Source organism: Sander lucioperca, chromosome 6, assembly GCF_008315115.2.
Source record: "Sander lucioperca isolate FBNREF2018 chromosome 6, SLUC_FBN_1.2, whole genome shotgun sequence".
NCBI classification, from domain to species: Eukaryota; Metazoa; Chordata; class Actinopteri; order Perciformes; family Percidae; genus Sander; species Sander lucioperca.
In genome coordinates this window covers 15,822,987-15,883,934 of record NC_050178.1, presented here as the reverse complement: position 1 = coordinate 15,883,934, position 60,948 = coordinate 15,822,987, and the positions used below count along the sequence as shown (strand labels likewise).

General features: G+C 42.5%; 3 protein-coding genes across 3 annotated transcripts; all 3 read left to right on the top strand.

Annotated features, from left to right (window-relative positions):
- Window positions 1–263: 263 nt before the first annotated feature.
- On the top strand, window positions 264–17,232 carry LOC116034538 (serine/threonine-protein kinase 35-like). Its single transcript, XM_031277241.2, has 3 exons — window positions 264–957; window positions 2,021–2,762; window positions 16,350–17,232. The coding sequence occupies exons 1-2, from the start codon at window positions 471–473 to the stop codon at window positions 2,737–2,739; spliced, it is 1,206 nt and encodes a 401-aa protein (XP_031133101.1). The 5' UTR covers window positions 264–470; the 3' UTR covers window positions 2,740–2,762; window positions 16,350–17,232.
- A 9,525-nt stretch (window positions 17,233–26,757) lies between these two features.
- On the top strand, window positions 26,758–39,974 carry LOC116034558 (CCN family member 5-like). Its single transcript, XM_031277263.2, has 5 exons — window positions 26,758–27,309; window positions 30,848–31,064; window positions 37,203–37,451; window positions 38,000–38,232; window positions 39,162–39,974. Exons 1-5 carry the CDS (start codon window positions 27,154–27,156, stop codon window positions 39,447–39,449), a joined length of 1,143 nt encoding a protein of 380 aa, XP_031133123.1. The 5' UTR covers window positions 26,758–27,153; the 3' UTR covers window positions 39,450–39,974.
- A 106-nt stretch (window positions 39,975–40,080) lies between these two features.
- Window positions 40,081–43,449, top strand: LOC116034557 (P2Y purinoceptor 1-like). Its single transcript, XM_031277260.2, has one exon. It carries the CDS (start codon window positions 41,221–41,223, stop codon window positions 42,241–42,243), a length of 1,023 nt encoding a protein of 340 aa, XP_031133120.1. The 5' UTR covers window positions 40,081–41,220; the 3' UTR covers window positions 42,244–43,449.
- Window positions 43,450–60,948: the final 17,499 nt, after the last annotated feature.

Here is a 60,948-nt window from a genome sequence, read left to right as displayed (position 1 = left end):
ATTTTACTTTTAATTAACATTTTCAATGCGGGACTTTTACTTGTAACAGAGTATTTTTACAGTGTGGTTTTAGTAGGCTACTTTTACTTAAGTGAAGGATCTGAAATGTATACTTTCTCCAGCACTGGTATTGGACTATAGTTAAATATAAATAAATGTTACTATATAGACTGGTTGTAACAAACAGCAGAGGGCAGCGATACGCCATTGCAGCGTCTAGTCTGCCTAATCTAAAGAGGAAGAAAAATGTTGTGTGTTTTATTTAGAAGGTCTATACCGGAAATGCTGTTATGTATTGTAGCGAGTTTCACTCATCTTCCCGTTGACCCTCCTCCCTTTTTTAGCCTGACTTTGTTGTTTTCTCTGTTCAAAGAAAGGAGAGCGAGGGGTTGCAGGGATACTGCTGTTGTTGACAGCATGTGGACGTTTTTCTATCTATTGTTTGAATCGTGAATGATTCGTGAGTACGTATGGATACAGTCGGTGGGGACAATTGGCGGAGACGCACGAGGAGCGCGCGAGCCTACAAACAAGCCGTAGCACGAGCTGACGAGTCCAGTGTGCTGCGGAGTCTGAGCGTTGGAAACACGGAAGACGGCCATGACATGGAGGAAGACATCGGCCTCTTCAAGCAGGACAATCTGGAGCGCAGGGTCATGGCGCCCCGCTACAGCCTGCTGCGGGAGGTGGGAAGGGGCACATACGGCGTGGTGTACGAAGCGGTGGCCCGGAGGACCGGTGCGAAAGTTGCCGTGAAGAAACTGCGATGCGACGCGCCGGAAAACGTAGAGCTCGCCTTGCAGGAGTTCTGGGCGCTGGCGAGTCTGGAAAAACGGCATCAAAATGTGGTGCAACTGGAAGAGTGTGTGCTACAGAGGAACGGTATGGCCCAGAAAATGAGTCATGGGAACAAAAGGTCCAAACAGTACCTGCGTCTGGTGGAGACTTCACTAAAAGGTGGTGAGGCTCTTTAGCTCCTCAACGTTAGCTGTGTAACGTTATATTAAGAGCTGCATTTTGGTTTAGATATATGCCTAATAAAAAGCAACACTTCAGAAACTGTCTGCAGTGTTGTAGCTATGGGTTTTGGTGGTCATCCGATATATTCAAAGAAATGTTAAATTGCAATATATGTTTAATGTACTTCTGACTACTCCAAGCAGGAGGTAGCATTGTTTTTGTCGCCATGACACAGACTCGCTGGGGGATGGGTAGATTTTGTGAGGGAGCTCCCGAGGCACACTAACTAAAATGAAGTCCGCTGTGTTGGCAGTATTCACAGAGGTGTTTTACACATTCCTTTGATAGTCATTTAACTTAAACCAAACCCACCACGTCAACAAAGTGTCTTAATGTGCTGTGCTGGTTCCCTTTGATGATAAATCACAGTAAGGTAATATTGTGAAACGCAGAATGACCATCACTCTAAACCAGCTGTGTGCAGTTATACCTCCTTATATAGTTATGGCACTTGATCTGTTTACAGGTATTTGAAATATGCATCTCAGTCAAGAACTTGTTGAAGGGGTTTTAGCATCATAAATAGTAGACAGTCTATTCATAATGGATACACCTAATTTTTTTTGGCTTACAGTGGGTCATTAATGATGCATTTTCTCCTCTAACTGCATCTAAAATGCATGCCAAAGCATGTTAGAGATGCTGTGTAATGGTTCCACAGTGTTTCAGCTTGTTGAGTTTCAGATAAATACCACCCACACATAACCTTTTTAAGAAACACCCTAATAAAGAAAGGCAGGGCACAGCCAAAGAGATTGGAGTGGAATCGCTTACTGTCAGATAGTTAGTGAGTGCACATTCACTGGCTGTTGGGAAAGTATAATGACTTCAGCCTGGTATGAAATTGTAACAAATACTCACACATATTGTGTTGCATTAAATAACCACAAAAATAGTTTTTTTTAAGCAAAATAGATAATTTTTCTTTGCACATGTAGCTGTTTGAAGTAGTGTGCATCATTGCATCACTGTGTGAATGACTGGTGTGCATCCGTTGCAGGTGAGAGAATGCTTGGTCCTCCAGAGGAGTCTTGTTACCTCTGGTTTATCATGGAGTTCTGCGAAGGCGGCGACCTCAACCAGTTCATCCTGTCTCGGCGGCCCGACTCACAAACCAACAACAGCTTTATGCTGCAGCTGACCAGCGCCGTTGCTTTCCTGCATGAAAACAACATTGTCCACAGAGACCTCAAACCTGACAACATCCTCATTTCAGAGAAGTCAGGGACTCCAATTCTCAAGGTGGCCGACTTTGGCCTGAGTAAAGTTTGCGCTGGTTTAGGAAACAGCAACGAGCGTAAAGAAGGCGAAGACAAGAACAAAAACGTTAATGTCAACAAGTTTTGGTTGTCATCGGCATGTGGCTCAGACTTCTATATGGCTCCTGAGGTGTGGGAGGGTCATTACACAGCCAAAGCGGACATATTTGCCCTAGGCATCATTATCTGGGCCATGTTGGAGAGAATTACTTTCATTGATGCTGAGTCTAAGCGGGAGCTGCTGGGTTCTTATGTGAGACAAGGAGTGGACATCGTGCCGGTGGGCGAGGCACTGCTGGAGAATCCAAAGATGGTACTAAACATCCCACAGAAACGCAGGTCATGTATGTCCGATGGAGTGAGGAAGCTGCTGCAGGACATGCTCGCAGTCAACCCTCAGGACCGGCCCGATGCTTTTGAGCTGCAGGCCAGAATGGACCAGGTTACGTGTGCTGCATGACCCTCAACCACATTGTTTCACAGGTACTTATGCCTTCATCTTAACATAATCACCTTGCAAAACTATCATGTCACGATTTTTTTTCAGGCAGGATCCAGATCCACGATCTTATCCCGTTTTTATTTTCACAATGTTGCTACACAATATGGAAAGGTATGGAATTTGATTTTAGTCATTATCAGTTCTGAATAAGTATGAAAAAAAACAAGAGTATGGAAAATATGAATGTTTCCAGACTATTTCCCCACTTCTGTTTTCTAGAATCTAAAATTCAGAATTTCAGTGTTTTTCAGCCAAAATATTTACCACTGTGTGAGAGTGTGGACCAGAGCGAAATTGATGGTGTCCTGAGCAGAGAATGCCTTGATGGCTGGCTGAGATTATAGATTATAACGACAATAGCGTTCATGTCTACATGCGGGCGCCATCTTGGAAAACAGTCATTCATCGTTCGACTGCTCATGACTGTTTTCCATGATGGCGCCCTCATGTAAACATGAATGCTACTGTCTTTATAATCTACCTTTTTAATAAACTGTCTGTACACTTACAAAGTTCTCAATGCTTCGGTTTACATGTAGGGACCCTCATTATGCTACCGTTGAAGTGTGGTGCTATTTTGAGCCTTGTTAGTGGTATAAAATAGCGATTTACCATCAGCCCCAAAAGCTAGCATTCGCAGCTAACCACCGATTTGCGGTAGCTTGTTTAAAGCTAGAGACGCATTCGATTAGCATGAAAACAGATCCCAGAGAATGTTCGACTCGGTACACATATGTTATTAACCCCTAGGTTCATTTTGTGCCAGAATTGTCCTTTAATGTGGAAATACTATTTGTATGTAACCTGGAAACCAGCTGAATCTGCCAGCTCATGTTTCATTTGCTGTGGCAGATACATCTGGGCCCCTCCCGTTCATACAGATTTCCAGACATCCAGAACTTGCACAGGCCAATCACAGCTGTTTATCTCACATGGGGCGGGTTTAAGACAATGACTGACAGAGGAATTCTCTGTCCAGCATAATGCACCAGGCTCAGGATACTCAGAACAAACTGTCAAACTAGGCGGTGCTGATCAAATATGAATCAAGATTATGTTACTGTAGTGCATATTTCTCACCTCAAAGTTTTCAGGAACGCATTGCAGTGTCCGGTTTAGCTGTAATTAAAGAAAGTTTGTGACCTTGTCGCCATTTTTTTCCTGCTTCAAAATGGACCAAGCAACTTGCTTGTGTCCCTCAGCACTATGACGTTTCTTTGCTCTGATTGGTTGTAGGTCACGTTTCACTGCTCTGATTGGTTGTAGGTCACGTTTCACTGCTCTGATTGGTTGTATGTCTATCTAATTGCATGCAGAGGCATTCAATATACATGGTTTTGAGGCGTTGTGAGAGTCCCGTACACGTACAGTCAACATCACTGCCCCCGCATTTGTTGGGTCTTAATGTGCCTTTAGTGTCTTTCCATGTTTCCTAACTTTAGTGACTGCCTTCAGTGTATGTGCTCAGTGTCTTGCGCAACCACCCTCTGCCCTCTCAGCAAAGAAATACTAGTGCCTGTTATTGTATTTACTTACAAATGTCAAGAAATAAACGTAAGTAGATTTGATAGGGATACCAAAGGATCAAACCGATACAATACTGAATTCACATAAAATGCTCTCTGACCTAAACCCTAGGTTTGTATCTGGATATCTTACCTTGATAAAGACAACCACGTTGATGCAGTTGTAATTACACACAGAGAGTATTGTAATCGGAACGCTATCCAATTGGTCAGACCATATCTGGAGGTGGTCTGGCTCACATTGTGACCAAATCTCAGTTGGGGGTAAATGCAATCTGTAGACTGACTACATTCTTGAGAAAAGAATCCTGTGAGCATGTCAAAAGGTCACCTAACACTGCTGCCTAACCCTGCTCTCTCAAGTTGCCCAACAAAAAGCCATAGGCAAGGAAATCAGTAGAGCACATACAGCAGCATTATTTCTCTTCACCTGGACGGCACCATGTTTGTTGACAAGTCTGCCAGCTCTGTCCAGCTAATTTGCACATTGAGATCCAATGTAATCTCCAGAATGGGGAACAAGAACACTTATTCATCCCAAGTTTAATGCCGGTAATCATGTCATTTTCCAGATAATATATCCAGATACAGACCATATGTTAATACCAGGTGTGTGTGGGTCTTTGAGCATGGACTGTGCTTTTAAAGGACAGTCCTGCTCTAAATATACTCTATTGTAGAGCCATTTTTTCACTTCTAAAATTATATTTGTGTTTTAGGGCGTTTTCACACATACCTCATTTGGTCCGGACTTTCGGACTCTTCAGTTTAATCCGAACCAAAATTACAGGTGTGAAACCTCCCCCGGACCACGGTCCGGATCAAAAGACCAAATTTTGGTCCGACCAAAAGAGGGGTCTCGGTCCGGACCAAACTGAACCATGGTCTGGTTCGTTTACAGTGTGAAAGCATTTTTTGGATGGTTCGGACTTTCGGACCAAATAGAAGAAGCTCTGGCAGGCTCTCCTTGTGTTACAATAGCTCCTTTAAGAAATAGCTCGGTGCTTAGTGTGTAAGCTACATGAGAGAGTGAGAGTGACGGTGAATGCACTCAGAGCAGACAGCTGTCGGCTATCAGAGCAGAGAATACATCAGCATTTTATTTAAGTGGTAGTAAATGTACAGTGTAGGTTTCCGTTTGTCTCTGAATAAATTCTCCAGAAAGTTCCAGTGTCTTGCTTCTCAACATCAAAACAAAAAGAGCCGCGGCCGTATGGGAGAGCAGCAGTCAGCTGAAAAAACTCCGACACAGAGAGAAGATACGAGAGGACGGGGAAGCCCGTCTACAAACCAATCAATTATAAGTATCTGGAGACGCAGCTCACGTATGTGATGACGGCAGGATGTAGTTTTATCACGTATAGATCTTTAGTGCGCTTGCATAACTGCAGTGTGAAACCAAAACTTACCGGATCAAATGTATACAATGTAACAAAAACATGAACCTTGGTCCGGACCTTGGTTCGGACTTTCATGTGTGAAAACGCCCTTAATGAAATAGTACAAATATAACTTTTTATGAAATTGATAGCGATGTCATTCCAAGGAATATTGGGAGATACTACTTAATCTCATGGTTTTGTGTTAGAGCCACTGTTTTGCATTGTTAACCAACTATAAACAATTAATTGTAGAAGATGAAGCTACACCAAAGTGTCTAGAGATGTCCCAAGCCAGGCTATAACCGGTAAAGCTCGTAACACCACTGTACAATCAGAGTGGACTGAGTATTTCTTTAGTTCCAACAATTCCAACAGAGTGATTTGTGTTCTCTCTAGGGGTCGTGTCACATCAATGTCAGAAGGTGCCTTCTCCCAGTTAATCTTTCATTCAAATATCAATCGTTGTAAGTGTACAAACTGCATAGTTTGAACCAGGACTGTCTGACTTTAGATTAAGTAGCTTGCGAAAGTAAGGTGTGTCAAATTTAGGAGGCTACACATTAGGGCAGTTGAAACAAATACCGAAATTCGAATATAATTCAAATAGTAAAAATGAATGCTGACAGGATTTGTTTTAGCAGTGGGGGCAGGCCTGTCCTAACAAATTGGGCCTAGGCCTAATACCGTGGGCGCGGGGGGGTGGGCGCGGGCATCGCTGTTCAGAAACCTGTCTGTCTTCCAAAATATAACACTTGTATCCAAACGAATTGTGCTTAAAGCTGCAGGCCATCCAATTATAACGACCTCATTCACATTGTCGAAATCATTTAGATATTGAGCCATTACATTGAAAATCTTTTAGATAACAGGAGCCTATGATTTACTGTAGCCATCCTAACAACACACTACCTGAACGCCTTTTTCTAGTCTCCCGTTTCACTCTCCACAACGCTGTCTTCGGGCAAAAAGTCACGTCGTGAGATCGATAACAGTTATGGCGCTTTTCCATTACATGGTACCAGCTCGACTCGCCTTGACTCTACTCGCCTTTTTTGGTTTTCCATTACGAAAAAAAGTACCTGGTACCTGCTAACAGGTACTTTTTTTAGTACCTCCTCAGTCGAGGTTCCAAGCGAGCTGAGGCGAGCCGAAAAGGTGACGTGAAAGCGACAGACGGGGGTGTCCTGAACAAACCCGCTATTTTTAAACAGTTTAGCCAGCTTGTTTTTTTTTTTTGCTGCCTCCAGCTTGGTTTGAAACAAAATGTGTCTTCTGGCAACACACACCTTCCACGTTCTGTGTGTGTGTCGCGTTAGCCACGGCAGTTTACTGCGGCGCTGCTTGTTTTACAGTTCTGCAGAGGCTCCGGCAGAGCTTTTGCCGTTTATACTTGTGCGCTGGTGTGTGCGTCGAGCCGGCATACAACCAGCCACGCTGAGGCGGTACTAAAATCTGCAATGGAAAACGGACGCACAGTGTGTCGAGGCGAGTAGAGTCGAGGCGAGTCGAGCAGGTACCATGTAATGGAAAAACGCCATTAGCTAGCTAGCCTGTTTATGTTTCTTGTAATGTTAGCCATAGTTATTTATTCCTTACATTGATTTTGGTGTCTGCGTTTCAAAGCCATCTCCCGCGGTGACGTTTTTGGTGGAGCTGGTCGTTTTATAGTCGACTCGGAAGAAAGCGAACGTTTTGACAATAAACTACATCAACACAACAGTATGTGGAGTTAAACTGGACGGGCCCAATAACCTCTGAATAGTTCTACTTGTTAAATTGCAATGTGAGCAGCACCCAATTATGTGCATTATGTCGGCAGGATCATTTAAAAAGCAACCGCGACTATTGTGCGTCTACCCTATTTCTGATAGCGTGGCGGAAGAAATTTTGCCATGGTGTACCGCCACAATAAAATCAACATGGAGGAAACACTGGCTGAAATTACTATTCGAATGTGACTTTTTTTCTAAATATGTTGGCAAACGTTAGCTAATCTCCATCTTCTCGCCTTGGCCTACCCACATGTGTCACTCATGTCATGTCTCATGAACAATAACTTAGCGGGATTGAGAAACACAAGGCATTGTGAGGTCTAAGCTAACGTTACGTACCGTACGTTAGTACAACATTGCGGAGCTAACGTTATATATCGAGTTAACTTAGTACAAGGGGGAGTGACAGGCTGCGGCTGGAAATCGTAAGAAGGATGGGAAATAGTTTTAACATGACTTTAAAAAACGATATCCACCGAGCCAAAGTGCTTACGTTAACATTAGTTAGCTTGTTCTTGTTTTCTAACTGCGTCGCAAGGTATAGTAACATTAGCGTAGCTGGGAGCTTCATGGAGACAGCTAAAGGTAATGTTAGCAGCCCTCTGTCAGAGTTAGCTTCGACTTCATATATTACCTTCTAATAGCTGTATTCTCAGTAACATGACAATCTGTAAGAAACAGGTTGCTTATAAATCACTAAAATAGTGACAGCACAGTTTGGCTTGGTTATTAATGCAGTTAGCATCGTTTGTTACTTACCTAGTTTATGACAAATCGTTTCGGCTGTACTTTCTAACATTACGTCATTGTGCTAACCAAGCACCGTTAGCCTTTACAACAGAGCCGCTTCACTACACTTGTTAGATAGTGTTTAATTACAGAGTTCTCTGTTGATTTGTGTTTGTCGCTGTGTGCTTGTTGTGGAAAATGAATGTAAACAAAGTTGCCTGCAGGTCCCCTCAAGGCCAGGCTGATGTTATAAGATCTTCATTCCCAAACTGTGGTCCGCGGACCACTAGTGGTCCGTGAGGGTACTGCAGGTGGTCCCTGGAAAAGCAAAATAAAATATAAAATAATAGTTTTTTAACCTTCATTTTACCAGGAAATTCTCATAAAAAATAAGAATATGTATATTGATATAAAATTTTAATTAAATTGTCATGTTATTGTGTAATTACTAAAATAGGCTAGTGGCGCTCAGCCGTGACATTCAAGTCCAAACTCTGAAGATTAATAATCCCCTAAAATTGCACGGCAGTAGTCTGGAGTCTGTTACCTTATTTGGCAGAAATTGATGCATTTTCCTGTTGTTTCTGACAATTTGATAAACAAACATGTATATTATGCTTGAGTAAATAAAACCTCAATTAACAAAACTGAAAAAATAATATTAACATTTAAATAAATCACTATCAAGATGATTTAATCAAAAGGTTAAAAAAGAATACTGAACACTGGGACATTGTTTGTGGAAACACATTTTGTTATTAAATTCCACTGACCTGCATTGAATTGAGTTGGTGACAAAAGTCAAATCATGTCCAATCCTCAACACATACATTATGTGCTTGTGGGTACAGCTAGGGATAAGTGAGAATGATTTTGTGATTTGGGTGAACTAACCCTTCACATATTAGGGGTTGTCCTGTACATTTTGGATATTTTTTCACTAGTACAAAGACTTTGAATAGAGGCAGTCCATGGCATATTGTCATGTTCCAATAGCAACAATAGCAACAGTCTGTGTTCTGTTACATTCCATCTGTTGGCCAAATGCCCATGCTACATAAAATTGACAAGTCAGCACTGGTCATTAAACTGTGTTGTCTCTGTGGGCTGCAGGATAAAGCTCTCAATACCCTCAATATACCTCTTTTAAGTCTGTTATGTATCATGTTGTTACATGACACACGCACTCTGTTGAGTGCGTGTGGAAACTGCACTCTGTTACATAACGGACTTAAAAGAGGTTCCTATGACTGCATAGCTGGGCACAAACTGCGGCTGCACATCTCAAAGCACAGCAATCCCTAAGGCTCTGGCTCCTCACTGCCGCACAATGGCTGATGATAATCCTCAACACACTGGTTTACAGGCTGACATGATGTCAGACATGCAAAATGTGTTGTGTGAGTTGGAGAGCTATTGGGAAGTGTTTGTGGCCCTGCAGTCAGCTGTCTGGTCAGTGCAATTGACAGCAGGCCTGCCTCAGTAAAAACCTCCTGATGGTCTGTCCCACCACTCCTCATATGCTGAATAAACACCTTCACTGCTATACCCATCTATATCTATGGCTATACCTATGTCAGCTTTACTCACTGTTGCTTAGGGTTGGGCATCGTTTAGATTTGAACAATTCTGATGTCAATCCCAATTCTTTCTTTCAATTCTTATCGATTCTCGATTCCGACTCTTTGAGGGGTGGAGTTGAAACGGATCACATGCTTATTTCACAGATAAGAGGGACATTTTATTTCAACCTGAAATAAAGCCGCACTAGAGCGCCACTTTCTGTGCTCCATGGCTGCAACACAACAAGCGCCTGGAAGTACGGTGGCCGCATTGGAAACCAAAACTTCCAAATGTGACTGTCTGTTGGTTTGCACTAGTGTAGTGCTGTTAAAAGGTTTCTGTTGAGAACAGGCCTATTGCTTGTCCGGTTGTATTGCTGCTTGCAACTTTGTTCAGAACCGCTCAGCTAAACAAGTTCACACTCAACACTACGCTTCCTTGGCTCCTGACACACTTGCCATGACAGAGTTCCGTCCCCTAGCAATGCCAGAGTATAGGCGTCATTTGCTAACAGTTAGTAGCTAGCTTATTTGGGACCAGGCTATTTCCAGGAACAAAAGTGTTGATTCTAGAAAGTTACATTGCTGGTGCTTACATTTTTGAGTTTGCTTCAATGTAGCATCTCCAGTCTGTCTCTTTACATCTGTTCTTGAATAATAATAATAACTTTACCAAATTGATAAACAATCAAAACAGGGCACCACCCTGGAATCAGGGACCAATAACTGAGCTGTGAAACAGTCTCATTGGTGGTGTTCCCTTTAAAATACAGATCTGAATTAATTTGATTAATTTATCTGGTATCTTTGAAGGAACAAACGAAGGATGAATTCGAGCACAGACCTGTTTAACCAGCCCTTATTACAACAAATACACAAATAACCACAAACAACTGCTATTTAAAGTATAACAAAATTTATTTAACTTAAAAAAAAAAAGTGTTTCCCACACATAGACTATTGTGTGGCGGTGCGCCACACTATCAACAGCGGCCGTCGCACATTGTGTTTCGTTATTATTATTCGTTATTTCGTTAATATTCGTATTTTTTTTTTTAACGCTATTTAAAACACGTTCTTCTGCATTTCCTTTCCCTGCTCTCCTCCGTCTCTGTCACTTGTGTCTCGCTCACATACACACACATACACAGCTCCTCCCACCGTGCGGTGTTTGGTGTTTTTAGCCCCTAACGTTGCCTTTCAGATAAATGTATTATAAATAATGTTATGTAATTTTTTAATCTTGCACTGAATGTTTGCCGCTTCAATCCAGATGAGTATTGTAAAGTATTTTCCGCGACTGAAAAAGGCACCGAAGCGGAACCGGAGGTATCAGTCTGAAACAGAGCTGAACAGTCCGACCAGTGTAATTAGTTATGTTATTAATTTGTTTACAATATTTTCAGGCTTCAACCAGTGAAAGACAGGGTCAGGGAGAGAGAGAGAGAGAGAGATAGATTCGTTAGGCATTGAAGTAGGAGAGGAGGACAGCATCCAACAGCGTGTCCTCCTTAGTTTTTGATACTTGATTGTTACGAAAATAAGTAGGGCAGGCTCCGAGAATTTTATACAAACTAAACAGTGATTCTTCGCGGAGATAAACACAGCTCCATCGGTCTACATAGGGTGGCGTTCTCGTCACCTCGCGGGCTGTGAACAGACGGACCAACGGAGCTTATTATCTCACTGAACAGTAACTAAACTCCGTGGAAGGAGCAGCAATGTAGCATTTACCGTCTCACACAAGCTACATTATTCAACACATTCATATCAACAAATGCGCTGTGATCAGTGGTGCTTTCACAGCAAAAACTGGGACACGGTGGTCCCGAGCACAGATTAAAGGTGCAATATGTAATACTGACAGCTAGTGTTTAAAATAGTTACTGCAGTACAAATTAAAAATACTGGAGTCGTCTCCCCCGCTCCCTCCTCCCCAGACTCGAAGTTCATGTTGGTTGCCAGGCTGACCGCAGCATCCACAACAGTGTTGCTAGACGCTTGACTCACATAGCCAGACATTACTCCACAGCACAGCGGAGTAGCTAATGTTAGATGCTGGCTATATTGACAGTCATAAAAGCCCGTGCTCACGTGGAGCTCTGTACCCAACTGAGAGACACACTTTTTCGGCTTAGAATTACCGTAGGAACTGCTAAAAATCCCACAACCTCGCCATCCTCTCCACATGCCAGACAGACACACTTCCTCGGCTTAGAATTACGATAGGAACCGCTAAAAATACCACTACCTTGCCGTCCTTTTCCACCCACTCAACACACTTTATTGGCTTAGAATTACGGCAACAATCGCTACAAACACACTGCAAACTCAAGGTCCTCTCTTTCCGATTTACAGCACCCCTCTCTTAGCTTCAAATAACTCACCGTTGTCGGCTACAGCCGCTGAACAGGCTACACGTTGTAAACGGCCGCGGCCTGCTTGCCTGGTCATCCGGTAACGTTAGCTAGCAGTTAGCAGGGTTAGCATGGCGGCGTTAGCCAGGACCAGTCGGGATCACTTCACTGGCTGTGTCTCAGTTGTTTTTGCGAGTAACCAACTTGGGTACTCTAGCTATATAATTCAGTGTGAGTACACAGATGTTGAAATGACATAAAATGCCCATCTCTAGTAGCTGTCATAAATTAGCCTGAAGCTAATGCTTACCTGTTCAGGAGGAAATTAGCCAACTCTGCGTCCTTTTGGGCTCTAAGCTGTCTCCATCTTTCAAATACATCTCCAATATTTACCCAGACGTGGTTGTTACGTCTCTGGTCACGCAACTATTAGAAACATGCTGTTTTTGTCGGGTAAAATCAATCTCTGTTGATCCTGTTCGTTTGTTTGCTGCTTTTATGGCTGTACTAACCTTACAGCTGTAGCGCGCTGGGTTTACGTTTTTACAGGTATATCTGGCAACCCGGCCTGGTTATCAAACTGGGCAGTTGATAACAACAAACAAAACACAAACAGAAATTCCGTCACAGAACGGAAATTTCAAAAGGAGAAAATACTGGCATTAGCATTGTTGTCAGAAAAGATAGTATTTCAACTTAGCATGTTTCCTTAATGATGCATTGGGGTCATTTTTGGATTTATTACAGTAAATATATTACATATTGGACCATTAATAATCAAAGCGTGCACCAGTAGCACCAGTATTAGTCAAACACATTAATAGCAAAACAATGGCAACATTAGCCTTCACTCATTAATAAACACACATAAATTTCTCTACCCAGAAACCTCAACCTTCTTACTGTGTGTTATCGTTCGCTTTGTCCATAGATTTCCCACGGTAAAACAGAACGAGGTTCCGGATTGCCCGTCGGCAATTTCACGGAAAAGATTTTTCCTCCCGAAGGCAGCGGGAAGGAAGTTAAGTCGACTTGAGAAAGCAAAATGTTGTTTTCCTCTCCTGCAGATGTGAAGACACTGGTGTATGTTTTCATAGGATCCAAGGTGGTTTCAGCACACTGAAAATAAATCCACTTTGTCCAGAAAATGGACTATTTAGCACAGATGTCTGGCGTGCATCCTTGTTAGCATGGTGAGCCGCATCGGAAGACCAAGAAGTGGGGGTGACGTGAAGTTTTTATATTCCGGCCACCGGACCTGGATTCCCGCTGTGTTCAGGGTCTGCTGAACCAATCGTAATTCAGTTTTAGAAGGTGCGAACTACGTCTGTAGTTTTTAGACCTCCCCAGTTTGAAACCCCCCAGTTCTCATGGAGGTGGGAACTTTCAGGCTGCAGAATTGCGGTGGAGGCCACAATCCCTTTGTTTGAGAAGGCTTCAGGCCTGTGTGTGGGACCTGTGGTCCCTTTGTCTCTGAACACGTTGGCCACATGTGTGTTTGTTTAAAATCAGTTTTAACACTGGTCCCAACAGTAGCGTAACCGTTAATAGGGTTCCTCTTTCAATACACTACACAGTGTGTACATAACACTCTACTTAGAAATATGGCCGGTAGATCTCAAGAACTCACACTCGACATTGCACTCAGCAGTCAACCGAAATGGGAAGTCGATCTGATCAACAGCTGTCGAGAAAATCGAAGGACAGACCGATACTCCTTCCAGTATCTTTTTAGTTGTATGTGCAGCTCTCAGCACTTTGTGGCCATTGCTGTAAAAGAGTCGGAGACAATTTTCATTGCTGCAATTACTCAGCAAATCGGGAAGGAACTTGTTTTGGTAGAACGTGTACGTTCAAAAGTAGTTTTAGTCGTGCAACAGAAAACTCTAGCTGAAAAGAAAGAACACCAAGAAAGAGGAAGGTCCCGGAAAGCCGTCCGGAAAGAGTGTATATGCGGCAGAATTTCTGGCAGCAACAGAGCATTGCTGGGTGTGGAACGTAGTGGATATAGACTATTGATGTAATGACAATCCTCAGTTGATTTGATAATTCTTGTGCAAATGGAAATGTATGTGGAAATATCGGCCTGATGTTGGTGCTTCAGGGAAGGTGGCAGGTCCCCAGGAACATGACCCTGGGGAGGCCACACTGAGGGAACTCTTCCCACCAGTAACAACACCACTGTTGGAATCCTCTAAAGTGAAAAACAGTCACACGTTTAACGTTAGTGTCAGCAGTTTAACCGTGTTTAATCCAGCTACTAGCTAAGGGTAGACTAACATTACCTGCTGTCAAGTGTAATGTTACTATGTTAGCGTCACTCGCAGCGATGCTTCTGTTGACTCTAACGTCCGTTTCGGAGCATCAGAGAGAAGCGCAGGCATTTAAGTGGCACCGAAATCCGCGTTGCTATTCGTCCGGTAGATACTGGTCGTTTAGGCACCGGTGCCATATTAGCACTGGGTTTCGGTACCCAACCCTATACACAACTGTAGTAACCTGTTGTACACGCAGCAGGTCCTTAATGACCTTTCTCTCCTACCTAACTTTATTATACCAATTATTATTATTTCAATGTTATTTCAACCAGGGTTACACCCAGACCCTCCTTTATCTGCTCAGCAAAATCAATTAATTTCCCAACAGTCTGCTGGCAGTGGGTGCCTGGATGTTCACGAGTCTGTCTTTTGCAGAGCTGTGGGTTTTACAGGCAGTTTTGCCTGTAAAAACCCAGCTTTTGAACGTAAACGCATGAAAATAAGTTTTGTTTAACTACCTTGGCACTGCCGCTCTTACTCCCTCACAAGAGACACCCATCTGCAGACTGCAGTTCAGTGCGGCTGCTGGGGAGCGCAAATCTCTTCATTCTGTCTGTCTTTCTTAAGAAATAGTCGTGAAGCCAACAGCAAAGCCCAACTTTTAATGATATCAAACAAATAGAAATGTTCTCCCCTTATCTTAAAATAGTAAAAAATCGATACTAGAGTAACCTAGTTCCTTGCAATAAATATGCAGAGGAGTGTTTGTTGGTTATCTAATTGTGTTTTAGAATGTAATCACTGCAAAACAAACAAAATAAGCTTCATTTCTCTCTCCCTACTGTATAATGAAAATTCATGTTGTTACAAAACAGTTATGCTTAGAGCTGAAGATCTTTGCCCGAACCCGACAGGACCCGACGGGTTCGGTCTTAATTTTTATCATGTTACACGGGCTCGGGCCGGGCTCGGGCTTGCGCTCCTGGTTGCGCAGTAAACGAGCGGTCAGGTGAAGCGTTTCGATTGGCGTGTAAATGGATGCTGAGGAGGTGAAACAGAGGCTGGCTTCTGGAGGACTTATTTTATTTCTTTGTTCCAACTTCCAACTGGCCGATAGCCTCCGTTAGTCATGAATAAATGATGTTAAAAAATGTATAAATTACTCATTCTTGACGGAAAACAGTTGTGTGCGTGCGGCGCAGTCTCTTTTTTTCTTTCTCTTCCGCCGAGTGGTGCGTGTGCCCGCTTGCGGTGTGAAGAGCTATTTTCCGACATGCACTCTAATCACTGCTGATAGACGGCATTTTGTACAGTTGGGCTGTAAACGGGTTCGGGCTTTTAAAAATCTGTCAATCAAAATGTACTGGTCGGGCTCGGGGCGAATTCTGTCGGGCTCGGGCCTTGTCGGGCCGAACTTTTAAGGCCCGATTACAGCTCTAGTTCTGCTGGTATACAGCTGGACTGGAGTATGCAATGTTAGCTATTCACTGAATATGACATTTAAAGCCCCTCCGATTACTAACACTTAAGGGACATACCCATGTTGACTGGCTTTGTTTGAATTTCCAAAAGAAGGGTTGAACCCAGATCAGACAACCTTGGCGATGACATCATTGATACACAAGTATGCAGCTTCGCCGTCCAAACGAAGCCAAAAGAGCCGTTTTCGAATTTTTTCACCCTGGGACCAGGTTTCAAAAAAGTGCGTTTTCAGGCAGTGCGTTTACAGGATTCGTTTGGACGACAGGCCCAAACAATGCTAAACATGTGCGTTTGCACCAAAAAGCGTCTCCGTGTGGATGGCCCCTTAAATTAGCAGTATTCCAGCCTCAGACTTGTTTCTCTCTACTCAAGGTGACCATGTCCCACATAGACAAACTGTAAATTCTCAGTTTGTGCCTGTTACTGTTGAACCACGTTTTTTTTTTTTTTTTTTTTTTTTTTTAACATTTTAAATGACAATGTTGCTGTTTTCTCTGCAGACTTGTGTTTCTACCGGGAGCTGCTACATCAGCGAGGGTCTGGCTGCTTTGAGCTGAAGACTGTGAAGATGAAGGAGAAGCATAGGAAACTCGTGACTCGTCAAGTTTGGATGCTGAAATGGGATTTTTGTTTTCTTTGAACTTGTTTACAGTGAGGTCATCTGCCAATTCAATAGAGAATATTTGTCTTGACCTGCATATTATGATAAAGCAAGACAACATTATTCCTGCTGCTTAGTAGGAAGCTTGATTAAACGGATGTAACCATCCCTTCATCAAAGAGTAGAGGTCTGGAGAAATTCCCATCAGAAAACATGATGGTGACACTGCTTAACGAAGGACGGTGCATTGATTGACTCTAAATGTAAGGTGTGTGTGTGTGTGTGTGTGTGTGGGGGTGTGTGTGTGTGTGGGCGATCGTCTCCATGTGTCGCGCATTTTGATAATATTGGATGAAAACACCAGATGCCCACTGCTACTGCAAACCTCTCACTTCAAGTGGTGGAGTTTCTGTTGTCTAAAACTTCAGTGGAGTCTGGTCTAATGTCAGATGTTTGACTTTGCTGCCAGTTTGGATTGTATTCCCCATGCTGTGGTGGTGGTTGCCACACTAGGGAACGTGTGTTGCCCCAGGGAGATTTGACGGCTTTATTTACTGACAAAAAAAAACAAAAACGTGTCAACATCCTTTTTCTGTTGTTGGGTTTGAATTTCTCCAGACATCTGTTGGTTTACATGGAAGAACACTACACAGGAGTCATGGTTAGTTATTAGAAGTGAGTGACTGTAAAATCTTCTGTCATATTATAATTTATATACACAGTTTCATATATTCATATATACAGCCAGTTTTCTGTAAGTTCAATTGAGACAGTCTAATCTTTAAAAAATCCTGTGATTTCAAGTGATTAACAATAATGCAGAATTTGTAACGGTTGACAAATGTCTTTAATCCCACAGTAAAACCCTTATAAGCCACTGGATAATGCTAGATATTTTTAGCCTGGGTTTTGATCACTTCATAATTCTGCCACCTTCCTAAGGTTCACATCAGTGTTGCCTTCATTTAAAGCTCAAATAGTGAAACCTAGTTAGCAGACTGGGTATCACAGAAGATCTGTCAGAGTTTGGAGAGTCATGGACATGTGGATATAGAATTTTTGCTGGCATAAATGCAAAAGCTATGTAAGGAAATCCCGGGTCAAATTTAAGCATAATTGTAGTTAAAATAGTTTAAAAAGTTAATTGTCGTACTCTTTACAAACATATATGTGAAAGTGTGTCTGTTATAAGTACATGGGGAAAGCTAAAAGAAAAGCAGAAACACGCCCTAAACTAGACACACGTGATGGGTGTGAATGTTTAGAGTATATCTGGAGACATGCAGGACATACACAGGCCTGACATTACATTACCCCTCTTCTTTGCCTTTGACTAGAAATCCAGTGCTGAGCGCAGCTTATTTGATTTCATGGACACTTGATTTTCACTCTATTCTCATTGGTTATACCTAGTGGAGCCATAAAATTTGCTAGTCAAGTAACATTTAGATCAGCTGTTATATTTTTCTTTGATTAGGCACTCCAAATACATTATTCATGGTATATGGTCTCGATAATTTAGTTTCTTCAGTATTTTGGGTGTAATTATGGATGAGGAATGATGAATGTATTATTACTATACATATATTATTTACTATTTGGAATTGTACTGTTTTTCTGTATAACATTTATTTGTTAAGTAAAATCTAATTTTTAAAGGGAAGATTGAATATTTGAACAGGTGCCATTCATGTTAAAGGAGCAAAGCCGCAGAGCTATTTCTTAGCGTTTCGGGTGGATTACGAGTTCTAAACTGTGATGAATAGGATGTGTCTTGTTGAGAAATAATCACACTTAATCTAAGTGTTGCTAAAATCAGCCACAGGCCGTTTGTGAGGTCTAATAGTGCCTGTGATGTGAAAAAAATGAGCTTAGAAGCATGTTGGAACATTTGTACTGTGAACCACAGCTGAATATTGTATCTCGGTTGATATTTTTGCCCTGAAACCAAAGGTCTGTAGTCTGTTATATGTTGAACTAAACTGGGAACCTGAATGTTTTCAACAAATCCTATTTCTTTTTTAATTGTACTACCTCATGTTTCTGCACATTTTCACATTTCCTTTTCTGAGCCATAGTTAAATTTTTCCAACAAAGACATTCCTCAGTTAGAGACAGCCTGGCAGATTTTAAGACTTTTATTTAATGTCATCAACGTATTTGTTAGATGTGCGCAGTTTTCCTTGGATTGTGAATGCATCACATTAGTTTGGAATAAGTGACGTTTGACTTCTCTCTGTTGCTTTGACTGTTTCTTTCCGTTTTTGCTGATGCATTGTGAGAAATGGCTTTACGTTGGTCCAGATGTTTACACACCTTTAGCTCAACACAGGCCGTGATATACTGAGTTAATTTCTTCAACTTCTGTGAAAATGGTTCCTCGGTTCCCATAATGTATGTGCAGTGTTTTATTGTGTAGGGTAGGAATGATCATCTTGAACTGAAGGTGAGCTAATGGTAGCACTTGACAGCAGCTTGACATATCCACTCACACACAGTTCTTTATTCTGATTTCTGAGGAACTGCTTTCATTTTACTTTAATTTAGAGGAATGTACTTAAAATATCAAGCGATTCAAGCAAACCCTCAACATATTCCCCTTAAGTCTGTGTAGCTGCCCCTGGAGGTTTTCCTTTGGTGTTGGAATAATGTACCTGTATAGTGTGCAGTAGCATCACGTTTGATAAAACTATGATGAATAATGGGTCACTTTTGTTACATGCAACACTTTTCTATGCAACTCTGCCTTCCTGGATACACTGTGGAACAATCCAGGCGTGGCTCATTCTCTTTTAGTCCTCTGCTTCTTATCCTGACAGGAACTGGACTATACCACTGGACCTTGTGTTCAGATGACTTGACCCTTTATTTCAACATTACAGTCCTTGGTTGTACATGATGCTTAAGCCGTTTGCTTGAATTAAAGGTGCAGTAGGTAAGCCTTATAAGACTTCATATTTGCTGAAATTGACCCCATGTTCGAGTAGAAACTACACGAAGCAGGTAATTTGGCACCACCTACAGCCTGTAGTGCGATTTGCAAAAATCCACCGCTCCCTGTTCAGATGCACCAATCAAGGCTGGGGGGGGGGGGGGGGGCTAACTGCATGTCAATCACTGCTCATGCACACGCATTCATTCTCCCTTGTGGGGGAGGGGCTTAGGAGAACGTTTTGGGCTTTAGCGGAGAGGGGGGAGGGACTGAGAAGTAGTTCACATTTCTTGGCTAAGTCCTGGATCTTCGCAATCCTACCTACGGCACCTTTTAAAAGAAAAATGTTTTTATTGCTGACTTTGTACATAGCTGGGCTCTGTTTCAATAAAGGTTGGAAATACCTCGTATCTGTGTGAATTCTTAACATTTTTATGACAATGATTGGAATGTGTAGGAGATATGAGAAGACGTTCAGTATAGCTTGAGAATGCTCAGGAAAAGTATGAGCATGTTTCATGAAAACATGAAAGTTAGCTGGGTGTGCCTACTTGGAAATAACTGACGCAAATTTGACATGTTTACTATGTTAATTACAACTTCCAAAGTCCAGATGCCCTCACATGTAGTTTAAAATACATCTGCAATAAAAAGATTTTAAGGAGAAGGCTTTCATTATTTTATATTTTTGCAATTGTCAACAAATCCCATGAAAAGACCATCAAAGTCCATCTCTCAATACTTACTGATTTCCCTACCCCATCTGTGGCACTCATGTCATATCGGAATTATGAGATTCCGACTTGTAAAAAGCTTTCATGTCAACAACTGAATTGTAATTGACTTTGATTTTTCTGAGAGCTCTGATATATTTGACTTTTGCAAACCCTAAAAGAGCTGGGCAGCTGTAGTCTTAAGCAAACGTTACACAAACAGGAGGACATTTGTTGGACTATTTTTAGCAGTGGATTAATCCACATTTGGTGCATTGAAGAGTTTTTAATAGTTATTAGACTACAATGGATCATTTAATTGTTGGTTTTGGTACTTTAATGGAATTTGTTGATGAAACCTTATCTTTTAAAAGCCATTTTTTTCAATTTGGGTTACATTTGGTTAAACATTTATACGACTATGTATTTTTCTTTGTTGTTTTCTTTAATTGGTCTTACTGGTGTGTAAAATCAAAAGCCAACCTGCTCCTTTGCCTCTGTGTCGCCTTACATGCTGTTTGTCCTAAAATAAACTAGTGCTACCATTGAACCATTTAGTACGCCGCTTTATGTATTAAAACAAACACTGTATGCAAAACGTTTAATGCTGCTGAACATCTGGGAAGCATCAAGAGAAAAATAAAAATAATAATTTATACTTTCTTAATCGGAAATTACAATGTTTTCACTCTGTTGTTATTACACACAGGCCTGAAATACACACACACACACTCAGGTCCTATACATGCACAAATGGAGAGACGTCAGAGTGAGGGGGCTGCAGCTGTACCGCGACCCCAAGCAGTTGGGGGTTCGGTGCCTTGCTCACTGCACAGGAGGTGAACTGGCACCTCTCCAGCTATCAGTCAACCACCATACTTTGGTCCGTAAGAGGATTTGAATCAGCAACCCTCCGGTTCCCAACCCAGCTCCCTACAGACTGAGCTACTGCCATTCCCAAATGATAAATAATTTGAAACTAAATGCAAGTCTGAAGTGTAAAGTTGTATTACCTGTCCCTTTGAAGGTATTCATTTCACCTTCTTTTTTTGGAGTTCTAATGTGCTCAGTGTAAAATGTATGTAATGTGTTCCACCTCCCTGAAGCCCATCACATTCACAGGTCAGAGGGCAAACTGAAGTACTGATATGATGTAAACCTACACTGACAGATCAGTTTCTCTGTGCAAAACCGGTTAGGTGAGTTGACTACACATCATCACATCAAACCTGTTCATCATGTCATTCATTTATTATTTATAAATAAATGCAATGTAATGAAATGTAATTATCCAAATGTAATGTCATCTGTTTATTATTCTATTTACTATGAGTTTTCAATGCATAAATTAAATGCAATTCGCAATTCATCAATGTGTAATTTCTTTATTAATGGATCACAGTTAAACGCTGAAAAGGCTTTAATTATTCTGTTGGGACACTCCAGACTCCATACAGGTCTACATCAGTCATACACCCAATTTTAATGCAATTCAATTTTATTTATAGTGTCAAATCACAACAGTGATACAGCAATACACAGATACTAACACAAACACAGTAATAAAGTTCATATAATGGTCCTCATACAGTGTAATATTTAGTACATAATATATACCACATTCTAGTAATTATGGAGTAAATGATTTGGGTTTGAGAGTTTGTTTTCTGCAGTAATTCAAGCATCATGTTCATGCTCTGACTCCTCTCTGTCTCTGAACAGAATCCGGAGTTGACAAGCCGAGATCTGTGTAATTAATCACCAACAATAGAGCACTCATTCCCACTCAGACTACCCCAGCCCTGAAAGGATGCACAGTTGGAATGTGACAGGCCAAACATTGTCTGGTGATCACCATGCAGAAGCAGGATCCCTCTGTTCTGCAGTGTCGTATAGCACTACATACAGTGTGTTCCGAGGGGCTGGAACACCAGGAAGCAACGACTAGTGTTTAACTGTTTAACCACTGAACACACTGGAGTGTGTATTGCTCTAAGTGGGAAAAGAAGCATGGTGTTCATCCTACTATATCCTCCACTAACTCCTCAGTGTCCATAGCACAGTGTAACTAACTCATTCATCATGTCACGACTTAATCATCCATTAGCTTGAGAGTGGATTATCTTAGTTTACCAAACAGTATTCAGCTGGTTAAAACAAGATCCCACTGAACACAATTGAAGAGGTCAATCAGCCACTGATCCCCAATAATCAGTGATAAGAAAGGCTGTGTCATTGTCTCACGGCAGCATCAGTTCTCAAAACATGAGAGGAGAATGCATGGCAAGATGAATATTGATGAAATTCAATGTTTAATAAATATTATTGGATTTCTGGTGATATGATAAAATACATTTCAGGGCAAGGCTGGTAATATTCTAAATCTTTGTTATTGTCAACAAATCCCATGACAAGACCAAAAGCAACAATATGTTAGCTTATCTCTCAGTACTTTCTGACTTCTCTGCCCTGTCTGTGGCTATAGTTTTTTTAATCAAATGCTACTCAAACAGGAGGAGAGTGCATTTGTTGGTGTCAAATCAGCATGTGTGCACCCAGTGCAGAGAAAGATGTTTCAGGCTCTGGATACACACACAGTACTTGTTAGATACATTCTGTGTTGGTGTAGACCTTGTGCTTTAGACATCCACTGATTGAAAGGTCATGTTGACCATTTGATGTTCACCTTCAGTGTCCTACATCAGTTAAGTTTAATTGAACATTGTGTCAGGAATAAAGATCATGTGTCACTTGACTTTATATCACTGAATCACTGATCCGTCTATCTATCTCTCTATCTCTCTATTTCTCTCTCTATCTATCTATCTATCTATCTATCTACCTATCTATCTATCTATTGCTAGGCTTGACCCACCCCTGTCTCTCCTTCTCTCTTATACCGTAGTTACATGACCCACTGCACACTTTTTAAAATATTATTTACTAATAGTAAAGCTACCCTTTGTTTATGTAACTGCTTCCTGAGTGTTTGAGTGCGGATGACAGACTGCTGTTGGTGCTGACAACAGAAACATCTCAGGCCAAAAGATCATCAGTGCCTCCAATGGGTGAAATATGTGTACTACAATACGTTCATTCACTGTAGTCTCAAAGCAAGCAAATTAGATTAGATAAGATTACAGTAATCTAAAACTTTAAATGAACAGAAGAATAAGACATTATCAAGTAAATAATTCCAAAGCAACTGAAATTGTTTCTGGGGATTTGAGGCATTTAATAACCTGAGGAGGAGTTTGTATTCTACGAAATAACCCTGGGTGGGCTTTTAAGGATGATTTTACATTTCTTTTAGAATTAATATCCTTAGATTTGACTATTTTCAGATGGAAGTTTTTACAGTAAATCTAACTTAATTATAACAAAGGCTTTGAAAGAGTATTTAGACAAGGGAGTACATAAGGGGGTACATTTACAGAAAACATTAATGAACAGTCAAATAACACATGCAAATGTCACATCCAAAATCACCTTTTGGTATCTGCACACCCACACAGGAGGTATCACTTTTTCTGGTCGACATCATCGTTGGGGAAAGATTTACAGTAAATTTACTGTCTTTTCCGGCATTTTATCAGAAGACAGCATAGGAAATCTAATAGAAATATAGGAAGTATTGGATAGAACAACACAATGTAATTCTGCTAAATAAAACATCACATGACCCATACGTTCACAGATGCTACCAACTTGTGAAATGTTACATAAGAATAGTTGTTGTGAATGATCCAATAACATCTTCACATGTGCATATAAGTGAGGAAATACCTTATTTGGTCATTTCTAATCATGTATGCTATAGGGGCTCTTTTCCCCCCTAGGGAGAGAAGCCTTCTGAATTGGGGTGGCGTTGCACTGATGCTAAAGTTTAGTAAAGTAGTTTATTGCTTATCCATATTCTCCTCGATCAAGATTCAATTAATGAATAAGTCATCAAAGTCTCCTGAAACTTCTTTAGTCTCCAAGTTATTTGGCTCGCCAAAATTCTACAACAATCATCACTAACAACAATGATAAAAGCATAACAACTTAAGCTCAGTCTGTACACGCAGAAGAGAGGTCTAATCAGGCAGTGGAAGTGGAAACACTGTGCAGGGCCTGTAAGCTCTTCTGCGCCTCAAATAATGGACTGCAAAAACACTTGTCCTCAAACATCTGAGCAGCTAATCATTCCATAACCTTTGGTCCCATTATTGGAGAACACCAACAGTATTCACGGTATTGAACAGTAATCAAGTATTCAGATATGTCCAACAGAAAGACGTCAGTAACTCCAGCGGGGACAGCGCGCACTGGGCTCAGGCTCGTACACGGACGGGGTAGAGTACATGCAGTGGGGCAAGGAGGCATTTCATTGGTTCTTTCCAAGCGAACCGCGATGCAGGGATTGGTGGACGATTTTACAGGATTATAGCAGCTACAGATGACCATTTGAAACAATATATAAAAAGTGTATATTGGAAATAGTTACCAACCCTGCCTAAAAGTAGCAATACTACTCTGCCATCTGTCATTCAATCATAAATGGTCATATCATTGTTAGAAAAGTACCACAAGTGTACCACTGCTGCATTAACATGTATGCAGCATTCTAATGCTTTAAACACTGTTGGTTTCATTTACTATAATACAATGCTTCGTGTTGTTATGCTCAGGGTTGTTTTTTTATATAGTAAAAAAAATGTAAATACTCAAGTATACTTAAGCATAGTAAGTGGGAAATGTACTTAGTTACTTTCCACCACTGAGCATCACAGTTCATCATCTGATACATGTAGCTTCTGCAAATTAAAGTTGAGCTTATAACTTTAACTTTTAACCTTGTAGTCACTGTTACATTTCAAAACCAATGTGCTGAAATACAGAGCCAACAACAGATGGATAATATTTCCCAATCACAACAGAGTGGGCCAGCTGACCAATCTAATGGCTGATGGGACAGTCTCTAGACTATTGCCGTATGATCTGGTCTGGTGCCATAAAACAAGAGCTTGTCAAATTGAGCTGCTCCAATAGGAGTAATGTGGGAAAAAATGCATAGCATTGTATTTTTAAAGAATATTTGTACATTATGCAAACCCACCAACTTGTTCTCACAGCTATTACCTACCAATGATAGTCATGGTTATGATACCACGGTTATGTGTTATGTTATGTGGGTTATGGCTGCCTATTCCTAGAACCAATGTGCTTAAAAAAATGGTAATGTACATAACTGTAACATAATAGCTTCCCCTCACATGTAATCCTAATGGGAAATACTTCAAGCTTAAAAAACAAACTAAGAGAAGCTGTTATCATTAAGGAGATTAGGTTAAAACTTGTTTGATTCTGTCATTCCTTTCTGTTGTCTTCTTTCTTGCTTCTTTAGTATATATTTTATTTCATGTTACTGTTTTGTTGTTTTTATAACATGGAAAACATGCTACTGTGCCTTTTGTTTTATAAAATGTGGGATGTTTTCATTATTCTGATATAACAATATGTATTTATAATTTGCTTTGTAATATTTGTTTATTGTCTTGTGTTGCCCCCAGGAAGAAAACTCTTGGTGATGACTAATGGGGATCCTTAATAAACAATAAACAATACACAATAAACTGGGCTTTTCCGGAAGGAGAGCTGTGTTTCAGGCAGAGCTGCAGCAATGGGCAGTATGAGAAACATAGTATGTGTTTGAATATCAAAGCATGTAAACCTATTCTACTATAATAGGGGTTCTTTAAAGAGTACTTGTGTAGAAAATACAGTACTGAAAGAAGTGCTGCTCGTCATCAGTGAATTTCAAACCTATACCAACCACTAGGCGGAGACAAATACCCATGATTGTTTCTGCCAGTTCTATGTAGGTATTCTTTGGAGCTGCAAACATGACATGTAGTTGGCCTACATACACACACACACACACACACACACACACACACACACACACACACACACACAATGGACCTGAATCTGCAATAAATAGTGTTGATTAACACTGAATGAAATGTGTAATGTGAAATGCGTAATGTGAAATTGTTTGCTCAGATGCATTGAGCCTTTTTCTTTAAGGAGAAGGCTGTAAACACACTAGCTGTGTCCAAAATTACTCACTGGCATTACTTGTTAGGGGACACACCAGATCATACAATTCTGACACTGAAATAAATTGGCAGTGCATCACTATATTATCACCATGTCAAGTTATTATGACTAACATGTCAAGTTACCCATCGGAGGATGGGTAACTTCGCATCGTGTGGAGGATGGTCTGGCAAAGCGAAGCTACCCATCCAGTAGACATGGAGCAACATTAGCATTTATTGTAGCCATGTTTCTGGCGAACAAATGTAAGTCTAATATTCACTCTCTTTTTAGCTTTGTTTTGGTCTTCACTAGAAATATCTGTCTCTTTAGCTGCTAAGTATCTCCACTATGTTCACCAGCTAGAGGCTAACTTTATATCTGTCTGCTGTTTGCTGCTGAACAGAAAAAGGGCTTATTGAAGCCTTGGTGGTGATAATTCTCTGTGGGTTTGTCGCTATGACCGACATCTGATCCATTGTTAATATAAATATTTGGAAATAGAAAAAAAAAAAAAAAAACACTCTTTTTTTATTAAAAAAAATAAATAAAAAAATCTGATAAACCCACTGTACACTATACCTGCCCAGCACCAAACAACAGAAAAGGTTAGACAGTGGAGCATTTAGCAGCTAAACAACCAGATATTTTCCTAAGGAATTAAACCAAAGCATATCTGAAAGGAGAGTTAATACTGGACACAAACACAACACAAAATGAATGCTGATGTTGCTTCGTATCTGCTGGATGTGTAAATGGGCAAGGGCCACCTCAAAACTGTTGGCTAACTAAGCACCTTTCAGCAGCATATTGCAGGCAAAGAGCATCCAGGGAATAGCTGTCTGACAGTGGAAAAGGGTTGCTGCAGAAATGTGGCGATGAGATGAGAGAGGCTTGTGAGTTTTTATTCTTCTCCAGTAACTATTCACTTTGCAGTCATGCCTGTGACATCAGAACCTAGACTATATAAATGAATGGAGGTTGGCAGCTTTAATAAATACACTTCTCCAGAGGAGGAGAAGAAGGGAGGGAGAGTGGACAAAGGGAGGAACACAGAAGCAGAGGTGAGGAAGATGGACAGAAGAGACACCCAGCTGGTTTGCTCTTTGCTGTTGTGTATCATCACTAAGGTATGACCTGCCAAAATGAAACATATTTATATCCTTTCTGTAAAATAATTGTTAACCACAAAAGTAGTCCTGTCAGTTGCATCATTAATGGAATCACTTGAAGATTTTGTCACAAAATCTCAGTTCTCTGCATGGTGACGTGGTGAACTGTGGTGTGTGAATGCTTGCTTTCATCTTATCACGATGATGGTTGGATGGGGGTGTCCCTGTTGTTTCCATAATGACATAGATGACGAGTGTTGGAGGCAGCAATACAAAACAAAGGTCTGCCATTAATCCTCATATCATAGCTATTTACGACAGCAGTTTTAGTCTAGTTTCCTTAAAACGGCTGCCTCTGTACTGAACATATAAATAATGCATGTATTTAATTTGTGTTATTTAAAAGTATGTAGGGGCATATATTATGTTTTAATTGATGTTTTGCTTCTGACATGTGTGACCAGAAGATGTTTTGTCAAATTTGTTATGCTTGATGACAAATTGTCTTTTACTATAATGGTTAAACAGGTTAAAAGTTCTTCTAATCAGCAAGGAGAAGGCAGCGTCAGTGATCACGCAGCCAGATTGTTTGACTGTCAGTGATTTCACATATAGTTTAGTTCTCAACCTTTCTGGTTGTCAAAGGAAATTGTCATACTGGAAATATCTGATATGCTAATATGATAGCTGAAGTAACACCGAATGGTTTTACATGGGGCTGGGCTCTGACACATAACACACACAAGGTGACACCTCTCAGACAGATCAGAGTTAAACAACGTTCGAGCGAATGGTTTGACGAAGTTATACATGATGCTATTAAAACCAGGGAAAAAGCACTTAAAACTTTTCATAGAACTAAAAATCATGATGATTTTAGTTTATATAAGCAAGCAAGAAATAAAACTCAGGAACTGATTAGAGACGCAAAATCAACCCACTATAAGAATGATATATCAAATAAAAAAGATAACCCAAAAAAGTTGTGGAAGTCCTTAAAAGAATTGGGGGCCGCCAAGACAAATGATAAGAAACCAAGAAACACAGGACTAAAAATTAAGGGTGTCCTGAATTTCAATAAGAAAGAGGTTACTAATCATTTTAATACTTACTTCATTTCTATAGCAGAAAAGCTGGTCTCAAATCTTCATCCTTCCTCTGGGTTATTTAGTAAACTTCTATAATAAACTTGGAGCACTGCCCAACTCATTTTCTTTACGGAAGGTTGAGATAGGGGAGATGGAAAAAAAGCTCTTACAGCTAGACTGCTCTAAGGGCCCTGGGTTAGATGGGTTATCCCCTCGGTTTTTACGAGATGCCGCTGCCCAAATAGCCCCTTACATCTCCCATATTTTTAACCTGTCTGTTGAATCAGGTGTTTTCCCAAATGACCTCAAAAGGGCCAAGGTGGTTCCCCTTTTTAAAAAGGGAAACAGCCATGATCCTGGTAACTACAGACCAGTCTCTATTTTGTGCACAGTCTCAAAAGTTTTTGAAAAGTTGGTCAATGAGCAATTCAATGAATACATGAATAAAAACAACCTCATGTTTAAATTCCAATCAGGATTCAGGAAGTCACATTCTACTGAATCATGCCTATTGTATTTATCCGACACCATACGCAGGGAAATAGATTGTGAAAATCTCTGCGGAATGGTGTTATTGGATCTTCAAAAAGCATTTGATAGGTGAATCATGACAGACTAATTGCCAAACTTGAGGCCTTGGGGGCAGACAGCTCCACCTGTAGGTGGTTTAGGTCTTACCTATCAGGGAGGGAACAATTGGTGGTCTTAGGGGACCCTAGTGTAGTTGAATGTGGCATTCCACAAGGAAGCATTTTCGGGCCGTCCTTATTTTTAACATACATTAATGATATGGCAGACTCCTGTTCATGTGAAAAGTTTTTGTACGCTGATGACTCAGCACTTTTAATGTCTCATAAACAACAATCAACACTAGAGAATACCCTGAGCTCTGAGCTTTCATCTGTAAACAACTGGCTGATTGACAATATGCTGTCCCTACATTTGGGTAAGACAGAGGCTATCTTGTTCGGTTCAAAATACAGATTGAGTAGATGCTCGGAATTTAGGGTCAGTTTGAATAATGTTGAGGTCAGTACAAAAACGTCAGTAAAATACCTGGGTTGTATCCTAGAAAACAACTTGGATAGCAGGAATATGGCCAACGAGGTTTTGAGTAAAGTCACGGGGCTCACAAAGTTTTTAGTCAGGAACTCTACATTTTTAGAAAGGTCAACAAAGATAATTTTAGCAAACGCCTTAATTTTAACCCACTTTGAATTTGCATGTACCTCCTGGTTTGAAGGCCTAACAAACTGACTTAAAGGGAGGCTGCAAACAGCACAGAATAAATTAATAAGAGTAATTCTGAACTTGGGCCATAGATCGCATATAGGTAGGTCACAATTTGTTGAGCTCAACCTGCTCCCTGTAGAGTCTCGGGTTACTATGTTAAGACTGACCATGACCCATAAAACAACAATATTTATACTCGTGGCAGCATATCTGACCTGTGTCCTTATAAATTTAAGACAGTGTTAGGGAAAGGAACCTTTGCCTATATAGGGGCAGTTCAGTGGAACAAGTTAGATCGTTATATTAAAGTCATTTCCAGCCTGAACTCTTTTAAAAAGAGAATCAAGGCCTGGTTACTAGATAGGGTTGCGGAATAGATCAAAGGGCAAGTTACCATTTTTATTTTTATTTATTTAAGAAAAATGTTTTTATGTTATGTCATTGATTATTATACACTCTGTGAATGTATTGTCTTGTCCTGATGTTATGTGTTGAGGACCACAATGGAAATAAGTCCTGGACTTTATTGTGATTTTATCCTCAATTGTACTTGATGTCTTTTTATTTATATGTAAGGCATTCTTGATACAATTAAATAAATCAAATCAAATCAAAATCACATATTGTAATTTAAAATTAAAAGTCCACCTTGAAGTTCTGCAGCCTGACCAACATGTGCAGAATGCTAAACTCCATTCTCTATGAAAATAGCTTTTTGTTCTATTCCAATTAATGTATATATTCAACATTAGTTGAAGCACGAATCAGTATGAGTGAATATTAATTTATTTTGAACATGACTCTTTAACAACCTACCTTCTGTCACATGTATGAACCTGTGTGTAGAGCTGCTTTAGGAATACAGATGATTCACACTGACTTCTACAGTAGATCATCAGTATAGCATGCAGAGACAAGATTTATCAATTTAAGGGTCAGTTCACCCAAATCCACAAAATATAAAAGAGTTGTGTGTGAGCTGAAAAAGTCAACAGCATTTTGTCTTTTCAGAAATAATTCCGTAGTAACTGGAGCTGTTTCTTCAGTAGAAAGCAGTTCCAGTGAAAATTGTTCAGTGTGTGGATTACCTTTACATAACATGTGTGAGTGCCAAACCCACTCAAGCACTAAACAATTATTGTACTACCAGTAAAGCCAGATATTAGCTGCAGAAGCTCAACAAGCTACTGAGCAACAGTATAAACAGCAGCTGTATCTTGTAATTCTCACTGCAGGCGTGGTGCCAACAGTGTACTGGGACATGTCAGTGCCCGCCCAGCATGCCACGTTGCCCTGTTGGTGTTCCTCTGATGTTAGACAGCTGCGGATGCTGCCAGGCATGTGCTAGGCAGGAGGGCGAGGCCTGCACTGACCAGCTGCCCTGTGACAGCCATCGAGGGTTGCACTGCGACTACAGCGCCAGCTTCCCTGGAGGGCCGGGGCGGTGTGTTGGTGCGAACAGATTACACACAAGTTAAAACAGATTAGTTTGGATTAGAGCTACAAGTACTACTACTAATACTGACAAAACTGCAACTGCAATGCTACTGCTATGCTAATTACTACTATAGTAACTGTTTCTACATCTTGCGTGTAATCATTAATAGTTTAAGTCATTTTTCAAGCAAAAATTCCAAACATTCAAAGGTTCTAAAATGTGAGAAATTTCTGCTTTTCTGAGTCTTACATAAGAGGAAATTGAATATCTTTGAATAATGTAATAAAAGACTAAGTCTTGATATAAATACAGGCGAACTTCAATAACCAAGCCAACACTGTGGGTCAAAGTGCCATAACAGACTGGTTTATTACAATAAGAACTCAGGGTCATAAAATAATAAAACATGATGCACCTGTCAGCAGGCCGATGCACTGGAAGTATGCTATCGGCGGATAATCAAAACTACACACAAGATAACCCCTCCCCCCCAACAGAAAAAAACTACTACCAGGGCCACAGCAAACCTTAAATGATATCACCATTAATCAACAGGTGAAGTCCCACTGCACCAGAGGTCAACACAAGCTGCAGCACTAAGATGAGATAAAATCCCAACTTAGCACTATACTCGCACTACTAAATCATAAGGTAATACAATGTTAAATGAGTGTCAACGAATGTGAATTGAACACAGCACATGCTAATTTCAGTCCAACCACAGTTAAACACAGATTCTATTTCGTATAGGCTTCGCCCTCTAAGCCACGCTATTGGGGTTTATCCCTTCGCGTGAAGATTTTCTTTCCCGCCCTTGCGTACCGCTCGGGCTTCAACTACGTCCGCAAATACTGTATATAAACAGAGCGGACCCGTTGCTCTGCTCCCACTTTTTCTTCAAGCTAGCAGTACGAAGACAGCGGTGCCACACCTGCCGGACTGGCTGCATCCTGCCGCCGGACCTCCATCCACGCTGTGAGACCTGCCTTGGCGCCGCTTACACCTCTTGCCAGTTCTGCATCCGCCTGCCATCTAAAGAGCTTATCGGCGGGCGGAAGCTTTCTGGAGTGTCAGGCTCTCACCCCCGACGCCTCCTTCCAGTTCTGCATCCGCCTGCCATCTAAAGAGCTTATCGGCGGGCGGAAGCTTTTCTGGAGTGTCAGGCTAACGGGGAAGGGGATAGCAGCTGGGCAGACAGACGGCAATCCGTCAACACCCTGGATCCGCCGGAGAAAGGCTTTATCGACGAGCACAAGTCCGATGGCTCGATTCTCTTGGATAACGCCTCCGTCACCGGCTGTCCCTCCTCCCCCCTGGGAGAACTGGACCTCGAAACTGGGATCGATGCCCTCCCATTGCGGCTCTCCCCATCTCCGGAATGGCCAAGGGCACCGTTCCGGCGGTCTTCCCCTCTGCCTCAGGCGGCTCCACCCTCTCTTTTTGGATCTGCCGGAGATCATCAAAAGGCGGCAGACCAGAGAGGCATAGCGCTCCCGGCTGAGCTTCCAGCCCCCGCTCGCGGCCTCTTGAGCGGGGATGTTTACGCTCAGGAGCCGCCCTCCTCACGGGCCCCACTCTGGCCGCGCTTCACGGAGCTGTTTGTGGAAGAGGCGCTCTCCCAGCCCGGGAAACTGAAGGCTCCCGTCTTTCGCTACGCCCCGTTTACCCGGTTTCAAGGCGACACAGAAGCGGGCTTCCCTTCGGTCCCCCCTCTGGAGCAGAGCCTGGCGTCCATCCTGCTTCCGAAGGCCACTTTTTTCGGCCTCCTTCGCCCCATGGATCAGGTATGTGCTCAGGTCACTGACCGGTCACACCAGTGTGCGGCCCAGGGTCTCTTGCGGCACAGAACAATATAGCTTTGCTAGCCGCCGCCGTCTCCGCCATGGCCATTAGCCTACTCCGGGAGCTCTTCCTCCGGAGCTAGCCACGGAGATTGGCAAAGCTATGACCGCGATCCTCACCCTGACCACGGCGTCCACGGTGGCGTTGTCCAGAGTCATGGCGTGGCAGACAGTGGCAGACAGTGGAGCCAGCGAAACATCTGGCTCCACATGACACAGCTACCCACTGACATCAGATGCAAACTTCTGTACGGCCCCATAGCTCCTAATTGACTATTCGGGCCCCGCCTACAGACAGCCACGTCCCATTTGCACCAAGCGGAACGATTTCGAATGCTCGGCTCTTGGAAGGCGGCTCCTCCACAGCAGCGTCGTCGCCATGACAACCGCCATGAAAGGAAGCGCGCCACAGCCTCTGCTGCGGCTGCGTTTTCCCAGGCTTCGAGCTCCGCTCCTCCGCCCGGCCCCCCTCCGCAGTGACTGCCGGCTCCACATGACCGGCAGGCCTCTCGGAGCCGGAGGAGCATGAAGGCGGCCCCCACCCACCCCCGAGCCACCCAACAAACAGCGGCGTCGGGGCGCAGGAAACGTCTGTCCACATACAGTTGAGAGCTGGAAACACAACGGCCCTTTAAGGGCCACTCCCACCCATCTAAAGAGCAGTTTCCCCTCAGCCAAGCAGCCCCTGTTCCCATTGAACAGTGCGCTGACAACATGACAGTCGTTCCCCACACAAGCGCACACCAGCCCACCGCCGCACGCGGAGCTCCACCGCTCTCTCACTATGCAGACAGCGGGAGCGAACGTTCATTCACTATGAACGGTGCCGCTCAGTCATCCCTCTCCCCCCGGCCATGCCAGCGGGACAAGGAAGACAATGACCCGGTGACCGCTCCCGCCTCTCACGGCGGTGACCGGCCCTTTCGACAGAGCCCTCCATGGGCTGGGCGTCACAATCTCACGTCTCGCCCAGCGGCAGAATGGGCTCTGCGCTCCTTGCTGACCATGTCCGTAAACAAACAGACATGTGCGCGCCCGCTCTCAGAGCACAGCGCAGCATGGATCAGGCTGACACACATGGACTCATGGATGTCAAAGCTGATAACACGGAGCTATACACTTCAGCTCGCCTCCCCCCCGCCTCGCTTCGCGGGCGTATTGGAGACAACCGTGTCATCCCAGGCAGAGCCAGATGCCATGATGACAGAGCTAGGGGAGCTACTGTCATGGAGCGTCCATTCCACATGCTGACCATTAGACATGTGTTGGAATGTGTGCGCCACCAAGAATGGTTTACATCTGTGGATCTGAAAGACGCATACTTTCACATCCAAATCATTCCCAGATTCCTGCGCTTCGTTTCCAAGGGGTTCATTTTCACTACAACTGACTACCGTTCGGTTACTCACTGGCCCCCCGCACATTTTCCAAGTGCATGGAGACGGCACTTCAGCTGTTGCAAAAAAAAGAGTCCTGTTTTATCGATGACGATAAAATTTGCTCATCCTGGCTCCCTCTCGGGATAAGTCGGCGCTGCACACTGTGGCAGTTCTGCGGCACCTGCAGACGCTGGGCTTCGCCATAAACTGGCAGAAAAGCCCACTGGTTCCCACACAATCGATAGTTTATCTGGGCGTGGACATAAACTCGATTGTCATGAGAGCCAGGCTGTCAGCGTGAGACGCGCTGATCTCTCTCCTGTTGCGCACCACCACGCGCTAAGGTGTCAGCGCTGTCCGTAATGCGCCTTCTGAGCATGATGCCCGCGGGCTACATGGTGGTCCCCCTGGGGCTTCTCCACATGAGAAAAATCCAGAGGTGGTTCGTCCGCCAGCGCGTCGACCCCATACGCCACGACTAAAAGGGCGAATGCTGACCATCCCTCCTTCTCTACAGTCAGACCATATTGGGGGAACCCCCGGACCGTGTCAGCTGGGGTTCCCCTGGGCAAGGTGACGTCATACGTGAAGGCGTGCACGGATGCGTCTCTTACTGGCACATAAACTGCCTGGAGCTGTCCACGGTGCTGAAGGTTTTAAAGCACTTCGCCCCAGTGGTAGCGGGGAGGCATGTTGTCATAGGCTACAGAGAGACAATGTTCATAAATCACGAAGGCGGCGTACGCTCGGCCCGGCTATTAGAAATAGCCAGGAGCCTTCTGCTGTGGGCACACAGTCATCTGCTGTCCCTCAAGGCTGTTTACGTCCCCGGGATGCTAAACCGGGCGGCAGACCTAACGTTGAGGGGAGGGCCCTCTCACAACGAGTGGAAATTGAATCCCACTATCGTTCAGAAGCTGTGGAGCAGGTTCGGGAAGCGAAGGTGGATCTGTTCGCCTCACGAGAAAACACACAGTGCGCTCTGTGGTTTTTCCTTGAGCACACGGGACAATCCACCCCTCGGCGTGGACGCTTTCTCCCACCACCCCTGGCCCAGAACCCTCCTATACGTTTTTCCCTCTGTCCCTCTGATTCCTCGTCTCCTGGAACGCATCCAGGAGGAGAATCTGTCGGTCATCTTGGTGGCACCGGAGCGCACGAGCGCATCCTGGTTCCCGACGCTGGTTCAGCTGCTGGTGGGTCCCCCCTGGCAATTGCCGTGGCGCGAGGACGCCCTGTCACAGCTGGACGGCGCGATATCTCACCCCCCGGTGACCCCCAGACTGTGGGGCTGGCTGCTGAGCGGGAACGCCTGCAGAGGTTAGGCTTGCCTCCTGCCGTGGTGCGCACTATTCAGAGCGCGAGAGCCCCCTCCACAACAGCGTTGGTCCGCTTTCCAGCGCTGGTGCACGGAGAGGGAAACAGACCCCATATCGTGTCCCCTGCCTCTCGTGTTGACTTATCTCCAAACATTGGTGGATAACGACTTGGCTCCGTCCACAGTCAAAGCATACGCAGCAGCCATTTCATCCTGCCACGAAGGCTATGGAGAGAGGATGGTTTTTGCGCACCCCCTAGTAAAGCGTTTTTTTGAAAAGGGTCAGACGACAGGAACCCGCCGTGCGCTCTCTCACTCCCCAATGGGTTCTGGCCCTGGTGCTTCGAGCTCTGGGGAAGCCTCCTTCCGAGCCCTTGGCACATGCCTCTCTCAGGTTGCTGTCTCTAAAAACGGCGCTTCTCCTTGCCTTGACGTCAGCCAGGAGGGTAAGCGACTTATGTGCACTGTCAGTTTCGCCGTCCTGTCTCTCCATTAGAGGGGACGAGAGCGCAGCCACCCTACAGCCTAATCCCTCTTTCACACCGAAAATTTTAACAAATTCCTTTTGGTTGAGGGTTTTTTTCCCTCCAGGGTTTTTTCCCCCCCGCCTCATAACAACGACGCGGAGGAGGTTTTCCACCAATTGTGCCTGGTGTGTGCATTATCACAGTACGTTTTACACACGGCGGGCACAGCAGCTGTTTGTACACTATAGGGAACACTCCCAAGGAACCTGTCAAAACAGCATCTGTCTCACTGGCTGTGCGAGGCTATCACCCAGGCCTATAACACACTCGGTTCTATCCTCTCTCAACGACGGATGATGCCCCGTCGTATGTGTGTTCTGTCTGCTGCTGGGTGCCAGGAGGAGAGCGGTGTCCCACATATATGTGCACGTATATATATATATATATATATATATATATATATATATATATATATATATATATATATATACCTAGGCCTATATATTATATACATGTATATATATTTTGTCACTATCATGCACACCTACAATCACGGATTATGCGCCCTGCATGTGTGTTTTCCTGCTTCCTCACCCAGCCTGCATTGAGTGCTGGGTGTAACGCGGTGTCCTCGTTATTACCGATCCTGATACATCCTCTCTCACTACCATGCACGCCTACAATCATGATATGTGCCGCTGCATGTATAGGCTTATTTTTTTTTCAAACTTTATTATTTCAAAATATAGTTTATTTACGGCAACTGCTGCCACTCCTACTGTGACTAATAATATGTCATTCATCATGATAAGAATAAGACGCATATCCTTTAGTACATTATGTAATCAGTTCTGCTGCATCCTGTTCAGTGGCAGCATTTTTAAGCAGGTGACCTTTTTTTCCTGTTTTCAGTTATTTGATAAAACAGACCAATGACTCCATTCCTGACTATACTGCTGCATATGCCCAAGACATTCTGCTAATGTTCTAACAGTAATAACTTGATAACAACATCCTTCACATCCTTCCTGCACGTTATTTGTCTGCACATGTTTCACATAGCTCAATGCATTCTACAAGTGATGTAGCTTGGCACTTTCCCCCGCATAACATTCCCTCCTTTCCCCCCTCCCTTTGCTGCCCTCAGGTCGGAATGAGCTGGGCTGTGAGATAAACGGCCGGAGGCTGGAGGAGGGGCAGGTATTTCAACATTCCTGTGCCCAGCTCTGCCACTGCCTGGGGGGAGGGGTGACCTGCGTGCCCATGTGCAGTGATGATCTGCAGAGGCCCACTGAGAAGTGCCCCAGCCCTCAGCTGGTGCGACTCCCAGGGCGCTGCTGCAAAGAGTGGGTGTGTGATGGCCTGGACAACAGCATTTCTTCAAATCCATCAGCAGGTAATGGGTTTGGTGATCGAAAAGACAGCTTGAAACATATTTCAACAGTAGTTAGATTATTAGAATCATAACTGCAATAAGTCTGGCTGGCACTCATATGAAAGAGTAAAAGCATCAAATAGCCTATAACTACTTTGAAGATTGCAGAGCCGTTTGCGTCCCGTCCCCACCAGCTCTTGAGAAAAACAGTAGATTGGATGATTTTCAGCTATTTCCTGTGAGGCATTCAAATCTGCTTTAAATTCAGGTCAGCAGGTGTTTGGACACATGGACCCACAGTCAACTATCAGAATGTTTCAGGTTGGGTTGTGAAGAAATAAACAGATTTCAATACCAAAGAGGTGTCAGGAAGATCAATCATCTGTGTGAAACACCTGCAAGCACTATTTTTAGCAAACTGACCTCGCTCGAGCAACAGTTTACAACATTTCAGACTACATATGTGCAAAATATTCTGGCTCATGAGCTCTCATCAAAGCTGTCCACTTCAAACAACTTTCAGCTTGTTGCACACAGCAAATATATTCCCCTTCGGTGTATCTTTCCAGTAGAGCATACGCGTCAGGACTACGGGGGTGGGCTGTCTGGCCCGTCGCTTGGCTCGATCTCCAACTGTATTGTGTGGACCTCAGACTGGAGCCCCTGCTCCCACAGCTGTGGCCCAGGTGTCTCCACCCGCACCACAAACAGGAACTGGGCTTGTCGCCTGCAGACAGAGACCAGACTGTGCCAGATCAGACCGTGCCAGACTCTGCAGCTGGGGCTCCCAAGACTGCAGCCGGTCAGTGCATAATTCATACACATTATTCAGTTCCAGTCACCGTTCCAGTGATCAAATACATACATGTAAATACAAGTAAATTTCCATCCAAGAACATGTACTGTATATCATTTACAAATGCTTTTGGTGATGTACTGAAAATACGGTAAAGTACTGTATCTAAAAGAATCAATAACTATCTGCTATAATCAACAAGTCCTCCAACCGACCACATAGGTCGTTTATTCCTACCCTCAGGAGCTTTTGATAAATTAGTGCCCCTAGCGATGGCAGTAAATGCGATACAGAAGCGTTTTCCATCCTCATATCTAAATGTAACGGTTGCAAAACAACATGACGTAATTGCGCACGTGACATAGAATGTGAAGTAATTCTGTTTGTTTTGTAAAGTTATATTCTCAAATTTTCTGTTTATTTTTATTTTCAGTGAGTGTCTCCTTATGTGGAGTTTGGTGCTCTTATACTTCGTCACCTACTTCCTGCTTTGTTCCCATCATAACTACTACGGCCACTAGTGTTGGGGAGTAACGGAATACATATACCGGCGTTACGTATTCAGAATACAAATTATGAGTAACTGTATTCCGTTACAGTTACAATTGAAATAGTTGGTATTTAGAATACAGTTACATTGTTACATTGTTGAAATCAATGGATTACATGGCGATACTTCTCTCACAAGTTTATTCACTCTCTAAATAAATTAAGGCAACTCCATGCATTTCCCCCAATATGAAAACGAAAAAAATTTGCTATTTGCGTGATCAGTCACAATGGAGTCGGAACTGGCACAACAGAGCCAGGGCAGGAATGCGTTTATGCGAGATATTAAAACATGCACCAACCTACAAATGACTACACATTCACTGGACGTGTAACTAGAGTAACTCCGTACTTACTACAGTTTTGCCTGTCCCTGTGTATTTCAGGGTTCAGGGGTGTGCGAGAGCAGCTACAGTTCACCTGTGTCCATTCAGCTGGAACAACAGGGCTGCTGGAGCACCCGAGCCTACCGTCCCAGGTTCTGCGCCTTGACCTGTCTGGAGGGACGCTGCTGCAGCCCCTCACACACCAGGACAATGCGGATGCTTTTCCGTTGCCCCCAGGGCGGTCTAAGCCAGCAGCAGGTGATGATGATTGAGTCCTGCTCCTGCAGCATCTCTAACTGCCGCCTGTCCCCAGCCACAGCTGCCCGGAGTGTCCTGCCATGGCTGTGAGCATGCATGGGCAGGTCCCATCTGTGAGGAAAGTGACCAAACGTACACACATGATAGTTGAGCCAGTGTTTAAAAATTATGGAAATATTACAATCAGGATGGGATACTTGACATTGGCCAATAGCTGTTGAGAATAGAGTATCCAGCAAAATGGGCACTCACATTCAAAAGTATGTACTAAGATGTATGCAGTAATCTGTATCCAGAGTTAAAACAAGCTAAAGTTAACGTCATTCACATTGCCACATTTGTTTACTTTCTATGCTCCTACAAATTCTCATATCACCACATCTTACCATTTGAATCCACCCTTGCACTAGGGGCACGCTTAAGTGCCAGTCATAGTCTGAGGAACACATTCCTGCCTCAGTGCTAATAGCACCCACGTGTTCATTTTTAAGCCTGCAGTTTGAGTTTAGTCAGACATACAGTGAATCCTTAAGCTTAACTGTATCTGTGGATGGCTACCTTAGTGGCTACCTTACCTATAGGCTTTTACTATAGCCTGATTTATCTTTGCTGATAATATGTTGGATTCATGTTAATGTACAGTATATTTTCAGACATTTTCATTTTTGAAAAAGAAAATCAAAAAATTATGAAATAATAATTTGCCCCCCCCCCCATAGCCTACAGTTTCAGAGTAACTGAATATAATTTCATAATATTACAGCTAGTTTCAAGTTTATTAGAATTCAGTTCCAAACTAAATTCGATTTCAAATTATGCTATTCAGATTCAGTTTTTCAATGCAATAAACAATTCAGATTCCATTTATAGTGGTACATATTTCTGGCCATAACATTAGCTTTAATGTCTCCTCATCTACAAGTATGTACACACACAAACATGCTCTGATTTGTTTCCTCAGCCCCTTCACCACAGTCAGAGTTATCACAGAGCCAACATCTGCACATTTGAGTTAGCCAAAGGTTGGACAAAATGTACAGATAGCTGCACACTGATTTGGGAGTTTGATAATGGAGTTATATAAAACTGGGCCCACCTATTACTCACAATATGCATATTTTAAATCATACAAATTCACATATGTTAGTACACTTTTTCAAATCTGTTTATGTACTACAGTAGTATTCATTTGCAAATGTTAGGGTGTATTTTCAATTTCTTTCAAATAAGACCAGATTTGATTTACATAAAAAGATGTGGTAAATAAAAGAATTGCTGTTTGTTTAATCAAGAACACATTGCTAAAGTGATGAATAAATGTTTCATAAAACTGACTTGATTCTTGGTTTTATAAATGAATATCTTAGTAGAATGGAATTTGGTTGGGCCTATTTGATTTCAATGTTGGTACACAATCGACTTTGTTGTGAAAAGTTATAAATGCTTCAACCTGCAGGACTAGTAAAAAATCCGTGAACATTTTAATATTTTTGCCATTGTTTCTTGTCGTTGTGATTTGTAGCCTTCAACAGTTAGCTGTTATGACAGTAGGCATGATGTAAATTATTTCACTGGAATAAATCCTTTGATTTGTTCTTGTAAAGGTCTGTGATGTTGACTTGTTCTTGTTGTTTTCCATGTCGTCTGCATGGCTCTTCGTGTGTATCACATCATCCTCTAGCCTTGGAAGTGGGCGGGCTTCTTGCTTTCGAATTCACTTCAGTTTTGCTTTGCACGACTCACACACGTAGTTCCCAGTTCCCATGTTTGGTCTGAGCGAGCCGGCTACATGCGGTTTTTATTTTAGTTAAACGGTCACATTGAATGAAAGAGAGGTTTAAAACCAGCGGGATCTCAAGACATGTCTGGAAATATCACGTACGAAGCATGCGAGAGCATCAACCTGAACTTTACGCACGCCTTCCTGCCGGCGGGGTTCATCACTGTATTCGTCGTCGGGACGGTGTCCAACATCTGGGGGCTCAGGAGCGTGTGCACCAGCTGGAACAAAATCGGAAGCATTAACATCTTCATGTTCAACCTGGGGGTTGCGGACCTCCTGTACCTGTTCACCCTGCCGTTTCTCGTGCACTATTACGCAAAAAACAGCCTCTGGCAGTTCGGCCAGCCTTTCTGCAAAGTGACCCGCTTCTGCTTCAACCTCAACCTGTACGGCAGCATCGGCTTCCTCACCTGCATCAGCATCTACAGGTACCTGGGCATTGTGCACCCCATGAGGGTGATGGGGAAAATCACCAGCTGCCACTCGCTGGCCATTAGCGCCCTGGTCTGGCTTCTCGTCATTATCCAGATCCTCCCTGATATGTTCTTCGACAAGAATGATCTCAAATCCCCAAACTCGTGCTACGACACCACCTCGAACGAGTTGATCCGAGGATACCTGCCGTACAGCATCGGCTGGTCCGTCACAGGGTTTGCCATACCGTTGCTTATCATTTTGCTCTGTTATGGACACATAGTTGTGGTTCTTGCCAGAAAAGCCAACGTCAACCCTCTGCTGAAGCAGCGGTGTTTGAAACTGGTCGTGATTCTGGTGATTTTGTTCTCCGTCTGCTTCATCCCCTACCACGTCTTTCGAAATGTTAACCTGAAAACCAGGATTTTGAAACAGAGTGGGATTTGCCACTCTGTTTTCGACGACATCTACATTGCGCATCAGGTCGGCCGATTCCTGGCTTGTCTAAACAGCGCAATAAACCCTCTGATTTTTATCGTTGGGAATGATGATTTCCTTATGAAGCTTCAGCACCTCAGCAGACGGGCCCGGCTGTCTCTGGCCGGCCTGACAGGCGCAGTCCTTTACCGCAGACCGACGGATTCACCGTTAGAGACTCGCGGTAACTCCGACCTGATGAATGGATAGACGCACAATCGTTTCACCCGAGGTACACTTCCGTCCCTGCGTATCATGCACCGCCAGAACTTCCACATTTCCTGGAACAAAGTAGCCTACAATAATGACGGATGATTTGCAAGATAATAAGCCAATTATCTAGCAGTGCCATACGTCATCAGGTCACCAAGGTGTCTGCGCAGAGAGAATATCAAATGTCCTGCTGGAGGATTTTCTCTGTTTCTGCTGAACATTATTACAAAAGACAGAACTTGTTATTTCCAGCTGAAGCTCATGTTAGCATCTCATATAGTGCTCTGATTTATTGCATCAGAATTGTACCAAGGTGCTGTTCGTGTTTTTGCACTGTGTATTACTGTGATTGTGTGCTTAAAAAAGCGGATCCGTCCTGTGATTGCTTTCCTACTGTACAGTGCAAGAAAAGTCCATGTTTTAAAACACATGTATTGTGCCTGAGCACTGCCAGGCCATAGCCTATAGCACTATGCACTGTTACTGCTGAAGCATGGTTTGTGTTGTCCATGTTTAACTCAGATTCAAAAGGCTTTTGAACAGAGGCATGTTTAACTGTCAGAGTGGCCATTCCAGAGCTCTTAATTTCACACATTTGTTTAGTGGAAATTGACATGAGTTCAACAAAGAACTGTAACAGTGATGTAAGTGCTGGGATCTCCAGTCTCAAAGTGGAAGAAATACTCAAAACCTCAAATACTTTGCCATAAAAAGTCCTGTATGTTTAAATGTGTACTTAAATAAAAGTATAGAAGTATTATCAACAAAGTGTACTAAAATATCATGAAGTAAAGTAATTATTATGCAGAATGTCACCTGTGATATATTATTATATGCTATATTACTATTGGGACATTTTTACTGATGAATTACCACGTAAGGTGAAACTAATAGTATGATCATTTTGGAGGCTGTAGTTTGTGCTGCTCTTGTCCTATACAGAGGTGCTTCTGTTATTTTGTCCACCACATTTATATCAGTGAGGGTAGGCTAACACAGCCATCGCTGTATGAAGGTCTTTTCAGCCAGTGGAGAGAGACCTCCGCTGGCCGAAGCAGCTAGTTCCGGTTTAGCGATTGGCTAACTTGAATGGGAATTTAATGATTTAATTGTGCAGCTCTTCTAGACTTTACAAATGTTATCTGACCGAATGTATCAAATTCTGACAGTGAAATGAGTTATTTTGCAGGGGTTGTGAAGCTCGAAAAAATGTATCCACTGATTTACAGACGTTTTTTTCTATAAGTAAGTCCATGGGAAAAAGTCTTTTTGGGCCAGAGGGCATCACGTGAAAGGCCAAGTGTTGCAATTCCACTGTTTGTCCGCTATGTTCAATTTGCTTCAAAGCCCAGCGCACATCCTGTGTATGTGTGTATGTGTGTGTGTGTGTGTGTGTGTGTGTGTGTGTGTGTGTGTGTGTGTGTGTGTGTGTGTGTGTGTGTTACTAATGATCATTTTCATTATCGCCTAATGTTCTGACTTTTTTGTTAATCGGTAATCATTTTATTTATTACACATCCGAAAACAGTGAAATATGTCTGTCACTGTGTTTCCTAAAGCTTAAAAATACAATATGAAATATTTCTGCATTGAAATGTCTAAAAATGACAATACTACTACTAATATATTTTGTTTAGTTATGTACTTCATTATCCCAAATGTTTCCATCAGTGTTTCATCCAGGCTGTCTATGGCAAGAGCGTATTGGGGGGGACACATTGTAACAGGGTGTCTGGGGGTCGTCCGCCATAACATTTTGAGTATCAAACACTACATTTCTTGCACTCTGGTGAACATTTATGCAACAATTTATGGTGCAAATGTCTTTATTTATTTAAAGGAAAATTATTATTCTCCTGTATTGTTTCTTTCTGCATGTTCAAAACATCACACGTGTTTCAAGATGTTTTTTTTAGAAATCCTGTAGATCGCAACACAAATCTGTTAGAGAATGAGACCTTGTCAAAGCCAGCAGCTCCCAAGTTTAAAGCTACATAAAAGACATGAAATCACAAGAAATCACATCTTTATTTTTCACACTCTGTTGTGTTCTTCAACCCCCTGATGGGGCACAAGTAGATACAGTTCTTGGTTTTCTGACATGTTTGGAGCCCCCTGAACAGCTATTTTGTTTACCTCTTTTGGGGAAGGAGTTGTCTTTCATATTGTTTAAAGGGGAAACAAATCTAGCTCTTCTACAGTAAATATTGTAAATATAACCTTTAACCCCTCTAACTTAGTTGCTCTAACTTCCATCAAAACACGGGAAACGCCCAGAAATACCAGATGATCCTGAGGATAATTGTAAATCATACAATGTCAAAGAAATGTACTCAGTAACAGTAATACAGCATTTTCTGCCACACAGCATACTTTATTTATTGATTACATCCACTTTGCAACACAGTAATACAGCAGAGACCTAATTTATTGATATGACATTTTAATATCGTTCCAGCTTACTAGAGTGTGCTATGTTAGGTGGCTCGTGCTAATGCTTTGCGGCTCAACCGTACGTTAATGTTATAAAGTTACAACAACGTTCAATACGCTCATCAATACATTATTTTTAGTATGATTGTTTTGACTACGGTTAACCGTGCTAAGCTAACCCATGTTTAAATTCGCCACGTAACATCAGCTGTATGTGTTGTCGAATCTAATGCTAAGTTAGCCAGCTAGGTCACCTTGGTCCGTTTGACTCAGTCCCTGGCGCTCATAGACTTCAGTCGGGATGGGAGCGGACAGCAGCCCCCAGCCAGCGACTACAGCAACCCGACCCCAGCCCGCGCAAACCCCAGCGCCGATCCATCGGGGAACAGACCATATCACACTCCAGGCACTTGCGCCCGTGTCTCGCTAAAACCGAGCCGCCACAGCCGCCAACCGAAGGGCTCCGGTCTGCTCCGGAGCTGCCTCCCAACCGTATCAAAAGAAGTAAGTAAATAAAAAAAAGTATAAAAAAAATTGAAGTCCTCAAGTAAAGTACAAGTACCTCAAAATTCTCCATAACTACGGTGTGGAGTAAATGTGAGTAACTTTTCCACCGCTGTTTTGAATAGTAAAAGCTGTCCAACCCACAGTCAAACACACAAATCCAGTCAAATACCAGGATTATACAGATGCATTCTGTGACCCGTTTGACTTTGCAAACATAGTGACAAAACACTGCATAACTGTTTATTACATATTGTATATCTTTGCCCTGTGGTCTTACAGAGAATAATGTAACAGGGGGGTTAATATCTGGCTCACTGCAACAACAAGAAAGCCTGCCTTTTTCTGAATGCTGATAATAACATATGATGACTGATTTCTAAACGTAGATGTTGCGACTGCCAACTGAGCATCAGGGGAAATCTGATTCATCTTTTACTAGGAGCACTGTAGCCCCTAACAAAAAAATGTTAGGGACACAGACAGAAAATTTAGGGGCGCACACTTTTAATCAACCTGGAATGCAATTTCTCACATTTCCCCTATTTTAAGTGTTTTACTGATAAATGCTTTGGGGATAAATACAGAAATTAAATTAATTAATTAATTAATTAAAACAGCATATTGATGCATATGAATTTAGTTCACAGTCACATTTTAATTGAATGGTGCACATTCAGAAATGTAAACAAAGTATTATTATTGCCAATGTACTGCATTATTGTCTCTGCCTCATACAGGCTCTCCCTCCCTCCTCTCTGTCTCTTTTTTGTTTGCGTTGCCTTGCAAACGCAGTTCCCAGCCCCCTCAAGTTTGGACCCCTAATAAGTGATATCCCGCAGTTGTTGTGTTGAAATTAAATCCCGTCCTTTTGGTCTGAGACCGAGACAACACTGAGTGAAAATGCGATATATTTTGTGATGAGACCGAATACAACACTGCCAAGGTCTATCAACACAGCTCCACTGACGAGAAGTGCGTGCAAGCTGGTTAAGATCGTAAACAAAGTGAGGGGAAGAGAGGAGGGCTAACGTTAGGCTAAGGCTAACTCCTTATCGGCTATTACTACCAAGGGGGTAAGCTTCTCCTCGGACCGCGAACCTCCTATGGCGCCATTTTGATGCTACCAAGCCATCACCTCCCGTTAGCATTCCATTGACTGCCATTCATTTTGGCGCCACTTTGACAGCGAATAACTTTACATCTGAAGCGTTTAAAGACTATTTGTCCATTGTTTATTTCTAAAGAAACACGACAATGTATAAAAGGCTCCATTACCTTGTACCTCACGTTATGGCTCCGTAGCAGACGTTTTTGTAAAAATAGGCTAACGATTGTGTCATAACCACGCGACTTACTGTCGCATAGTAGAGGAATTACCATATAGTACAGGAGAAGCGTGCAGGCAGTTTCGTCTCACATTAGCTGTTTAAGTGTAATTACTAATGTTAACTAGCATTTTAGTTAGCAATAATTAGCCTGTGCCTATGTTATCTCCTTACATATACCTACGCTCTCCATCTCTGCAATATTCGGAATGATTGAGATTTCTCTTGGCACAGCTACCAGAAGACTTACAACTTTCAGACATGTTGCTCACGGCACATTTACGTCGTCTCTCTCAGTTGGAGGCTGCGCAGTAACGTTCAGCCATCACCGGAAAAGTGCTTCTAATGGCCTTCACTGGTCTCCGTCCAGAGCAACGGGATCTGTTGGTCCATTCTTATATACTGTCTATGATTACTACGCAGCATTTTTCTCTCCAATGTACAGTCTTTAGCAAACAAAATTGATGTTCTTCGGCTGTGCAACAGCATGTGCGGACGATGAGTGTGACGCTCCGATAGCGAGACACATGATTGTAGATGACGTTACCCACGCAGTTGACTAATCACTTACAGACCCTCCCCCTCTCACACACATTGGCCAACTCAGGCAGACTCGCTCTATCCTTCTTTTCAACATGAAATAAAAAATAAAAGTCATAAAATGTGCATGTCCCACATGTGCGAGTAGTTGTAATAGAATACTACCACTGTCTCAAAAAATGTTCGACCATTTGGAGCCTGTAAAATGCAACTGCATGAATTATTTAACATTGTTTTGCAGGTTTGCTAACCTGCTATCAAAATATGACCAGATGTTTGATTTTCCAAATGAGCACATCTTGATTGAAGATGCAGAATCTGCTCTGCAGAGGAGAATGGTAAATTCTGTGGTTGCTCAGCTGTGCAGGAGATATTTCTCTGCCCTGTGCTAATTTCACAACCTACTGAGAGAATTTCAGGAAACTGAAGCCTGTCCGTGCCTGTCTTCATGAGCAATCTTTGTACCTCTGTAATACTTAATGTGTGATGATCGTGAGTCTTGCTCCTTGTATCATGTTATTTTAGTTGCAATAGCAATAGTCAGATTTTGTTGTTGTTGTTCTTTAACACTTTGGCATTTTTGTGATTTACAGTGTAAATTAATTTTATGAATCAGGTACCAATAAAATCCCAGTTAGCAGGTCTGTTACGCCTCGGTCTAGGAGTGTGGGAGCACAACATTAAAAAAGAAAAACAGGAGATTGGAAATTGAAATAATAAAGCAATTTATTGCTTTAACATGAAATAAGGTTATTTCACAAATACAAACAAACTTATTTAACAAAATGTCTTAATAAGTATCTACCGGAAGCTTACCTTCAGGATGAATCAATCAGTTATATGTTCTTCATTAACCCCTCCATCTGAGTTTCCAGAGATTTTCCCAAAGCCCCACTGTACCTACATTTAAGTACCAGTAGGAACCGGTAAGTACAATATTTAATTGGTAACAGATTCATATAGCAAAATTACACTGTGTATTATCATTCCTTTTCAAGGTTATTATGAACAAAGAAATCAGCTACTTTTCATACACATCATTTCAGGAAAAGGTGCAACTGTTGCGCAAGAGCTCATCCACCTTATCCCTCTGTGACTAAATGTATGGTTTAGATGAAGTACCTGAGAACTACTCCTGTATAATTACTGGAAAAGGTCGGACGTCATCTGTTGTTAGGATTCTTTGGAACTGCATCATGAGTTAAGCATCCTGTCCTCCATTCTAATGATGCAGCACAATGCAACTGGAAGTCAAGGCCAACAGGATGGAGCTGGTTGAAATCTGTGCCCTGGGAGGATTTCACTTAATGACTTCTTAGATCTTTGACCTGCTCTGCTCTAGCCTTTCTTGTTAGGAATAATGACTCTGGCTCTGGCTTGAAAATCAGACCACGATCATGCTATAAACACGAACATATAACACAATGAGGATATACTTTCCAAGGCCAACATTCCCCTGGCCCATTGAAGTGTACACAAGCCACAAGTGGTTTCTGGTGGGACTGAAGGCAGAACGATAATATTTCACTTATTAATTTCTTTGCACAACCTTTTTTCCCACCAAACTATTGTGTAAATGTGATGTGATGTAATGATGGCAAAAAATACAGGAACTTGTGCAAAATCTCAACAGTATGGTGCGTCATTTTTCGTTCATGGTGGTGAAATAATTTTCCTGTAGTTTCAAACTGTAGAGGTCTCAGGTATGCATTTAAACAGTTCTAACTCCCTCATTCTGAATCAGAAACACTGAATATTCTGGTCTTGTTCAACAGTCTAAAAGTCAGGGGCTGACCAAGGAGAGCTCATTCCATCCGTGTCCTTTGTGCCTCTGTGGTGTCTGAGCAGGATTCCAACACAAAGTTGTGTTGTCTGTACAGATAAATATTACCATCTCGCTGAGTTTCTCTCCCACTTATTCTTTGACTCTGTAAACGCAGTCTGGTAAGAAAAACACAGAGCAGCATGATGAATGTGCATAAGCACTTAGAGGAAACACCAGGATCAGCTACAGCCATGCAGTATTACCCATCTGTCCAGGAAAAAAGAACACAGGTGTGAAAAATCAAAGACACTAACCTCATTTGCTTCCTTCTGCTTCACCTTTTTCTGTGTTGTCTTTTGGAAGTTCAAATTATCTTAATTTCACCCCCACCCCTCCATCACACAGTTGCTACGTAGCCAAGGAGGACACGGAGGATTAAAAAAGCATGATGGACTCTTCAGAAAAGGTAATTATCGCTGGACGACACCAATTTCTTAACACAGCCATGCTGAGAAATATAGCATGGCTTTGTAGCAACTCATTTGGCAATGCTGTGAATGTAACGGACGTTCATTGTTATAAAAAAGTTACACACTAAAACTTTAAATAGGGTTTAGCGCATAGAAGAATAAATCCTTCAGGTGGACATGCATGCACAGTTGTTGAGGTGTACAGAACTCGAGAAACAATCAATATAATAACAGTAACAATGGTAGAGGAACAAGGTTGTATATAAATAGGAACAAGATGGCATGCATTGATTTAACATACCAAATATGGCTATCATATGTCCATCCATCCATCTTCGTCCGCTTATCCGGTCTCGGGTCGCGGGGGTAGCAGCTCCAGCAGGGGACCCCAAACTTCCCTTTCCCGAGCCACATTAACCAGCTCCGACTGTGGGGATCCCAAGGCGTTCCCAGGCCAGGTTGGAGATATAATCCCTCCACCTAGTCCTGGGTCTTCCCCATAGACTGTATATATTAGTGGACAGAGCATCCGGTTCAGCAAAATGCGGCAAATGCGGAAGTGCCTTAAACCTGCATTCTATCTGAATTCCAGCAGGGGGCGAGACGTGCGGTTGCAAAAAGGAGGTCCGTTTCTATAGAAGTCTATGGCGAAATGACCCACTTCTCACTTGATTTATTACCTCAGTAAACATTTCAATTAAGAGTTTATATTCTCAATCGCTAGTTTTAAGTCTTGTGCAACACAGAATGATGTTCATTTTTTGAATTATGGTCTCTTTGATTTTAAAATCGGCGATAAAGCAGGGGGTGTTTTAGGGCGTGGCTATGATGTGATTGACAGTTCGCGGCCTGTCAATCATGACAGAGGTTTAGCAAAGCTTATCCATGGCACGTAAACTTCACTTTGGAGGTTGACCAGCTTTCGTCTTCGTGACTGTGACAGTTGGTCGCCTAATAATGTCTTGTTCAACGTTCGGTTGTACGACAAGACACTCAAAGGAGTCGGCAGTTCAGTTTTTCCGGTAAGTAACGTTACATTTTGTTATAATACTGTTTTTCGTTAGCCAACGTTAGCATCCCAATTAATATCAGTTAGCTAGCTAGATTGCACCTTGCTAACCAAGCTAGCGGGCTAACAAAAACGTTATGCAGACCAGACCGTATAAACGGATTAAAATATATATATTTAACGTTACAGTCGTATACAGTAGGTATGCACAACGGTTTACTTGAATATACTGAAATATATGTACCCCGCCCGAGAGTTGGGCAACGTTACCCGGAGGTCACCCTCACCTCGGACAAAGCCGCGCTGGAGCGCGTCGACGGACTGGGCAGTAGGCCAGAATACCCGTTTTTGCGATAAAATGTCGCACATGAAAAAATATATATATTATTGTAAAGTTACATAAGTGTTCTATCTTGAAAAGTCTTCAGTTCTGCAGCCAAATGTATTGTATAAAGCACCAGGTTCAATATTATTTTCTCAAAATTCTAAATACATTATTTCAGACCGTTAATGTACCTAACAAGCATGCTGAGTTATTAACCACTGTTGTTGATGCTGTTACACTGATGTCTTTCTTCCACTTACTGTAGTTGTGTCTGCTAATCTATTTGAAGACCTTCTGTCAGCACATTAGTCTGTTTTAAGATGAGTCACATGTTACAATCTATATTTACAAATTCTGTTTATTACTAAAATGTACATATCACTAAAAACGTGTTGCGTACAATACACATTGTCTAAGATAAATTTGACATGTAGGAGTATGTTTACTTAATACTGCATGTCCTCAACTGAAGCATACCTTTATGTACAAGCTCATATAGTAATATAATTCATTGTGATCTACCATGCCTTAACTACATGTTTGTCTTTACAAAGGTATCCACACTGAAAACTGAATGACCAGAGCCTATAGAAGGAAGACCTGGTGTATAGCGCAGCGTATTTGGTGCCATTCATCTTGTTGTGGAAAACAGATTGCATTGACCACATCCGAAGTTCTCAAATGTGTTCTGATTATAATGATGCCAGAAAATCATTTTTGGTTCAGCTTCTGCTGCTGAAAGGACAGACCAACTTTTAGCACTTTAGCAGTCATTGGTATTTAGAGGTTCAAAATGTGAGTCCTGTAATAGATGTGTCCTCTTGTGTTACTGTTAGGCCTGCTGCTCCTAGGTAGCTTCTCTGTCTCTCCTCTCTCTGTCTGTCTCTTATTGCAGGAGAGGAGTCTAGAGTGTGGGAGTCTGGGTTCCAGCTGCCTCTCATCTACCACAATCAACCAACAATTTGTGATAATACTTTTGTTATAATGAACTTGCAATAACCTTATACAGATTAAACAGCACCTAGTGCATTTTCAATTACCTACTAAACACTTGACTATGTATGTCAAAATTGAGTATATGCCTATACATTAATCTGAAAGGATTTTGGTGAAGTGTTTTCATGGTGATTAAAATTGACAAGTACATAAAGACACACAAGAAAAGCACAATTTCCCTGATCCTTCTTTGTCAACATTCAAGTATGGTAACATTTGAGAAATCATTTTTTTTGTTGATTAAAGCCAAAATAGACACTTTTAATCAATTACAAATTCTATCAAATTACCAATGTCTTCTTGTATGACTACAATATTGTGTATGTTCCTATAGTTGCTTCAGAAAAACAACAAATGTAGCTTTAGAAAGACCTTTATTTCACATTGAAATGGGCATTAACTTCAAAAACTACATAAACCACAAACACTGGCAATATTTTTAAGATTATGTTAGGGGTTAAATTGATGAATTAAATAATGTAGTTCACCTTTTACAATCCAGTGTAAATTCCCCACACAAACACTGCTGTGGGTCAAGGTAAAGGCAAACTTAACTGTCACGAGACATGTCTGCATAATAAAAAGAGGTAGTTGAATCACTGGTGCCACATTGTTAATTACAGTAGAAATGGTTGACATTACAAACCACAATATAAAAATATAGCTTAACATATACAGCTTAAAGCACTTGTGCAGCACTCTGTTCAGTCAAGTCCAAATGCCTGGATAAAGAAATAAAAGCTGCCTTTACAATTACAGTGAGCACAGTGTGACAGTCTTTTGGTTGTCTGTAATGCACAGTGGAAAAAGAAAAAAAAACCTGCGAGCCTTGTCGATTTTCCCCGGATTGTTAACAGCCCTCCACCTGCATCTCTGGGTGATGCCTGAGAAGATGGACTTACTTCTGAGGTATTGGGTGGGTGCACATGCCATCGTGTCTCTCCACACTCCTATTTCTGAAAGAAAGAGAGTCATCAATTTCCATTTGAGCCCCTCATAGTTAAATATATATGCACACTAGCATGTAACTGTACTTCATTAATTATCGGGGGAGAATGCATATGAATCAACAACAGTCTATTGTTCTTTGGTGTAACTGATTTAGTTAAATGAACTTATATCTGCTAACGTTAGCTCTTAAAATCATGAAAAGGCTAAATGCGCCAACCATAGACTGATGGCGCAAACAGTAGCAAGACATTATTGGTGCATTATGGTTGTTACAGTTAACCAAACGTTCTAAGAAACTTGGTTATACATTTGCTAATACTTAGATTAGATAATGATAAGCATTGACAATCCCCGTTTTGCATTTCGCTGACACTACGTTTAAATTAGGTAAACTTCGATTTGCAGAAAATTAACGTTAGCATGTTTTACCAGTGGTTAGCTAACGTTACAGACAATTTACATGGTAACTTCAGATACATTTACTTTACAATGTGACTCCTCTTATATGTAATATAACTATGGGACAAAGATATATTTAAAACCTAGCAAAGCTATATCTTACCTCGAATTATGTATGCTAACTTTCAGCAGCAGTTGCATCCAGATTGCCAGTGAATGTGTAAGGTAACGAAGAGTGTAAGCAGCGTTGCCAACTCCAAAAAAAAAAAAAAACAGTCAGATACCGCCCAACAGTCTATGGCTCCTCCCTCACTCCTCCCTCTCGTCTAAAAACGTCACATCCGCAACCAGGATGGCTGCGCCCATAAATGCAAACTCGAGGACGGATTGCTGATCTCCACAAACCAATGGGTGACGTCACACATGCTCTGTCCATTAATATTATACAGTCTATGGTCTTCACCGAGGCCTCCTCCCAGCTGGACGTGCCTGGAACACCTCTCTAGGGAGGCGCCCAGGGGGCATCCTTACCAGATGCCCGAACCACCTCAACTGGCTCCTTTCAACGCGAAGGAGCAGCAGCTCTACTCCGAGCTCCTCACGGATGACTGAGCTTCTCACCCTATCTCTAAGGGAGACACCAGCCACCCTCCTGAGGAAACCCATTTCAGCCGCTTGTACCCTGGATCTCGTTCTTTCGGTCATGACCCAACCTTCATGACCATAGGTGAGGGTAGGAACGAAAACTGACCGGTAGATCGAGAGCTTTGCCTTCTGGCTCAGCTCTCTTTTCATCACAACGGTGCGATAAATTGAATGTAATACCGCACCCGCTGCGCCGATTCTCCGACCAATCTCCCGCTCCATTGTTCCCTCACTCGCGAACAAGACTCCAAGGTACTTGAACTCCTTCACTTGGGGTAAGGATTCATTCCCTACCTGGAAAAGGCACTCCATCGGTTTCCTGCTGAGAACCATGGCCTCCGATTTAGAGGTGCTGATTCTCATCCCAGCCGCTTCACACTCGGCTGCGAACCGATCCAGTGAGTGCTGAAGGTCACAGGCCGATGATGCCATCAGGACCACATCATCTGCAAAAAGCAGCGATGAGATCCCCAGCCCACCGAACTGCAACCCCTCTCCACCCCGACTACGGCTCGATATCCTGTCCATAAATACTACAAACAGGATTGGTGACAAAGCGCAGCCCTGGCGGAGGCCAACTCTCACCTGAAACAAGTCCGACTTACTGCCGAGAACCCGGACACAGCTCTCGCTTTGGTTGTACAGAGATTGGATGGCCCTGAGAAGGGACCCCCTCACCCCATACTCCCGCAGCACCTCCCACAGTATCTCCCGGGCGACCCGGTCATAGGCCTTCTCCAGATCCACAAAGCACATGTAGACCGGTTGGGCATACTCCCAGGCTCCCTCCAGGATCCTTGCGAGAGTAAAGATCTGGTCCGTTGTTCCACGACCAGGACGGAATCCGCATTGTTCCTCTTCAACCTGAGGTTCGACTATCGACCGAACCCTCCTTTCCAGCACCTTGGAGAAGACTTTACCAGGGAGGCTGAGAAGTGTGATACCCCTATAATTGGCACACACCCTCTGTTCCCCCTTTTTGAAAAGGGGAACCACCACCCCGGTCTGCCACTCCTTAGGCACCGTCCCAGACTTCCACGCAATGTTGAAGAGGCGTGTCAACCAAGACAACCCCTCCACACCCAGAGCTTTAAGCATTTCTGGACGGATTTCATCTATCATATGTGAGGGGTAAAATACAGTGGTAACATAGTGGAGGAAAGAGAGATACGTGGGTCATGTATGGAACATGATTTTAAAAAAAAAGTGGGAGAAGGATAAACAATAAATACCAGTTCTTGCAGATGGTGATAATGTTGCATTATGAAAAAAGACAATCTTCTAGGAAGAGCGTTTGCCAGTGTCCACAGTCAGGCTGTTCTCAGTGTTCATGTCCCGAAAGAAGATAAGGGGAAAACACAAGACCTTCACCCAGGAAATGGTGTTCATGTCCCGGGAGTACTTCTTAAGGGGACTGTTGTTTGTAATCCAAACCACAATATTTTTTCTAATCTTAACTAGTCGTTTGTTGTAAATACGTTTTTGTACAATATCATATGGACCTGTTCATGAGAATCGGAAAAAAATTGTTGTTCGCCGGTTTCATATTTTTAAGCAGCTTTAGAAAAAGAAGACTCACAGAAGATGCTTTAATTAAAGTAAGTAATCAAATTGAAGAAAAAAAAACCTTACTATGAAGGAATTTATGGCTTCAGTTTTCTTAGACATTGATAAAGCTTGTGATTATTAGGTATCCTTATTGAAATGAAACATTTTTATGTAGTTAAATTGTCTAGAAAGTACCTATCTATCAAAAGTGAGTTAAAACAATGGTGATTGAGCATGAGCACTGATGAGTGCTTGTATTTGTTGCTTTAACAAGTAATACAATCAGAGTGTCCGTGGCGACTTTCCTGCCCTAAATTTAAATGGAGCGCACAGTGACGCTATTTACTAGAGTTGAGCCGGATACTCGCTGAAACGAGTATCCGGTACGGATAAAGCACTTTTGCCGAATACGAGTATTATACGAGTAATACGAGTCAATATCTGTGCTCGGATTGAATAAAAATCCTCATTGAATAACTGACTGTGTCATTGTTGCAAAACTTGTTCTGTATATAGTTTGTTTGTTATCGTGATCAAAACCATTGATCTGAAGCGCAATGCTGATGCTGTCATGTAAATAGCTTTCTAATCAGCAATAAATATAACAATTTCTGATCAACCCATATCAATTGCATGCTTAAAATAACATACCGGTTAAAGCCCCGCCCATTTCAAGACAACCCGACCCACTTCCAGGTTAAATCCTGTCCACTTCCGGGTTAGGCCCCGCCCAGTCCGAGTACAGATACAGATACAGATAATTCATATGGTTAACAGATACAGATACAGATAATGCTGTACTCGCTCATCCCTACTATTTACATCAGTCAGTAGGGGTAGGTTTACTCCCGTCTGCCCCAGGTGGAGCTTGTCACTAGGGATGCAACGATTATAGATTTTGTTTGTACGATTATAGTCTAAAAATAATCAAGGTTTAACGATTATCACGATTATTATGCATTAATTAATTTCACTGCTAATGTATAAAAATAACATGGACACTCAAAACAGATTTTTTTATGTGTTATGTATTGCTGCCTTTTGAAACAGAAATAACAGTAACAGTTTTGAACGTTTTAAAAATGAATATATGATCAATCATCAACCTTTTCAGAATCAGAATCACATTTATTCGCCAAGTATACTTACATACACAAGGAATTTGACTTTGGTAGGAGTTAACTCTCATATGAACGTAACGTTATCATCATTGCACTCACTGTAAATGCAAACGTCGGCTCCTGACTGGTTAGCTGTTAACTGTAACGTTACGTTACCAGCTAACTGGTGACGTTAATAAGCTAACAAACACTTAACAACCGCTGCATCCCTACTTGTCACTGACGATTATGCTGCGTTCCATTGTACTCGGAAATTGGGAACGTCCAACGAGGAAAGATGCAAAGAAACAGTATGTTAATCGGGAGCCTACATTTCATTTACCGCTGACTCACAATGGGGCACCAACAGACAGAGAAAAAAGAATGTTCAACTTCGAGTCCAAATAAAAATAAATTAGCATACTGGATAAGAGGACGAAATGGAATTTAGCATTAACTGTTCTGCAGAATTGTTGAGAGTACACAACATTTTCTGGTAAAGGCTTTGGATGGGACATGAACAAGAAAGTGAAACACTACAAACGAGGTAATATACAACACAATCCAGTGGCTATTAGCAGCAGCATTTCTCCATGGAGGTTTTCTCAACCCAAGGTAAATCTTCAAATGTAGAAAAATGAAGAGAGTGGACAGAGAGGAATCTTAACATTGGGTATTTGGTTCAAGAATATTTGAAGAAGAGCTACTACAATTATCAAAATATTTTTTACAGACGGATCAAAACATTTAAACAATAACTGCAAGCAGTTATGATGGGGTCCAAGCCTCCCTGGCGCGAGACGCCACCCAACGACCCTCGGAGTCCGCAGTTGTGTAACCTAAAGCGTGATGGCATCTAGGCAAACGTCAGGAAACATCGCAATTCGTCCAACATCAGGAAGTATGGCAATGGATGAGCTGCATGGTTTTAAGTGTAAACCTAACTTCCCATTCACATTCATGTTATACATGCGTTGTAATGGCACCAACGTAATTTTTGGAGGGCACAGTAGACCACTCCCACTTTGATGAATCACTACACCACTGTAGGTGTGGCCTCAGGAGTGGCCCTAGATGGTACCCTTTCAAATTTCGTAAAAATCGGAAAAGCCGTTCATGAGATATAAACTTTTCGTACTTGTAGCGCCCCTAGTGTAGCCTGGTCCTACCAGACTCTCGTACATTTCATTTGTACAGAGAGTCTGGCCACTCTCCATTGACAAGTGTTAACTTCCTTGAAGGCGGGTACTCTGTTGGAGTTTAAGACTATTGGATCAGCCCAGAGCCACTCTGGATCTGCCATAACCAATCGCTAACGTTTGGTCGTGACGTCGGCTTAGCATCGCTAGCATTTGCCTTAGCCAACTCATTCACCACTAACGGAGCAAGCTGGAAAATCAAACAGCCGTCGGCATCACCACAAAAAACAGCCAAGAATAGCAGCCAACAGCAGGGGGCGCTAATATGATCACTTATATGCTACGTGTAAAAAACACTGAGGAAGAAGAGTAGACCTATTAGTCTGGCTATCACCAGACCAAGCTCAATCTTTGCAGGGCGAAATCAAATCGCCAGCAGATCGGGCTGGGTTTACCCAGTCTATAGGCCTACATCATTAAACGTGACAATGGCTAGTAGAAAACGTAAGGAGAAAGGTGGATGGGAAAAATTCAAAGAAAAGAGGGCCAAGTCTCTCGAGACTGATGCAGCAAAATGCAAAAAGCTCACAGAGCTTCGCTCGCATCTTTCTCCACCTTACATTACCTCAACGTCATCGTTCTCAGCCACTCCCGCTGTTTGCTGATTGGACCGCAAAATATTTGCCCATAGAAAACCCAAGAATATGCCCAGACAGTGTACTGAAGGAAAATGAAAATTGAGCGTAGGTGGGCAGCGCAAGGGTACCCCTAGTGCCCGATTTTTGTAAAATTTGTTGGCGAGCCTCAGAGGGTCATAGCAAACAAGAATCTAAAGTTTCGCGTTGATAGCATTTATTTTGGCCGAGATATGGCAACGTTTGTGTTGGCAAAGGAATTGTTAAGAGAATTTCAAACATGTTATCAGTGTACACAGCAGAAATTACACCAATAATCATTGGTCTTTAGTGGGTAGAGGAGGTTCAACCAATTAAAGTAGTGATATGTTCAGATCTTGCAGCTGCAATCCAAAGTATAAAATCAGGTCAAACTGTTGGAGAGGCACTTTAAATGAGGTGTATATGATACTATTGAATCTACAGCTATATATAGAGATTATATATAGATATAGAATAGATGTTTAATTCTGTTTGATAGCAGCACATGTTGGAATAGAGGGACATGAGGTGACAGATAAGCTTGCTAAAAGTGCATTAAACAAAAATGATAATGTTATTTTAGAAATTAGCAAAATTACTAATTCATCATGAAATAATGACAGCTGGAATTTAGAGCATTTGGAGACTGGGATTTATTGTTGACTGGTGTGTGTGTGTGTTTAATTTGTTTTCTGAATAAAATGGAACTGTTGAAGCAAGTTGTAGGAAGCCTCCGGAACATAATTGGTTGCTATGGTTGCTAGGGGTTCCGACAGGAAGACTCTCTGGGCGGCGGGCTCTAGCGGCCTTTAGCCAGCTAACGTTGCTAGCTGCTTTTTAGCCAATGTATTAACATCGCCACAATAATGGCTAAACAAGTTTCTTTAATGTGTTATTTGAAAAAAGCAAAAGTTGAGGAAGAAGACACACCACTGCCTCCATCTACCGAGTCCACCCAGCCCAGTTCTTCAGACTCATTAACCCACAAGAAGGATAGTCAAGCGCTGGTGGTGGCCGCTGCTTGCTCCCTGGCGGCAGTGCCAGTGTTCTCTCGCGGTCAGCCTGACGCGGGTTTACCCGCCGATCTAACTGCAATTGATGAACCACCTTCACAACCCAATTTGAAGGTATTCCCCTGCACTGTCAAAAATGGAAAATCAAGGAGCTTCTCATCAAAGTGGTATGGACAGTTTTCTTGGTTGGAGTACAGTGTAATTAAGGACGCGATTTTCTGTAAAATCTGCAGACATTTTCCCAGCGGAGCTGACAGCCCATTTGCAAGAGAGGGGTTTGTGGAAGCACCTACGACAGGCATGTGAAAAACACCAGGTGAGCAAGCCCCACTCCGCTTCACTGGATAAGTTTCAAGGCTACAGGGCCAACCAAACTGCACGCCGGGGAAATGTGTTAAATCAAATGATCCGTGATGCCATGGACTATTCATTTATTGAAAGGAATCGGGACCATCTAAAAGTCGTTTTAGACATTGTGCTGTTTTGTGCCAAGCAGGACATCCCCCTACGTGGACACAGGGAAAATGAAGATGCTCTCAATAAAGGAAACTTTATAGAACTGTTCAAGTTCATTTGCAAATATGATCCACAGATCCGAAAACGTCTAGAGCAGCTGCACAGAAACGGAACTTTGATGAGCCCAGATATACAAAATGAGCTGCTGGAGTCCACAGCCTCCTTGCTGTTGTGTAAAATCAAAGCAGAAGTCTGTGAAACACCGGGCACATATTATGCTCTTATGACAGATGAATATAAGGATGAGTCAAAGCGCAAAACTGGTGGCTGTTGGTGTGAGAAATGTTCACGCAAGGAAAATAAAAGCGGCCAATCGGGTTCATGGACACAAGTGACATGAGCACAAGTGGTATTTCAGAAAAGATACTACAGGTGATTGAACCACTGCAACTTGACCCATCTCTGTGCGTTGGCTTCAGTTTCGATGGAGCCTCTGTTATGTCAGGAAACAAGGGAGTTGTGCATGTGATTTTGAAACAAACTTTTCCTCATGCATTGTATGTCCACTACAATTCTCACCGACTGAATCTGGTACTCTGTGCAGCATCCAAGGTGTTTGGGCACGTCAGCACATTTTTTGATACACTGATTAATGAATATTAATATTAATCAGTTTCATGACAGGCAGCAGCAGACAAGCAAAGTTTGTGGCAGCGCAAAAGGAGCTTCATCCAGGACGCCCGTGCTTGGAACTTGAGCGATCCACAGAGCTCCAAATTCAGAGCAGTGAGCAAAGTACTGACGTTATTCGACGTAATATTACGCCGGCTACACACTGGCTGCGTGGCGTGAGCGTGGCGTTTCTGTTGCGTGTCAATTGCGTGGCGGCTACGTGGCGTTTTCTATGTCTTTGCACACCAGAAACGTGTCTGACGCAGCGCTGCTGCTAGCCTTGTCTGTACACATGTATGTTTCCCATTGATAAAATTAAATTTACTGCACTCAAGCAGTAGTATACTTCATGTTAAACATAAATTGATTTGATTACAGCAAAGACAACATTGGCAGTATTGACGGCAAAATAGGCTACATGTCAGGGTGGGGACAGAACTCAGACGCAGAACTGAAGTTAGTGCAAAAGAATATGTTTATTAGGTACTGAGTGAGAGAGTTGACAGTGGGGAAACTGGGTCCGTAGTTGGCTGGAGACTGGCAATTGAATTGGCGAGGGAAGACTGGGTTCGAAGCTGACTGGAGACTGGCAGTTGAGGTGACGAGGGAAACCGGGTCCGTAGCTGGCCGGAGACTGGTAGTTGAGATAGCTGGGTCTGTGGTAAGGTTGGGCTGGCAGGAGTTTCTTAGGGTGAGTATTTCTGGAACACGGAAACAAACAAATTAGTTCACGACAAGCAACAGGACTGGAAA

Excerpts from the sequence above, each read along its gene's own strand:
- LOC116034538 (XM_031277241.2), top strand. The coding sequence starts at position 471 with ATGGATACAGTCGGTGGGGACAATTGGCGGAGACGCACGAGGAGCGCG. Across the intron at positions 958-2,020 it reads GGTGGAGACTTCACTAAAAG|GTGAGAGAATGCTTGGTCCT; the intron begins GTGGTGAGGCTC and ends CATCCGTTGCAG.
- LOC116034558 (XM_031277263.2), top strand. The coding sequence starts at position 27,154 with ATGGAGGTTGGCAGCTTTAATAAATACACTTCTCCAGAGGAGGAGAAG. Across the intron at positions 31,065-37,202 it reads AGGGCCGGGGCGGTGTGTTG|GTCGGAATGAGCTGGGCTGT; the intron begins GTGCGAACAGAT and ends TGCTGCCCTCAG. Across the intron at positions 38,233-39,161 it reads GGCTCCCAAGACTGCAGCCG|GGTTCAGGGGTGTGCGAGAG; the intron begins GTCAGTGCATAA and ends TGTGTATTTCAG.
- LOC116034557 (XM_031277260.2), top strand. The coding sequence starts at position 41,221 with ATGTCTGGAAATATCACGTACGAAGCATGCGAGAGCATCAACCTGAAC.